This window comes from Symphodus melops (assembly GCF_947650265.1).
Source record: "Symphodus melops genome assembly, chromosome: 4".
NCBI classification, from domain to species: Eukaryota; Metazoa; Chordata; class Actinopteri; order Labriformes; family Labridae; genus Symphodus; species Symphodus melops.
This window is the reverse complement of record NC_136694.1, coordinates 14,965,531-15,026,478: the sequence shown is the minus strand read 5'-3', so window position 1 is coordinate 15,026,478 and position 60,948 is coordinate 14,965,531. Positions and strand designations below refer to the sequence as shown.

The window sequence follows — 60,948 nt, the reverse complement described above, 5'->3', positions numbered from 1 at the left end:
ACCCTGACTTTAATGAATAAATTGAATATATTCTGGTGAATGTTGCCATTAAGGTTTTTTTTTTTTTTTACTCTTATAGTCAACAATAACATTATCCAACTAACAAGTCAAGATTTTAAGACTTATGATCCAAATATGTTGGTTAAGACAAGTTCAGTGTATTCAGTGTTTAGCACCGAGGAAAACCTGATGACCTGTTGGTGTCCTTACTATTATCCTCAGCGCAGTCTAAGAGGAGTGGGACTAGTTTAGCTGAAATGCACAGAGAAGTTAAAGCATCCATTGAAGCATTCAAAGAGAAACCCATAAACGTGTGATCAACCCCCTGGACTCTGAGTGGCCAGAAGTTTGAGAAGGGAAGATAGTGTTATAGTTCATGTGTTGAAGTTACCTCACTTGGTTAGGCGCTGGAAAACACTCTCAAAGACAATTGTGAGTGCATAAGTTTTACATGTATTATTTTTTTTGCCCTTGCAAATACTCAAAAGTATTGTCTGATCCGCCAAAGTAAAATACTTTTATTGTTGTTCAAGACAAAAAAGGAGCCACATAACTGCGTTGGGTGAGATGTTATTTGTCACAGAAAACTCTGGCTCTTTTGTGGGTTTTTTTTAGTTACCATTAGATTTCAACAACTAGAGTCCTAAAATTATTTATTTGTAGCCAAAATAGACTTACTTTTTAGACAACCATTTCCAGCTCACCGAGAAAAATACTCAGATACTCAGGGAAAATAAAAAGAAACGAACACATTGTGAGCACTGTAAAAAAAAAAAAAAAAAAACAGGAAACGGTTACTTTTCATAGAATTTGTTGACAACATAAAAAAACAATAACTTTTTGTCATGCAGAAAGAAATTGCTTAATTGTTTAACCTATAAACCAGTCTTCATGTGACTTCTTCTGGCTGCAGCATGTCCCTCTGCCATTTAGCTGTGGCCTATCATCAAGTCAGTTGTTTAAATGTGAAAACAAGCCGAGAAAATAAGCACTGATTAATTATCCATTATTAGAATACATTATAGTGTAAGTTGCAGGACTTTTAGTGTTTTTACAAGGCCTCAGATGAGTCATCAAACCAAAAATACAGATGTGAAAGCAGCCAAACAGGAGAAATACTCCTCGCTAGCAGAGAGCCAATATTTAGGCAGTGCTTTGCAGTAGTAGTGCCAACTCCGGGTATCTGGCAGCTCCCACCCACACAGATGAAAGCCAGCTCCTAAGTGGCAGTGTCTGCTTTGCATGCACCTCCCCTGTCTGACAGGAACCCTGCATTGGGAGAGAAAGAGAGAAGCGCACCAATAGTGTGATGGACTTGATGGTGTGTTTGCTATCTCATTATGTATTCATTTAGGAGTTATATCTCCCCGTTTTTCTATTTTTCCCTTTTTATTGTTTGCCCTTCTCTCTTCTTATGTTGAATTCACAAGCAGCTGGGATGGATAAAGCATTTTAATGAGGCCTAGCTTATTTCTGCATTCACTTTAAACTTGCTTCAAGTTGAGGAAAGGATTAAGTGGTTAAAATCTGCAGGAGTGGTTGTGGCCAACTTAGTAGGAATGTGTTTTATACCAAACCCTCCAGTTCAGCTATAATGTCATTGCCCTGCACTCTCGTCTTGTGCATCCAAAATATCAGAGTCTGGTTTTTCAAAAGTCACTGTTTACAAATCCATAGATACCGTTTGTTTTTTCTACTGTGGACAGTCTCTGCTCTACTCTCTTTTCATGCAGTTTAGGCACTGATACAAAAGAGCAATTCTACAAGCATATTGTATGCATACTTTCTTACAGGGAACTATCAAACCCTAACTAATGTTACTTGGGGTCAGCATTAGGGACAGTTATTAACGTTAACTTGTTATGCAAACTAGTAGGATGTGGAATATTTAGTCATTTATTTATTTGCATCATCATTACCCACTACCAAGTTCTACCCATGGTCTACACTTAAAACAAAGGCTAAATACATTTGAAAATAAAAATATTAGAACAACAGCACCAATAAAAAAAATAATTTGCACAGGTGCCTGTGCTGTTTATTTTTGACAACACAAATTGTGGCAATTTGAAATCAGAGCGAAATGAGTCCACTGTGGCTTGTTGTTGAACCCAATAAATGCCAACATCACATTGCAGACATGAAGTATCTGACTAATATCCAGAAATGAGAGAAGAGAGCTCCAGAAATAGGAAATAATTTTTTCGGCCGCCATGTTTGTTTTGCTGATACGTCACTTTTCTGCACCTGCGCAGGAAGTCGGCAGCCGTAGAAACTGGGGTAAACATACATGCCAATGAATTCAGCTTTCTCCAGGTAGGAAAATTGTGTTTTTCAAGATTTGGATGAAAGTTTCTGTAATTAGGCGACATTTACACACACAAACAAAAATAACATATTAAAAAACTATGTTCAATACTGTGATATTCAAGCCCATGTAAACTGTCATTTGAGCTCTTTAACATTGTTTTCCCAATGCTAATCTTGTGTGATATGCACTACTGTACTTTTAAATTGTAAGTATATTAGCCACAGTAGCTGCTGTCCAGCTCGAACCCTTTACGAAGAGACCGAGTACCAACACGAAAACTAGGCTATACAGCTGTACAAAATAGACCATTTGCACCCCATAATTTTTCTAATTTCAAGAAAAATTAAACTACAAATCAACTTTATTTACAGCTTTCAGTCACTTGACTGCTGTGGAGACCAGCTTAGAAAAGTGTCAGCCACAAATGAACACTCTGTGGAGCTGCAGTACAGTCATCACCTGACAAAAAACATGAAAAAAACACAGGGATGACACTCTATACGTACGTATATGTATGTCACATCAGGGATATTTACTTTACACAGTATTACTGTATTTTTAATATGCTTCGTCAATAATATTGCTGTTTGGTAAGTCAAGGGCAAGAAATGCTTTAATTTCAAGAGTGCTTATTGAGCTAACATTTGTTTATTCACATTACCTTCTGATAGTCTAAGGATCACTGTCAGCTGACTTTTTAATTTGTTTATTCTCTTCTAAATAATGTGTTTCTGTAAAAATGAACACATTTGTGGTTGTATTAGTTGTCTCTTCCGAGGCACGCGGACCAAGACAGCAGATCAGTGCGCTGCAGGTGGAGGAATAAATATTTGGTGTACTAGTGGCTTGCTGAAGGAAAAGTAAAGCACTGAGATTTTTTTATACAGTGTATTTGACTCCAACATTGCTTTTATAGCTCTTATTGTCTTAAAATAAGAAACGTTAAATGTTGCCCAGCTGCATAGCCGTTAAACCTGTGCAACTGTGTTGGATTTCCAATTGGTATTTCTAAGCAACATCTGCTTTGGTAAATACACTCACTAAAAAATACCTTTTATCACCACATCAGAAATACAGAACTATCCCTTTACCAAGACTGCCCTGAAAATAAAAGAAGTTGAAAGTGTGAAGAGGGTATTAAAACTAATCAGGGACATATTACACAAATAAAATACAAATACCTTGTACTTTACCTACATACAGTAAAAATAATGTCTTAACTTTTTAACGTCTGCATGAAAATGATCAAAGTGACCCCAGATCAGAACCCATGATTATGCAGACAATGCTTGCTACACTACAGGTTTGCACAGCCATTAAACCAAACCATTTTAGTCTGTCTCGCAGTGAGATCTTCTGGTGATTTATCAGGGATTCATTATCTAAAGGATGCATGGAAAAGGGATCTAGCTCACTAGATTAATCTATCTGTCATCGTTTTCTAAGGAAGATATATTAGATTGATCAACAGAAGTGAGAGAGGGCGTTTGATTCAGCTCTGGACACAGATATGTGTAATGAGAACACAATGCAAGATCAAATTGGGAGTCAGGGGCTAAAAGAAGGCATTTAGCACAAATCCTCCTTTGTAAAGTAGTTTTAATAGAGCTGAGAGTCAGTCAATGTAGTAAGCTTTTCCTTGCTTTGTCTCTCTCTCACTGACGTCTAAACAATCAGATGATCTGGGATACTTTTCAAGGATCACACATGCAAATGGTCATCCATCCTCTGTCTGGGCCATGTTCCACCCACTCACGCTGCTCCTTTCTCTGCTTCCGTGAGACCAAAGCAGAAACAAACGTCTCTCTCCGGCCAACTCTGTGTGCATTCGTCTTTGTGCTAGTGTGCATGTGTGTCGGTGTGTGTTCCATGGAAGCCCACAGGGCTGTGGTTCCTTCAGTAGTCCTGCAGCGGCAGTAACTCGATACAGTACACACACATTTTTGTTGCTGATCCAAGCTTGTCTGTATGCCATGATTTTGGTTCAGTTCAACTTGTCGTAAAACACTGCTGTGCACTGTTAAAGTGGAGAACATTTAATCAACAGCTAAAGAACACAGATGCGATGTTTTGAAAGATGGTTGTACGCCCATTAATGAGATGGATTTGTTGCTGTTGGTTTTGTGTCAGCATTTGGTTGGCTTTAAATCAGATTTAGAGAAGTTTTCTCTTGAAGATAATATAGATGAAACTACAACCCTTTAACAACTCTTTCCCAAAAATTAAGGTATGCTGTATTTGGCCATGAAGTTATACTTATATCTTTCTCTGTCTATTTCTCTCCCCCCCCCCCCCCCTGCCCTGTTCATCGCCTCTGACTCCTGAGTAGGAAGAAAAATGTCTCTTTGTAGGGACACACTGACTCACTCAGCTGTCTCGATAGAGTTATCCTCTGATTTACAGCCAGCTGTGGGATTACAGATTTCTACTTCTTTGTCTGCTATTTACTGTGCTTTTAATCTTGTTCCTACAACTTTTGCAAAACCGTTTTCTATTGTCCCAACATTAGAGGGATGATGAAAGAACATAAAAAGTAAAGAACCTATTAAAGAGTTTAGAATATTACTTTGCAATATTTTATTATAACTTGTATTAAATATGGTTTTCTCTAAGAGAAGATATTCAACACAGTAGACATTCTGTGCCACTGCTCCAACCAGTTTTATAATGTTTTTAATGGCCATTCAAGTAAAAGATCAATTTAGAGCCAAGGTCTCATTTCAATGACTGTGATTAAGTCTCTGCACTTAAGTTTGTGTGACCTAATGTTGAATGTAGAGGTGCTGAGGTTTTGCATGAACACTTGCTATTCCTGAGTGAAGGCTGGAATGTGATGTATCTTTCAACCAGTGTTAAGTTACTCCAAAGATTATTTGTATAGTGCTAAAATCTTTAATGTACTATTCAGACAAAATGTAGTTTCCAGGAATAAGAATGTTCAACCTTTGATATTCACTAAATGTAATTGTCAAAGTGTGTGCAGGTACACAGAGGTGATTAAGAAAAAAGATTTATCTCCTGAGCTTGACAACAAAGCCCATTTTATGCTTCATTGCCTCTTTTAAAGATCTAAGCGCTGTGCACTTTAGAAAAGTGTCCTCCCTCTCTGCAGATTTCTTCTGCTTCAATGGTAAGACTTGAGCTTTATTTTGGAGGAATGATGGCTTTTGAGATGGGTAGAGCTTGAGAGGAGACATTGTATTATGTTCCCAGTGCAGGGTTTGGAGTAAAAATGAATAATTTATTGTGACAAGTGTTTCACCTTTGCAGTTCAATGTTGTTTGAGTCTATACGAGTATAGTCAGAACTCGTGACATAACACATTTGAATCTGTCTTTGATTAAGATTTATTGGACACATGTTTTTTTTGTCTGAGTTTGTTAGGTACTTGAGAGAAAAAAACGAATTAAGCTAAAGGTTTATAGATAAAAGAAAGACAAGGTACACTCATATTCATATTGAAAAAGAATTTATCATTTTATCCGAGTTGTGCAATGCCACCCCTACACTCTCACCCCTACGGTACCAAGTGCAACCATACATGAGCATTTGTACCACAATTTCCATTCAGAATCGTCACACATATGTTGTGAAAGTGCTGATGAAAGGCTCCGATTTGAAGAGATTACAAAGGATGCAGTAGAGTTGACATTGTAATCGAGGTCCCACAAGAACACTTATGGGTTATTTAACAATAATCTCTATAAATGTATCCACACATGAAGGTTAGCTGGTTGTCCACTCATACAATAGTCACATCAGAAACATATCAGGCATATTATATGAGTTCTGTGTCTGTTGTGGCATTCCTTTGACCCCAAATTAATAATGAATCAAGTATTTCCTTCTCTAGGTGTCTGTCTGACTCGGGTGGGGGAGGGGCAGAGCTGTGTTTGGTGGGAGCCAAGGGCGAGTGGCTTGTCATGTCAGGGGTATTAATTTATGATTTCCATCCCAGCTTCTGACCCCATCACCTCCATTAGAATGCAGCCTTTGTAATTTCATGGTTAATATTCAATCGCCACTTGTCCCCTGTGTCTGCTTTGTGCATGTGAAATTTCTAGAGGGGGTGTGGATCATTTTAGATTTTTTATTTTTTTTATTGAGTGCATGCGTGTTTGTACGCGTGTGTGTGAAGTGCATGAAGAAGGAAGTTGGGGTCGACAACAGCATGTCTTCTTGTGTAACAGTTGCAGATGTCCAGAGATGTCCTTGTCTCTACTCCCAATGAGCAACCTGAATCGCCTCTCTGTCTGACGCGAGTCTTCTGAATGGCATCCCTTATACACACGCTTTTATCTCCTCTCACTCACTCACTCACTCACTCACTCACTCACTCACTCACTCACTCACGCACACGCGCGCGCACACACACACACACACACACACACACACACACACACACATGCAACTCTGCAGAGACAATACTAACTTACAGTAGCGGGTCCCAACATGCCCTTAGGGCCAAATTTTGTCCCTCCTATCAGTTAACTCCAAACTGCACGAAAAAACAGGCTGGCCAAGACTTAATACTCCCAGTAATTGATTTCATGAAACATTTTTACTTTTCACATGCAATACAGACTCAAAATACAAATTTAAGAAATATCAAAGCAGAAGAAGAAGACAATCTAAATCAGTAAAAGTCCCCTGTATTTCTACACGCAGTGATATATTGGCCTGAACACACATTCCAACTGAACGATTTTGGCAAGCCTTAAAAAAAAACACATTAATGGGCTCTGTACTGCATGAGCCCAGTTGTTGCTCTGTTTTCTCCCTTTTTTTCCTCCCTGTTTTTCTCCTCGTTCATCTCAATTTAGAGAAAACTAATCTGGTGGGGTTATGGGAAATCTGCAGATACTAAAAGACAGTGTAGTAATAAAGAAATAATAAAACACAGCAGGGAAAAGAAGACAGAACAATGAACAATTGGATTACCATTATCAAGCAGATCTACCACACACGCAGATCTCACTTTATTGAGCAATGCCCAAACTGTCTCTAGCTGCTTCAAAAAACATTTTTTTTCTATTGATCTGTTGAATTCATAGTTGCCTTTTTGTGTTTCATAGAAGTGGCTTACAACTTGTTTGCTTGTCATACTCCCATTCATAGCTTTCACCTGGGGTCACACTGCCCACTTGGCAGGTAAGAAAGGTTTCCTCCTGTGATTGAAATAGTGTTAAGATGTGCTGTAAAAAGGTCGCAATTGTTCCTGAAGTGCAGTTTTATCCCCTTGACGCCTATTGTCGCGAATTTGCATCAAAGTGCTTCGGCTCTAAATGCAGCCAAAATAGCGTCCTTATTCCTCCACTGCCGGTTGATGCACTTTCAATACATACCTAAGAAACTTTTGCAAGCATTAGTTTGTCATGGGACCAGTCGGAGACAGAGAAACATCTGTATGATGTGCTATGTATATGCTATTTTTATGTAATATCTATTTACTGTATGTGCTACTTTCAAATAGACGTTCTCAACTTAATTTAGCATCAACTTGAAAGCAGAAAGCTTTCTGTAAAAATGTAAAAATAAAATGTAATACTTGGAAACAAATTCAGGGGTCAAGGGGTTAATTTCAGTGTTTCTGTGCTATCAGGTGACGTAAACATCCAGAGTTTTGAACAGATGAACAGGTCCGTGGATTTCCAGACTTTTTTGACTGGGGTGGCCCATCTGGGGTACTGACTTTTGCAGTGTTGAAGGGCATACAAGCAAATTGTTATTGTTTCTTTTACCCTTTCCATCCCTAGTAATGTTATAAAACACTGGTGTGCAACGTTAAAGTGGAGAACATGTAATCAACATCTAATGAACACAGTAATGTAATGTATATGTAAGTAAAACACATTTTCAACATATGATTAAAACAAACTTGAAAGCTCTCTAAAAAATAGAAAAGTAGGTCCATTGCATTTTAGACAGCTTTTGCTTGGAAAGAACAAGTGAAAGTATCATTAGACAGCCAGAATAGTTGATAGTCATTTTGATATTTTGATAGTCATAGTCATTTTAAATCCTGACTCTGATTAGCCAAATAGGAAATCAGGATTATTGGATGTGCATCTAGGGTGGCCAATCAGATTTCAAGGGAGGCCCATGCCACACCTGGCCATCCATCCTACTTGGGCCCGTGGTCGAGCTGCAGCTTCACAGAGGTGAGTGTTCAATGGTGGCTGCCCTCCAAGCCTACGTGCTGGTCACGTGACTAAAAGTTTTGAACATAACAGAATGGGTTCAAATATGACTTTAAAACACGAATAGCCAAGTTCATGTTTTATGATAAAATAAAATAATTTAAATATATGTTTACAATGTTTGTGATGCACATGAGGCATCAATGTTCAGTTTCTCTTTTTCATAATGCCTCATTTTCACTGCATGGCACAGCTGACATGATGTTCTATGTTTGGCCCGTGTAAAGTGTGTTTAATAACACTTGACGACATAAACATGGTCCACATAATGCCTTTACAACAGGTGTTGAAATGTATCTGAGTTAAAACCTGCCTCAACACTGATAAATATGAGGGGTATGTTAGCTGTTTAAACAAAAATGTACAGTTACCAACATTTTCATGACTGGTACTATACTAATCAACAAGTAATCAACATATTTTATAAAGATTACTTTCAGCTATAACTATTACACACATTTAATCGATTTAGTAAACTATTCCAACTTGTTTTCCATAACTTTAAGCTTAAAATGTTATTCATATGCATACCTTACCTTTATTGAAATATTCAAACCATTCTCCTTGCTTTTAGTCAACTGTTTACCTGTTGCTTTTTGGCCACTATTAACTGTTTATTTGTTAAGTTCCTTTCTTCCTCAGCCTTAACTTGTCTTTTCTTTTGACTAAAACAAATATAGATTTGTTTTAAATTAAATTTTAATTCCAACTCATGGTTGTTATTGTCTTTAAATATTTTATTAATTCTGCATGAAGCTGGCCTCTTCGTAATTACAACTTGTTCTCTTCAAGTACACCTTTTTTTTAAATACAGATGAACTCTGTTTCACACACGTTTGTGTTAGTGTTATGTACACCTGCTTCACCAGTAAGGCCAGAAGATAAAGAGAAGAGAAAACACTCTGACAGTTATTAAATAGATTAATTTTCCAAAAAGGTTGTGATATTTTAAGATATGGTTTTTGAATCCCTTTTTTAATGATACATTTGGAAGAGGAATGTGACCGCTGACAAAAATGTTTAGTTCTGAGTTTAAACTCTTTAATCTTAATTTTTTGTACTTGAGAACTGTGAGTTTCTCATTTTCTCAGTTGATTGGGTGCAAATCAACTCATGTGGGAATTTCAACACTTATGTTGGAAAAAGTTTTAAACTGCTTTCTGTAACTGAAAGTTTTAAGAAATATATCTTTGTTGTTACTATATTCATTCCACTGCATTGCTACCTCCATGCAAAGACCTTTATAGTGGGCTAGACCAGAGAACAGCATCAGCATTTCAGTAACCATAATGTAATGAGACCACAATGCAAATAGTGTGGAGCAGAAGAAAATAAAGACAGAATAATACATGTAGCCTGGACTTCACATTGTTTATTCAGTATTAAACAAAGATATTTTAATGTGACATCCACGGCAGCAAGTCAAAATGACATTTTGGGGGGTTGGGGAGTTGTGTAAACAAAATGACATTATAGTGGACTACAGTCTACAATTCAGCTGAGCTACAATAACTTTCAGAGTACAAAGAGGTGGCCAGCCATTTAAACCAATATCCAAATTAGATCTCATAAGAATAAAATAAATCCAGGAAATTCAATTGTTAGAATTTTCTTTTGTCAATGGTATTTTTTACAAAAATACTGATAATGGTGTGTCGAGAAAACACTGACTGTAAACGTGTGTTTTTATTCCAGTATTAATTCAAAAGCTTGGATGAATACGAGGCAAATATTCTAAAATGAGATGACCTGACAGAAAACATCAAATTCCAAACTTGTTTAAATCAAGAAGCTTCTGATGCAAGACCAGTGTTCCTCATGAGACACTGGACGGTGTTCTCCGTCTCCAGCCAAAAGCGAGTGTTTTATATCCCTTTAGCCTTGTGAAGCACTTGTTGGAATAGACCCAGGGTAGATCTTAATGACTACGTCATAAAGAATGATCCCTTATGTCTTAATCTTAAACATAAACGATGTGTTCACTGTTATTTCAACTAATCCCTTATTAAAAAAATGTCATTGATGTCGCACAGAAACTCTGTTGTAAATACTCTGCTGCTCATCCGCACTGAACTTTACATGGAATGTTTTTGACCACTTCCAAAACCCAGGTGAAGCTACTTTTATAACCTCAGAGATTATATTTATATATTCTCCAGCTGAAAGGAGTGCTGTGAAGCCTTGCTGTCTGTCACACAATTAGATTTTTGTTTACTTTATTTCTCCAGTTACGTCAGTGCTGGAGACAGGAATTTGATCAAAATAAGACAAATTCAACAGAGAAAGGCTTGAGTTCACAAGTAAGCCTTTCTGCCTGTGAGCTTCACATTTAATAAACTGGGTTTATCCTTGTTTTGAAGGACTCTCGGGTGCTGCGCTCGGAGTGAGCAGTAGAGCAGTAAGAATCCTGAAACCTGACCTGGAGTGAGCGAGGTTGTGGTTGTGCAAGTCATAAATGATAGGAAACAACATGTCAATCGGGTTTTGTTGAAAAACAGTGAACCTTTTGTTTTAGCAGTAAAATGGGCCAGTAGGAAACATATGATAATATATACTCAGATTCCGGCTTGTGTTAGCATTTTATAAAAGGAAATGTTTATTTAAAGTGGAGAGCGGATTACATGTGTCACTGTCAATAGAGGAGTTTTTTTTAATAAACACGAGATACTTGTGTCCTAATTAAAGAATAAGTAATCCCTTAAGTAACCCTTCACCCTAACCTACTGTGATACCCAAACAGCATTGTAACCTTCAACAGAGCCAGGATCAGGATATGTGAGCTAGTCAGGTAGATACTTACCTTAGCTACCCTACCACATACAAACGAGCCGGGACACCACCAGGGTTAATGTTGGCACTGATAGGCTCATTGTGTCAATCTGTATTTAGTGAACTATAATTTTATGAAAGAGTGTTGTAAGGGAAGTTTTACTTCTAGTTTGGGACAGTTATTGGCATGCCTTGCATTGGGATATTTCTAAAATTGCACACTTTTGATTTTTGACTGGTGACAGAGAACATCTTCTTAAATGAAGCTTCTACATCTGCATAAAACATTTTAAAACAAATGACTGACATTGTTATGACATTTATTCATTTCATGATACAATGCAGTTCTCCCTCTATAAATCTCTCTGCACTGTCACAAATTGCATTGTTTTCCAGGGCTCTCCAGGATGTGTCCCACAGTTTAAATATGTCTGTAACATGTCCAACCTGAAGTAAACAGACATCAAGACAAATTATATCTTCTCAAGTTGCATAATTTTGTTTTCTACCAAAAACTTGTATCAGGTTGAGTTACAGCTTTAGTGAGTATTTTTCATCAACAGTGTTATATTACAGCCCTTAAAATAGGGATTGATTTACCACAGCCACACTAGCATAGCAAAAATCCTTAAATGTACGATTAAAACCTAGAGACCATAGTCCAGTAAGAAAAAACTCTTTGGTATTACATAGAAAAAAGTATTGCAGATCTACAGACATCTGAAGAGGTACTGGTTTGAAGAGGGGAATGAATCTGAGCAAATAAGCACGAGGGGCTGTTATCAAAAGCGTACCATTCATACTTCGTGCACATCGATCTATCTTCGCATACTGTCATGAGATTTTTTTTCACTCATGGAATTAAATCAGATGTAGAGCAGTGTCTGCTTTACAGAGAGCCAAGCGAAACCTGATAACACAAACATTTGATTTCACATTGGAGGAGAAATGCAACTATCTTAACTAAAATCTATGAAACAAGGATTAATAGAGTCTTGGTAAAGGCAAGGAATGTACTAGAAAATTCAGGCCTTAAGCAAAGCCAAGACCAATTGTTCACATAGCAAGAGGGACAAAAGGAAAGTGAAATGTATTGAAAAGAGATGATGCCTTCCAACCCTCTGCCAACCCTTGAACAGTTCTGACCATTCAGCAAAGAAGAAACCACTTCAAACAGTCAAAGCCTCTCAGAATAAACAAAAAGCACATTAGATATGAAACGTTTCATGAGGAGAGACTTTGGATTAAGAACTCTCTCCCTTCACATGTTAAAGTTTAGAAAGTGTCGATGGTGGATGTTATCAACCATTCGCTCTGTGATGTCCATCACTTGTGGTACTCATGTAATTGGACCCATCTTCTTCTGGTTCTTCTCTGAAAAAGTCCATTAAGTGAGACGTATATTAACAAAAGAAACTTTTCTGTAATATTGCCACAAGCCACCATTAATGGTTCTCTATCTTGTGCATTGCATGAAGAACAAAGAGAGCAGTGGATTCCACATCTTCCACTTTGAGTGTGTGTGTGTGTGTGTGTGTCACTAAGGCCACTGTACGCAATCAAACTGGAAGACTTTAACCTTGCCAAGGACAGGAGGACAGACTACATTTCTACAGAGATCTGAGCGTCCATTTTCCCATTATGCTGCTGCTCTTATCTACAGAAACACTAAAATCCGGTTAAATGGAGCCATTTTCTCATTTGCCTTTGGAGGTCATTTTTCATGCTTGGAGAGCTCCAGCCATTCAGACGGCACAGGGGCTCCATTGTGATAATGGCTCGTTCTATGCAGGTCCAAAGACCCAGATCTGCACAGCCTTGCAAACACTTGTGGACCACAGCTGGAACTCACTCTGCACGGTAAACCAAGCTGTGTAGCGATGAACCGACAGCAAATACAAGGCAGGGGAGCGCTACTGTCCTATGGTTTGATCGATAAAGGAGCAAGAATTCAGCAGTGACTGCTCTCAGCGTTAGCACATCTCCTGCTTGGCAAACCCTGTAAGAAACATTAGACATAATGTGGAGCCAACTAGGCCAGCCAATATAGTATAAACCACAGAATCCAGGCAACAAAGACGTAGACGAAGGGCCTCAGGAAGAGAAGCAAAGGCTGCAGCACTCCATGCAGATCTCCAGGCAGTCTGCAGACTCACAGCAGGCGTCAATGATGCCACAGTCCATGTCACAGGGCAGGTCACAGTCGCCACACTCCTCCGATGCACAGCAGCAGCAGAAACACGAGTCGTCCCCCGCGCAGGAGCCGCAGGTGGCACAGTCCAGCACAATGTTGCACAGGGTCAGGAACTCACAGAAGAGGCAGGCCAGAATACAGTGAACACAGCAGTCTGCATAGAAAGACAGACAGAGCGATCGAATCATTCACCACTCATAATTATTCTCTCATCTATCCACTTTGTCTTATTATAGTCTTTGCTTCATTTCTTTTCTCCATTATTCCAGACATTTTTCTATGTGACCTTTTACATGTAATAAAAGTATGTTTGACATAAGAACAATGAAGCAGACCTTTACAAAAAGATGGAGTAACTGATGAACCAGAAATGGTGGTTAAAAAAAAAATGTCCTGGTGGCACACTGATGTAACTTCATTTGCCATTTATAGACATAAATAAAGGCCATTTCTAGTTTGACCTAATCCCCCTTTGTACAAAAGCTTGTTGTCATGATCTCTGGCCAATCACGCTTCTCTTTTTGAGTTGGTAAAATAATACGATGTGATTCACGATACGGGGTTCGTGATACGATTTATTTTGAGGTGGTATGGGCTTCTCATCGTAGTGTCGATGAAATGCTGCATCATGTTGTGTGGTGCTTTTTGTGTAGTTTGTGTAGTCTTGTTGCAATACATGCAAACAGTTTTTTGTCTCGTCTGTTATCTCCTCACCTCTTTCATTTTCTGTCCTGGGAAGTAAAAATGCTTCCACTGCCATGGTAACGCCTGCTTATAACAACCAACCTCCTCTGCAGCTGCTGATGTTCACGATATAAACACGATGCATTTTTCCGATTCGAACGTTGACACTTTTGAATCAATTTTTAACTCCCTCACGACTCATCTTTACATCCCTATATTATCGTGTTGAAAACAAAGCAGTCTATAATTAATAAGTGAAAATGTGCAACCTTGGGTGGGTCATTACAAATACAAGTCTTTTTGCAAAGAGACTCTCGATTTCACGAGTGTTCGATGTGGCCTTCTGTATTTGAAAGACACAAAAGTTGGCAAACACTCAAGCCATAAAAAGAGGCGCTATTAAAAGAATACCAAAGTTTTCACATGGAATGGATTCATATAGTTAGGTGTGTTCATACAATTTACATTACAAAGTTACAGTATGAATGTATTTTTTGTATTATTTTTGTTGATTTTTGTTGCCCCTTCCCTCCATTTCTATCATAGCGTCTCACCATCTTGTGCCTCCGTGGGAATCTGCGAGCTGTTGCTCTTGGAGCTGCTCTTGCTCCTCTTGCTGCTCTGGGAGGTGATAGACGGATTGGACTGCAATTTTTTGCTGTGTTTAGGTCCTGCTGATGAGGATGAGGAGGTTGATGATCCGCCTCTGGGGAGGGAGCCCAGCTTGGGATGTGGGCCACCGTTCCTGACCCCGTTGGACTGGAGGGCGTGTTTGTGAGGCGTGTGCGTGTGATGCGGACAGTGCGTGTGAGAGCAGTGTGTGTTTGCGTGGTGCTTGGCTCCGTTGCGTAATTGGCTGCCGGGCTGTGTCCGACATGGCTGGGTGAGGTGGATGGGTGTGGATCTGGCTGCTGGTTGTGCTGGTAGGGACAGAAAAAATAATCATTTACAACAGGACACAGTAGAGGAAAAAACTGACAGACAAGAAGAAGACAAATAAACTGATCAGTAACAGTATTTGTTAGTTTAAAATGTACTGTACGGTAAAGCTTAGCAAAACGTCAACATTTACTTTTCCTTCTCATTTGATCTATTGCTGATTTTCTATATTTTTTTATCTATATTCTTAAACAATTCAATCATCAATTCTAACCTACAACATTTAACGGAGATGAAAAACAAATTTAACTGGAGTTAAAAGAACCCGAGTTCTGTTTGAGGACCTTCTATATGACGAGATTTCTTTTTAAGAGCAACTTCGTTGTTAATCATTTTCCCATTCTTTTGATTTTTAATGCAAAGTTCAGCTGAAGCAAAATGAGACTTCTGCAGCAGTGATTGTATATTTGTATTGTATGATGTTCATCTAGGTGTCCTAGCATACACATTTGTATAAGTGAACAATGCTGCTGATCCCTGAGCAGCTCTGAGGCCTCTCACAGTGAGTGGACTTGATGCAGCCTTGTAGAGAAGGAAGCTCTGGGATACGGAGTCCAATTACAAAGCCCACCCTAAAGGCAACAGCTCATGGGAAAAGCTATGCATTGACTTCACTGACCCCTGATCCTACTCGTCTAGACTCTTACACAACTACAAAGAGATAGCAAGAAAAGGAGACAGGATAAAGAGAGTGTGAGACAGGAAAGTGTTTGTCTCCGGTAAAACCCATCCTGTAACCTGAGACTTAGGAAGAATGCAGTTTTGATAAAAAAAACAATATATAGAATATCTTCCAAAAAAACAAACAACATTTGAGCAAATGTTCCTCTGTTCATTTTGGCCCAGTTTATCACATGGTATACTTTACCTCCACGTACTAACTGGAGGGGAGGAGGCAGAAAAGCTCACCTACGCTGCCAAAGCAAACACACACCCTGAAAAGAAGAATAAAATGGAAGCCTGGTTTTTATATATTATGGTAGTATTTAATACCATCCTATTGAGGCCCTAAATATTTTCTTGACCTAAAAACATATGGAGTGGAGAGGTGTGGTGAGACTTAACAGGGTAGAGCAGACCAAGAGAAAATCAAAGCAGAAACTCTCGACCTCACACACACACAAACACACAGAAACACACACAGACACACAAACACACACAGACACACAAACACACACAGACACACAAACACACAGAAACACACACAGACACACAAACACACACAAACACACACAGACACACAAACACACAGAAACACACACAGACACACACAGACACACAAACACACACAGACACACAAACACACAGACACACAGACACACAAACACACACAGACACACACAGACACACAAACACACACAGACACACAAACACACAGACACACAGACACACACAGACACACAGACACACAAACACACAGACACACAGACACACAAACACACACAGACACACACAGACACACAAACACACACAGACACACACAGACACACAAACACACAGACACACAAACACACACAGACACACACACAAACACACAAACACACACAGACACACACACAGACACACACACACACAGACACATAAACACACAGAAACACACACAGATATACAAACACAGACGCACAAACACACAGACAAACAAACACACAGACACACAAACACACAGACACATAAACACACACAGACACACACACACACACACACACACATACAGAGGCAAACAGAGTGCGGTCCACAGCTCTCGCTATGAAACATAACTGGCTATAAAAGCGTTCGTCCGATAACCGCTCGGAGACAGATAACCCATCCAGGACCTGTTTGGATTGGCTGATCGCCGTGGTCACACAACCAATCCAGTGTTATTAAAGATTCTTTCATTCAGCGTTTTCTAACTTTGCTCCAGATGTTTGGCAAGCTGCGGGGCCAGTGTGAGTGTAGAGACGTGCATGAATGTGCAGGACAGCTGAGAAAGAGCCAGAGTTTCTCCTGTAAAGTATGTCAAAAGTCAACACGTACAGTACTTCTACACATATCGCTCTCGGACCCCCCCCCCCCCCCCCCCCCCCTGAATGCCCTTCTGTGTCTTCCTTTTCTCTTCATTTTACTGAACCGGCTTTTTTCAAGACCAAAATTGTTCGGAGGTAGGTCAGTAAGAGAAGAAGGGGAATGGACAGAGACGGGGGGAAGCTGTGAACAGTTTGTCTGTACTCTCTAGATCTGCATTGTGACTTGTTGAGGAATTTATACGTCTTGTGAGTTTGTGGTGTGTGTGTGTGAGAGAGAGAGTACAGCGTGAGCACAGCACATAGGCGGATCTGGCAGACAGAAAGAGAGACTGGGAGTCAGGACTGTCTCCAAACAGAGCTTGAGGTTTGGCCTACTCACACACTCGCACAACGACACACACAAATATATGCATTCAAGAGCACGTGCAGACACAAACTCATATACATGCAAACAGAAAAAAACACAAGGTCTCTTTGTCTGAGATGGGGAGTATTTGAGAGACTAAGTGAACAAAGTTGAAGAAACGGGTTGCTGCTTGTGGATATTTTAGACTGGAAGGATGCATGGGTGTGACCCATAAACACAATGATTCAGCAGTGGGAGCTGGTTAAAAATAACAGCAAACGCAGAGCTAAATGACTGTGGGATTTACATGATGAGATTGGGCAACCGCACAGTGTGAGTGTCTGGCACAGCACAGCAGTGTAGGCCCCTGGGGGTCCAACCACCTCTGCTAACATGTGTATTTAGATCCATATCAGTGCAGCTGTGTACAGCGAAGGAGAAAGCGTACGTGAGCGTACGCGGTTGAATGCAGCCCCCCCCCCCATCCCATCCACACACCCTCACTCCCCCCTTCCTCCTCTCTTGGCGTCTCTCAGCTACCCTGTACTTACACACCTCCCTCTCAGACCAGAGCGCGGCTGTTCATATCTCCCTCTCTACTTGTGCTCTGCTCCAATGAGTCACCAGAATGATGATGAAGTCTGTCTGTCTCTGTTCCAGCTGCTTTATCCTGCCGTCTCCTCCGCTACAGTTTGTCTGTCTATGTAGGTCAAAGTGTTGAAACTGGGGAACACGAGATTTAAGCCATTAAAAGGCATAAAAATACATAGTAAAATGCATGTCAAAATGCAGCTTTATTAGTCAAGAGATATGGAGGCAATAAAAAGATGTTTGAGGAATTAAATATCTTACTTTTGCATTTTCAAGCACAAAATTGTCTGAACAGTAGGTGTCCAATCAAAAAGCCTTCTCCTCCAAACAACAAAAGGCAAAACCTAACTGCAAGTTCTGACTGCTTCTGTCACTGTTTTGAGAAGGATGGATGTCACAGAGGAGGACGATAAAAAATAAAGTTGCTACGCTTCATTCTCCCCAAAAAGATTTTTTTGTTCCAACAATTCAAAAACCACTCCCACTGAATTCCTCCTGTTTTTCTCTGTGCAAAGTTGTGTTGTTTCTTTATTGTTGGCTGAAGCCAAAAATGTCTTCTACTTAGGCTATAAAAATGGGGAAATTGCTAATGAAGCTTGTTAAATTGCATCCAGTCACTGCATGTTATTGCACATGTTGAGTTCAGTCAGATGCTGCTTCAAATTGAGGCCAAGAAAGAAAAAACAGAGTGACTCATCTTTGAGTTAAATTATAGGTTAATGTTTGTTACTTTCAACAGAGTGCCACAACATTTAGGTAAAAAAAGAGAGTCAGTTGGATCCTGCAGTATGGTGTCATTCAGTACAATTTTCGTCCTCATTCATGTCAATGAGTTCATGGCAGGACTTCTGTAGATCAGATAAGTTCTCTTCTTTTTTTCCTGTTATATCAAATGTGTTGATTGTATTAGATTGGATAAGACCAACAACTTTCATGGATCATTGACATCAGTCAGCTAGTTGAAATGTTAACATGATTCACTTGGTTTTCAGGTGCTGCTGTGTGAGCTTGTTGTCGCTCCTACAGGCACACTGCTGCACTTGTCAAAGTGGTGATTTTAGATGTCAGCTCAGCATTTGAAGACATTTTAAACCTCATCAATAGTCATTATTTCAAACAGACAATAACCTTAGTGCACCTCTTAAAAAATGGTGATTTTATTTTTAAAGGGAAACATACCCATCAGCAGGAAAAGTGAGCAGGAAATGACTTCTATAATTAAAGTTCACATCATCATAAATTGATAGACTTGATTTGTTTAAATAATACATGTTGGACTGGGCCTGGTTTGTCTTTCTGTTAACTCGCTCGTGAGGATACAAAGAACATGAGTTGGATTAGCAGCTAAAATCTTTGCAACATAAATTCTAATTAACCTTTTTTTTTTTTTAATCGACACCACTAGACCCAGACAACTATGATGTTCTAATTTAGCTTTAAAATAAGTGAATTCAACAAATATGATCCATCTACCTCGGCACTCAAGTACTTCACTGATTGCAGGTGAACTGATGTGTTTTTAGCAGCATGTTTCTAGAAGAGCTCTGCCACACAGTCGCTAGTCGTTTGTATTTAACTGTGTAAATAGTCAAGTACAGTACAGTATGTATATTTTTGTTTTGTGTTCATCTGACAAGAACAATAACTTGCCTGTAGCCAAAACTTTCGGTCCTCAGTTTTTTTTTATTTTTTACATCCAGTATCTCTGTTTGTTTCCCTTCGACCTCACTGTGAGAAAAAGCATTCACATACTTTTTTCTTTCACTGCACCTGACAAATGATTGGACATAGTGAATACATTCCTCACAGCTAAAAACTTAACCTCCAAGAAAAAGAGGAAACTACAGCAGGCTTGCTAGAACAACAGGACAGATACCGACACTTATCTCTGATCTGAGGCTAATCCTTTCCTTCAGACATGACCCCTGACATGAACCCTGTGACATCATTAGCCAACACTCAGCTCTGTGTCACTGCAATCCGTCTGACAGTAAATATGTGAAGGAGTGACCCACAAAGAGATAGAAAGAAAGAGAACTAAAGGATCAACGAACGGATGAAAACAGTTTTATAACAGCATCTTGTCTTCCATTAAAGTCAATCTCACATCCCTTTTAGATATCCCACCAACAACAAACCCCTCCCCAAGTTGACAACACTACAACAAACAGCTCCTCTCAGCATTCCCATCACACAATATTACACAATCTTGATTTTGCAAGCATAAAAAGTTCTAACTTCAGTTTTTTATGTTGAGAAATATTCCAGCTCATACACAAAAACAGAGCACAGTTATGTTGATAAATGCTGCTGTAAAGCTGTCAGTTGTAAATAACATATCATGGTTTGCTCTTAAGTCCTGTTTATGAAGGCAAGGCAAGTTTATTTATATAGCACATTTCAACAACAAGGCGATTCAAAGTGCTTTACACAAGACATCGAAAGCCTCATGACAGAGGAAAGAAAAGATACATCATTAAAATCCAGGACTGCTTATTCAGAACGAAGCTTAGGTTCTTAAAATCGTGTTGGGTCTGTCCATAAGTAATCAGCTCAGTGTGCACACACATCTTATTGCTTTAAAGTCCCTGTGCCTGTTAAAGTCTTATGTCCCGCCGGACACAGTTTCATGAAAGCAGTAAGATAACGCGTATCCTGCTGTGACTGTGACGTCAAAGACCACAGTGTGTCCATGACATCACTGACGGCGAGGGAGCTTTTGTGTGTGTGCTTGATCAGGTCGTGCTAACAGCTCTTTCTGCACATTGTTCTCAGACAGCTTGTCATCGGCCCAGGGCCAGACGCATACTCCCGCTCTGATGTCATCAGGGAGACTGAACATACGGCGCTGAGGAATGATTTGTTTTTGCTTCTGTTTTCTCACCCTCTCTCACAAACACACTATCACAGATGTCACGCAGCCATGACCTCACCACAGGCCCGAGTCAGAGCTCTTTTTTTTTTTTACTCTTCACACTCATTATGAAGCCAGAGACACACATGATGTTTGATTGACTGTATTTAAACTGCAGGCAGGATGATAGCAGTTTACAAGACTCACAGAAGATACACAAAAACCATGGCAGAGCCAAGCATATCATTATGTGGACAGGCAGGCAAAGCTGTCTGGTTCACCTAGAAAGGGAGTTTAGTTTGTGGTTTAAGTCCCATCAACACGTGTGACTGTGTAAGTTAAAACAGAGGAAGCTATGGATGAAGAGAGGAGGAATATAAAGCCAGTGAGCATGGCGGTACATTTTGTCCAAGCCTACTGGAGTTGCATAACCTTCCCCTGCACAGCATATGGAGCCAGTGGGTTTTTATAGGTTTTATTGGGATGTAAAATAAAGCTGAGAGCGAGTGAAGAAAATCTAAAATAGCACACGGGACAGGTAGAGGCACAAACGCAACAAGAGACAGCAGACATTCTCACACACATACTCAAATCAAAACACCCAGAATTCACCTACTTATCCACTTCCTCTCCGAGCGGCTGGTTATTCAGTTACCGCAAACTAGCTGTTACCATTAGGCAGGTTTGTGTGTTTGTGCACGTCACCCACGGCTGGCTCTGGATTCCAGGAAAAATGCTCCCACTTTTCTAACACATGCTCAGATGTCAGCTCACTCAATCCTCCTCCCGCTCCTCAATGAATCCCTTTATCCCTCGTTTCTTGACACCAGTCCTCCTTCTCTTTGAATGACGGAAGGACAATCTGAGACTAATAGTGGGCAGTCACGGTCCTCTTAGCATGTAGAAAACTTTGTCAGAGAAGAAGAAGCTTAGCTAAAAAAAAAACTTTTAGTTAGCTACTACTTGTTTTTCAAACTTGATTAAAAGCATTGGTAATACTGTATATGTGGTTAGATAATGACTTGGCACACTTGTGAAACATGTGGCCGTGGTACATACAGTAAGGTCAGAGGGATGTTCTGGCTGAGACATAAACCTGGACTCATACTATGGGTGAGGAAAATGGGTGGTGATATGACTTTGGAAGGAGAACTCCCAGGTGTTGTCACACGCCAGCAAACTGAGGTGGAGTAAAATGATTGGACAGCTGGAGGACTTTGAAAGAAGCTCAGACTTGGAGAACAGTGTAAATAAGAAACGCATTCATCTCTGCCCAGCAATGTTCTTAATCCAATTCAGCTGCCAAATACAGCAGCTCTTTCATGACATGAATCGGTGTTAAAGAACTGATAGATAGGTAGATAGATACATAGATGTGTAGATTTACTGATTTACTTTCACTACTGGGAAATGATTTGTTTTTTTGTTATGTCATGAATTGAACCAAACGTTGTCTGCTGCAGTGTGTATTTCGAGCTCGATGATAGGGGGCTTCCTCTAACAAGAGATTTCACTGGTTAGCAAGTGAGATAAAGAACAAACCATCAATTGAACCACGGTTGCCTGTAATTTAAATTAATCTAAAGTGTGATATGAACGAGGAGTTTATATATTTTTTCTGATTACTGATTTTCTGATTAATTGTATATGCAGCCATGAGCATATATAGATTATACCTGCATAATGAATGCAGAGACACACTGACACAAGTAATCATTATAAAAGCCAGGTCCGAATATAAACACATCAATTGCAAGAGACTTATCCAATCCAGCTTGTTTGTAAAGGAGAGCGTTTTTTTTTAAAGTTTTGTTTCGATCAATATCAATGTAGAGCTTAATCAGATTGTGTCTTCCTAAAACTATTCTTAATGGACATGCCCCTGCCCCTCTCTTCAACAAGACATGTCTGAGGGTCCTTCAGACTTTTCCTCTGCCCCTGTTTATCGGTTGCAGCACAGTTATGTACTGATGAGCTTTCAGCTTAATTAGTAAGAGCAGAAGAAAAGTAAGAAATGGTCTATTAAATACAGACAACCAAAGGCAAAGACGCGAGACAGCGCACGGCGAGGGCGAAAGGAGAGGGGCGAAATGTAGAAAATCAAATGCAGAGAAAGTGGTGTTTGTTTACAACACAGGCAGAGTCAACCTGTGCTGCTTGAAAAACTATTGGCACACACATATTGATGGAAACACGTAGCTGACATACCAAGTTACAGAGATGCAATTCTCTCAAGTTAGAGCACATTTTTATTTGTGGAAGGAACGGCTTCGTTTGCTCCTTTTTTTGGGCAGATTAGACCGACAACATTTTTTTTTAGCGTAAATTTAAACTGTGACGTTGAAATCCCAAATCAGAATGATTTTATTGGACTGAAGGACGTTTGAACATGAAAAAATAGCTAGACAGATAAAACAAAGTATTCATTCACCTTCCAGAGGAAACATTTTAACACCCGTTTCTGCAAAAACAGTCTTTGGAAATATATTCCAGAGACCAATCTATCTTTCTTTGTGTATCTCCATGGCGTCCACACGCACTACTTAAAAGCTGCCACTCATTAGCTCTTCACAATACATGTATTTTAGACCATGTTGATCAATTTTCTATCCATCCGTGGATCGACTGTGCCCCCAGCGTGGTGGCTGAGTCCAGTGGATCCCAGATCGACTGTGATCTGTTTCATGAAACATTAATTCATTTATACTGTAACCGTCCAGCTCCACTGCTCGCTTTTTCATTCATTTCCCATGGAGAGCCAGAGAGGCAGGTGCGCAGTGCATTTTGGGATTTTCTCACCGGACAAGAGTGGACCAGAGCTCTTTTCTATGCAGATCTGTGGCTTCCTCGCCTGAAGCATGGGAGCTGTTAGGTAAGATGTAACAAACACAAAAAAAGACATCCCATTCATTCATTCATCTTACACAAACCACATCCTTCATAACCCCCCTACTAATATTAACACATACACACACACACACACACACACACACACACACAGAAACACACTAAGGCGGCGTGTGTGGGTGCGTCGTGTGCATGCATGACACTGGATGTGCGCCATACAGAGACACACACACTGAGCCGCGCCGAGCATACAGTATGTCCCTGTCCTGTATCTTCCACTGAATTTCCCCCAAACAAACAATTTGATGATTGTATATTTCTGAAACAAACCTCTTCATTTGTAGGGTTTGAAAGCAAGTTGTGTTGAATAAAGGTAAAGATGGTTCTGTGGGTCCATCCCCAGAAATGTTTGAGCATCAAACACTTGATGATTGTAGTGAGTTTTTAATTATTACTTTTCCTTCAAAAACAGACTTGTACTGTATTATGATTCTCAATGGCCAAGATAACCCTGGAAATCACATGTTTTGCTTTCACAATGTTTGGGCAGAATGCAACACCCCTGGGTTTAGGGCCTGTATCAGAAGGCTTCAGCCTGGGCCGCCAGAAGCCTAGTGGTTAGTGCGTGCGCCTCATGTGCGGAGAGTTCAGCCCTTCACATGAGCGTGCAGCCTGGGTTCCAATTTGACTTGTGGCTTCTTTCCCACATGTCATTCCCCACTCTGTCATTCACTGACTTCTCTACTCTACTCATTGTCATACCTCTCAAATGACAGCCCAAAAAAGCCCCAAACTAAACCGTAGAAAGGCTTAAGTCTGACTTGTAGCTTTTAACCAGATAATTTCATCAGGATTTCTCGGGTAAAATTGCATCAATCAGTCCCTTAAACACAATACTTGACTTGTTTCTTTTCGAAAGTTGTTGACCAAAAACAGTAACTGACAGAAAAAGAAGTCTTACATTTTAACTTAAGCAGCCTATTTCCATACATGTTTTAGTACTGCACTGAATATTACATGTACACTAACACTTTTCACACTAATGTACGCCACCAAAATAAAAGCGCCCTTCATTCAGAGAGTGAGATGTCTGAACCTGACATCAAGTAGCAGTAAGATAAAAATTAGGATCGGCACATTGACATGTACAATCCTTGTGTTACTAATTCACGTAAGTGACCAGGATAGAACTATGTATGTAAAATCCAAGAAACACATTTGACAGACATTCTAAATTAAATGATTTACGGGATTACGGGCCCTTCTTTTCAAACCAGAGACTTTGGGTTTACTTTGTTTGGACTGTTTACAGGTTGTCAAATGAACCTTAAATAATTAATTTTGACCGGGAAATTGAAGTAAATTTTCCAGCGTCACTCACAATTACCTAGAGTGGTCATGGTAACACACTAACAATCCAAGTCGCAACAACAGTCAGACACAGAATACATTGTGGAGAGGCACAGAAGGTCCAAATGTGTTTCATTTAGGTGCAAACTTGCTTGTGTTCAGAAATCAGAAACTTAACCAACTAAGTTTACAAAGTAGATATTCTGTCTGTGTGTACGATCACCTGACCTATTTCTTCAGGGTGTGCGAATATATTTGTTAAAGGTCAGGACAATGTGACTCATCCAGGGATCTGTAATGGAAATAAAAGTCTCTCTCTCTCTCTCTCTCCTTTCTGAGTGTGTGTCTGTTTGTGGGAATGTGTGTGTGTGTGTGTGTGTGTGTGTGTGTGTGTGTGTGTGTGTGTGTGTGTGTGTGTGTGTGTGTGTGTGTGTGTGTGTGTGTGTGTGTGTGTGTGTGTGTGTGCGCGTGGGATTTACTCACATGTGATACTCTTGCTGGGTGTAGTGAGCTCTGAGTGGGAGAGGATGCCATTACACTTGTCCCCATGATCGCCCTGCAACTTTTCTTGGGTGCCATTTAACCTCAATATGAGGGGCTCAGTATAAATGTGGGCCACATCTGAAAGACAAAAACACAGATTCACATGCAACATTACTGATTAATTGATTTTTCTATTTGACCACAAAGTTAAAAGTTTTCCTTTCCTGGACAAGCTGCAGCTGCTTTCCATGAGGATAATATAAACTATCAGCAACAAGCTGTTTTCCCAATTGGGGTAAACTTGTCTACTCCCATGTCATTTCCCATCCAGCAGCACTTAATTAATTTATACAGAGTAGTTCTGCTGACTCCAACAAAGCAGAAGATTTTGTCTGTATGTGTTGCTGTGTGCTCTGTCCTGAACGTGCATCTGGAAGCAGTTAAATCCGACCCCTTGGGGCTGTTTAGGGTTCTACGTGCGTGCTTGTGAAACCTGAAATGTGTGTGGGTCTGTGTGTGACGGGATGTGTTTGTGTTTGATGGTAAATGTGTGTGTGTGTGTGTTTGTTGGAAATGAACACATAAGAGGATGTACACATAATATACATTGAGCAAATATGTGTCTGGGTGTTTTATGTGTTCATCGGTACCATGCAGGGCTCTAATGAAGCTGTTATTATGCACACACACACACACACACACACACACACACACACACACACACACACACACACACACACACACAGGCACACATACGAACACACTATATAGAGCCTTCAAAGCAGAGCAGGCTTGGGCCTCCGAGAGGTGCAGACTCATTCCTGGGCAAATGGGAGCCAGCTGGGTTTGATAAACACACACACACACACACACACACACACACACACACACACACACACACACACACACACACACACACACACTCACACACAGGCACACACACACACACACACACGCATATACACACCAAACCACGTCCTGTGAGTGGACTCAACACTTCCCGGCTATGTTTATTTACTCTATCTACTATGGCTCACTTCTCTATCTGTCCTCTCTTTCCTGTCCCCTGCCCCTCTCACATTCCCTCTCAACTCTTATAAATAAATATTTTCACATATTTGTCATAACTTTAGAGATGAACCCCCACATTTTGCTCAACATATATTATATATCCTTGAAACGGTAACTAAGCTGCGGAGAGTTGAATGAAAAAGTTAGCAGGTTTGTGAAAATAAGGTGTGAAATATCAGAGACACTTTAGAGGATTACACTTATGAAGTTGGTTAATATTTAACAACAGCAGAAGAGCATTTTTTTGGTCTTTTTGTTTAGAAACTAATTGTTACTTACATTAAATTAGAATAAAATGCAAATCATCTTATACTTACTTTAAGTTCTAAATATTTCCCAAAACAACCTTAAGGTGACAATGACTGTAAACTACTCTCTCTTATTGTAGAAATGAAGAAAGCTCTTAAAACCTGGCTTTTATTGATTTATGGCTTGATGATAGATATATTAAAATGTGCTAACTTTTCTTGGACCTGTAGTCACTGTCTTTAGTTTGATAGAGGTTCGTTTGAACGCTTCGTCTCCACAGGATGTCGCCCTCAAAGCTGGTGGCTGGGTTTTCGAGTCCGACTTCTGGCTCCGTTCTCGGTGTCATTCACCTGTTTCTGACCCTATCAAGTGAACTCTTTAAAAGAAGATAAAGATCAAATAACTAAGGGCTGAAAAAGTGGCTTGGAATGGAATGTGTTTCGAGATTGCAATGATCTTTGCATCAATCAAAACAAAATTACACCTTAGGAAGAGGTATCTACAGCATGACCTCAATTGTGATACTGATTCCTAAAGTTGAAAGAGTGGCACATTAGTAGAACATAATATGCGACAAAATAGTATTTTCTATTTATTTAAACATTTATTCTTCTCCAAACCATCGAGCTCTGGAACTTAAGCCAATCTTCATTTTTCTACTAATCACATAAATGTATTCCTGTATTCTATGTGTGCGTCTATTCATAAACTCTGACTTGCTGCTTTGTATTACATACATACATTTATCAAATACTTTCCACTTGTTTAGGCAACCTGTAACATGAGCTATGTGCATCTTGGTACCTATGAGGTGAGACAAAGACTGCTGAAGATTTGCTGTAAGGTCATCAGAACACCTACAGGTAAGTCTACACTTATGTTGCTCTATCAGTACTTCAGCAATGCATCTTGACTCTCTATCTAATGACTCAGCTAAAACAAACTTGTATAAAATGCTGTAAAGCTATTTTATTTTTTGGATAGCTAAACAGAATGACCCAATGACAATATTTTCCTTTAGAAATGTTATTTGTATCTATTTAAACAAGTTAAATATCAAAGTTACTGATCTGAAAGGCTTGGTTATGTAAGGCGGTCTAACCTTGAAGGAGTGTTTGGGGGATAGGTGTTTGCTTATACTTTCAATAGCGTGTGATGTGTGTGTGCTGTGTTAATATGTATGATCTTTTTTCTGCGGGGGAATTTCTGTTCATGTTAAGTTTGAGTCGACGTGGGACCTGCAGGCATGGGAAGTACTTCCTGTATTTCCAATCAGACACTGGTTTGTAAACACCACACATACCTGTACACATGCACCACACACTGAATACACGTGTGCAGTATACACCAATGTTAAGATCCTACCATTTCTACACACACTCTCTTTTTGTCTCCTTCATGTGCAAATCATTTCTATGGCCCATTCTGCATCCGTTGGTCTCAATCAGCTGGGGCTATGCTGCTGGTCAACCAGTCATAAAGTCCTATGTTTAATAATCCGTCTACACATTTTCTTTAAAGAACCATCTACATGAATAGAGTAATTACAACTATGTTGCTATAATTGTTTGTTTGTCCATAGTCCTCCTTACAATTTAAACAATACTGTAAAAAACAAATCTTTAAAAAGGCTTTTATTGTTTAAACTAGTTCTCTGTCAAATGAGCTTTTGGTCTCTTTCTCTGGAAGCTTCTTTTGGGAACAATCATCCTTACCAAAGCCAGATTTTGAAGTTGAAGATCCACAGAGGTTTTTGCTTCCTACCTTAGTGTTTAGTGTCTTTAATCTCATGAGACTTTCTCTGACTGAGTTTTACCCTCATCCTTAAACAAACCACACTTAACATCACCTTGGAAAGATTATTGTGCAAACTTTAAACCAATCCCCTTGACTCCAACTAAATGACCAAATATGGTTTCATCCTTCGCCCCTCACCTCCATGTCTTTACTCATTGGTCTTTTTTTTTAAACTTTTTCTAAATTTCGTACCTACCCATGTAAATGTTGTGTGCAATATGTTCCTTGATCACATTGATGAAGACCACACCCCGAAACGTGTTGGTCTAATTTGTTAATGAAGTAGATCTTCAAGTGTTTCTGGAGCTTCCTGGCCTCTTCAAGCCGTGGACTCGTCACCTTGATAGTTGGTTAAGTTGTGGCAGAAAATCCAACTCTGCTTTCTCAGGTCAATGAAAAGACTTGGGATTCAATTACCAATTTGTATTGCATCTTATTGGATTGTGCCAAATTGGATTGCACCCAATCAAAATATTTGAATGAATCAAATCATCTTGTTACGGAGAGATGCACGTTTATAACAACAACGAGAAAAATGTAGTGTTCCTATAAACTTGAAAAAATGAGTACAACGGAAAAACGATTGCTATCGTTAACATAAATACATTTTAAATATATGCAATGCATAAGTTTGTAAATATCTACACAACACCTGAACCTTCTTACTAAGTTTATGTTCAATCACCTACTGTATCCAGCTGACGCTTTGTTTGCTTTCTATTCTCTGACAAAGCTAAAATGGAGCACCATGGGTTAAAGACTGTAGGCCTGGTGACTCTGTCAAGCTCTCTCCGTTAACATTCAAAACCACAATTGTGTGAGCTAAACACATCCCTCCCGAACCCCCCAGTGCCATCCAAACAGGCCTTCAACCAATTGTATGTTGGCATCAGCATCAAACCACCAAACCGCGCAACCTCAAAGCCATTTCTGAGATCTAAGGAAGATGAGCCTCTAATTCAAATCAGACCCGAGCAATCAAGAGCCACTGAGGAGATCAGGCTGTGTGTTTACACATGTGGATGACTATGTGTATTTGTTTGTGTGTGCTTGATTGTGCAAGTGTGTTCATTTATGTGCACATTCGAGTGAGTTTGTAATACGGTGTGTATGCACACGTGTCAGTGGCCCTGAAGGGGGACCATGAAGAGGAATTTCAGTTTCCATGTAAATAAATACTTAACTAATAAAGTAAAAACATATGGATCGCACAAGGTAATGTTTGGGATAAACACAACACAAATACATATACACGCAAACACAAATGTAGGTTATTTGAGCTGGCAAATGAAGTGACATATCCTGGATCACCTGAAGGGGAGCACAGCATGCTGTTCCTCTGGGTATGATCTCTGAGGGGGAGTATGGCTTCACAGAGAACAGAGCGCTGAGCTGAGTTTACCTGCTGCCTTTTAAAATACCTCAATCCAGTTTCATAGCTTTACTAACACTTCTTACGAGGCGCAGTCTTCTAATGTGTATACAAAAGGAGGTCTCTCAGGTGTGTGCATCCCTTTGGCAAAGACACACAGTACATATGCACCCCAGCAGTCCCAGGCAGCAGCAAACAGGCATCCAAAATGCACTGGATGAGTTAATCAGGTGAAACTTATTAGACTTACTTCATAACTGAGGGAAAGTCACATATTTAAAAAGTTGTCATTCACAGATGAAGAACTATTCGAACAGACTAAAGAAGAAAGATGACATCAAGAACACTCGACACAGCTCAAAAAAACTTCCTGTGTAAATGAATTTAGTAAATATTTGGACAAAATACGTTTTGTAGAGCAACTCCGATGGCCATGATGTAGCATCTGCATTATGAATTGTGCAAGTTATATTCCTCACAGAGTAATCGAGTATATCATATAAACTGTAAATGTTCAAGTATTTTTGGACTCAAGTCCAACTCAAGCCCTGATCTTCACGACTCGTGACTCGACTCTGACTCTTTATTTAAATCAGGTCTCCAACAAGGGCTCGCAGGCCCTCGATAAGTCGCTCGCCAAGCAAACCCACAATATAAGAAAATAAAAAGAATCTACCCTAAGCCAAAATGAAACCTCACTTATAGCAAACTCTATCTATTTACTACTACTCTAGATCTTTTTCAGCAGATTATAATGCCCTGGTCGACAGCAGGCAGTGTCAGAAATCTTATTTAAAGGTAAGCATATAATCATATTAAAATGTGCTAATATACACTGCACAAACATAACAAAAGCAAGGGGGGTAGAAGCAGCTCTCGACTTGTTTTATTTTTGAAAGTAACTCTTATCCTAAAAAAGGTTGGAGACCCCTTATTTAAAGCATTTGGATTCAGAAGATGAGAAAGAAGGACTCTGACTTATTTACTGATAAATATTGTTATATTTTTTCTTTAAATAAGACCCTTGTGATTTCTTGAGTTTGGACAAAAGGCAGACGTGTTCACCTGTGCGTTCACGTGCAGTCTTGTGTATATTGCAGTCATATGGATTAGGCGCCCCAAGAGGGCTGTGATGCGTATTCATGCACGATGCAGAGCACTGATCGTTCAGAATTTTATATGAACAAATAAAAAAGTGTTTTCTACCAACCAAAAGGTCCCACACTGTCAGCAGGGTTCATGCTATGATACAGTTTGCAGTGTAGCGCTGGCCCTCCTCATAATACTGAGCTCCCTCAGAGCTGTGTCCTAAATCTAATTCATGATGTTGAAAGTTTATCATTTCTCTCCGGGGAGTTTCTTTGTCCTGTCAAATGATACAGGAACAGTTTCAAACTGTTGTTTTTGTTTTGCTTTGTTTGCATTGAAACATTTCAAGGTTCTGTTAAAATCTTCTCTATTCATTCAAATACGTAATGAAAGATGACATAGAAATATCAATACACCATAATACTGAAGCACATAAAAAGTTTGCACTGCTCAACAAAATGTATGTGAATTTATCTATTTAACAGGCGAATGCAATTTAAGATATTTTTAATACAGAGCATGAAACTGATGTGCTGCATAAAGTGGATACAGCTATTGCTTATTAACTCTTGACCCTAATTGGATAATGACAATAATTTAATGATAATTTCTCTCTGTGTTGTAACAGGATCACACCCTCTCAGACTGACACTCATAGATCGCAGAGAGTTAAAGATCATATTAGAAACATTTAACTTCATCAGATAAACCTTAATGTGAACAATAATCTATCCAAGGTCCTTTTTAATCTGGTCAAAGGTAAAACTCAGTCAAACAAAAACATATACAAATCCCACCATGCAAAGAATTTAGGGAAAATTACCCCCCAATTTAAAAATGCATTTCCTGCCCCTATAGAAGTAATGCAATCAATGACACTGTATGGTTTTTTTTACTAACAATTTGCAGATTAACTGGACATTTTAATCATGGGTACAGTATCAGGGCTACTTAAAAGTGCACTATCAGGGCTCATAAAGACACAATTGGTTGCACAAATTCCCACTCTGCTGACTCATCTCTAAACCTGTAGATAAAGATATAGAGGCGTCGGAATTAGAAAAGAAGACACAATGAGGTGAGATGAACAGCAACCAAGCAGAATAATGTTCAGCAGAGCGGACTTAGTGGAGTTGACGCAGTAGAAACTCTATGGCCAGCAGTAATGACTGGAACTGATTGAAACCACACACAACTGCTGACCAGGAAGGAGGATAAAACAGGGAAAAGAGCATGTGACTAAAGCTACATGGTTTGTATCTGTATCCCTCAATAAGAACACAATCCAAAATGTACGCACACACAAAGAAAAGAAAAGAAAAAGGCAGTTGTTTAGCTGCAGTTCTGCCAAAAGTGAGAGGAACACACAGAAACATGAAACACACAAACACAGAGGGGCTGTGAGAGTGCAGCACTGGAATATGGCCAAAATCAGAGATTATAGTTGCTGAGAGAATAGAGCAGTGTAAGCTCATTAAAGACAAAAACTGTCTGCTGTTGAACAGGCTTGAAGGGAATTTAATTGTGTTACATTGTCTCATAGATTCCTCTCGTTCCTGGGAAGAAAAAAATGCACAGCTCCTTTGCTAACAGAGGGTTGTAGCCTGCTGCATTAACACAGGGAGAGTGATGCAGGGACACCACCATCTGATTCATCAACAAACTGTACTCTGACCTTTCTTTAGAAGGTAAGGAGGACAAACAGTCATATGGTCGTGAATTAAAACAGGACTAGAATTCAGAATCTAGATTCATCTCAGTGTAGAGGAAAATAAAGTGTTTGGACTAACTAACATCCTGTGACATATTTACAGATATACACAGTTTTGAAAGGTGTAATTTCTGGTATATGATAGCTACTGTATATAGCTATCCACAAATCAAATTCGAGGTATTTTTCAGCTGGGAACCACTGCACTGTCAACAGTTTATAACATGGCTTATGAGGATTTAGAGACATTACTTAAGTCAAGAGTTGGTGAGAGACAAAGAACGCAGGGCCACCAGAGCAGCAATTGTAAGTTTCGCAAATGTTTGCGAGGTGGTAAAGGACGAAAAAAAGAGTGTGCTCATTTTCTTATTCAAATATGCTGTAAAAAGGCCTCAAATTGCTCCTATTTTAATCTCTGTGAGAAACCAAATTAGACTCTAACCTCAACAAACCTCAGAGAGCAAAAAGGGACAAGAAGGCAAACTGTTTCTCTTGCACACTGAAGCAAAGACAGAGAGAGAGCGAGAGAGAAAGAGAGAGAAGGTGTGTGTGATATAGACAGAGTTTCTGCGGAAAGAGCAGGATGAACAAAAGATACTAAAGATAGCTGAATAGTCATTCAAACATTTCAAAACAGACTGATGACCCTAAACCGAGTTCTGACCTGCAGGCTCTGTGTCCAGCGCCTTTTGCACAGGCAGAGCCCATTTTCAATAAGAACCAATGTAGTTGAGTGTTGTCAGTGTCCAGAGTGCAAACGATGCTCAGTGTCAGCTATCTGTCGCTGCACTCCAAGACAGTTCAACTTTAAGGTCAGCGATCAACAATGTTGCTTCTCCCTAACCGACCAATCAAAGTTTGGAGCAGGTATCAGTTCACTTCTGATATCAGTTTTGTCAACAACAATGGCGGAGAAGACGCCAGTTGCTTGTTATAAAGCTGCTGCTAAAGCTAGGAAAAGTAAAACATTAAGTACACAGAGCTCTTAAAAATGATATAAGATTAACGACAGAGGAAAGCAGAAGTTAACCGAGAGAAGGGCTGTCTGTGGACACAGGACCTTCGCCACTTGAACTATATTAGGTAAACAGATTAAGAGGAAGAAGCTCTTCATAACCCCAAATATCAGAGTCCCACATTCCGAGCTTTTCAAACTAAAAGTTTAAAAATGATATGATGTATTTAGATAATGTACTTCATAAAACTCTGGGGGTGTGTGGGGGGAAAATTGAGATTTGAATGACTAATTACATAATGTTGGCTAAATTAGCTGTCTTCCGTTGTCTTTCAGCTGTGAACCTCAAGAAGTTGAAACTACAACTCTGTGAAGGTCAAAAAATCGATAAAAATATCATTCAAATTTTGAATAGATCTCGAGAGATCTTACATTTGCTTCCGTCCATTATTCCAAAAATAAAAATCAATTCTTGTTCTATCCTAGAGAGAGAGAGAGAGAGAGAGAGAGAGAGAGAGAGAGAGAGAGAGAGAGAGAGAGAGAGAGAGAGAGAGAAACTTGGACAACAGTAGGGAAGTGGATAATTAGAGGAAGAGAGGAAATAGAGTGAGAGAGATGCCAGTGGTGAACGAGAATGAGGGAATCTAGCATGTGGTGGTTAGAGGTTCCTTTATGAACAGACAGGCTCATTGCATCTTCATGCCGGAGTGAAAGCAACAATCACAACAGCGAGAGACGTACATCTGTCGACACACACATCGAAATTCAATGGCCTTGTTAATGACAAAGCTGAGCCTTCTTCACTGTAGGCAGAAAAGACATACAGGCCAAATATCTGGGGAAGAAAAGAAGGCTGAAAGGGGCAAACTATAACAGTACACTGAGTCACTGTCTCCCATGCTGAAGCCAACAAGTCCCTGATATAGTTTGAACATGGCCAACAATTCACAGGTATTAATCAAAAATGGGGAAACACATGAGAAATCGCCTTACTAAGCATTTTCTCTAACATGGATTATTAATAGTTTTGATTAGACATCTTGAACGACATTAAATGTAATTTGTTATTTGATTCTTTTCCAAGGACATTTTCTACTATCTGTTGATGAGCTTTATTCTCAACCACCAGGTTGAAGGACCTAATGTCCTAATGTCCTAATGAAGGTTGGCCAATCACAACCCCTTTTATTCAGCCTGGTCAAGACTGAACTGTTACACAGCTTTTATGTCTCCCAGACTGTGTTAATGCTGCAGGGGGACGTCAGGGGGAAGTTGTTTGTGTTTGTTTACACGTTGTTGTTTTTTTTTGTTTATCGCAATGCAGCTGTGTCAAATCACACGCTGAGGCATTACTGTAACAGCACTGTTTGGTTCAGTGCAAAAGAACAAAATGGCATCACGTCAGAACTCTTGAGGAGTCTTGGACTGGGCTGAATCTGAGAAGTGGTCATACTATCTTTTAGCTTGCAAGCAACAAGCATGAAAACTAGAAACAGAAAAATGGCGAAAGGTGTGGATGACATTTGCATGGAATGTTAAAATGTATGTAAGCCAAATTAGTGACAAAAAATGTAATATTGTAAAATATTTATACAATTAATCCAAAAAACAATTATTACAAAAGGCGTATTTAAAGTATCAACTAGTTATGCACTGAATTGCAACTTTGTCTGAAATGGTAAGATCTATATTTGTGTCTGTTGAGTTCTCCCAAAGCTCTGCATTCTGCAGGCAGAGAGATGGGTGGTTGAGCAGTGTGCTGAAAGCAGGGCCTTGTTAACTTCACTAATCTTCTCCTCCCCACCCTGGCTCACATATGTACCATCAGTAAGCACACACACACACACACACACACACACACACACACACACACACACACACACACACACTATAAAGTTAGCCTGAGAAGCAGTCTAACTTTCGTGAAAGAAGCTGCAGTTGCACTTTGTGTTGTCTTACTAAAGAGTGAGCACAGGTAAATTCAGAACATGTTCAGACACAAGCCTACGGCTTAAAAACTCCTCAGAAAGATATAATCATTAAACTGATACTGTATTTACACTGAATAGTAGACCACAATCTAGCAAATAACAGAGAAATTAATGGATTCTGGGATATAGCACACTTAATACAGTAATCATGATGGGTTGGGTTTAGACTTGCTGTGAAAACACAAACCAAAAAGACAAAAGAACAAAACCCTCCATGGAAGATTTTAGTGGCATGTTTCCATAGTGCAAGCCACTTAAATCTCTGCACACTTCCCTAAGTTTTTACCACACCTTCCCCTTATTACCCCATAGGACCTGCACACTGATTTACAGTCATCATTGTTATTGTCACCCTGAAACTTGAGAAAGTCTCTTTTTGTCTGACCCCGGGTGAGTCATTTAGGCACAGAGCTATCCTGTGTTGGTCAGTGCCCTCTCTTACCCCACAGTCAGTCAACCCTTACCATGACCAATCACATAAAAGGGGAGGGGTCACGGGGTCCATTCTGAAATTCCCAGAATGCCCATTGTGGTCTTTAAATATTCCACGGTGCTGAGTAAGTCCTGACCCCTTGGATCATCCAAGGCAGCATGTCACCGATACAGACAGTTCTCCTATAACCTCAGCACACAACTGTTTTGTCAGACAGTGGAAGTGCTTCTCACCTAATGTATCAAAGTGAAATCTCCCCCAAAAAATAAACAACACCACACTTTGTAGAGCTGTTTTTGTAGATGTTAATGTTTTCCTGAACCAACTTATTTCTTACCTGAACTACAAAAGGGGTTTAGATTGGGGAAGCTGTTTGGACTCTCTGTCGTGGAGGTTGCATGTGAATTTAGTTCAGATTCTGGTAGGCTGGACTCCCCATCATCAGGTGGCTCAGGTGAGATGGCAGGGGCACTCCTCTCCTCATCCATGGGCGTAGGCCTGGCTCTTCTTGGAGTAGGTGGAGGGGTCATAAAGCAAGGCGAATGCATGAAACAAAGGGAGATAATCCATAAATATCATTACAGAGATTATCGCAAGGACACATCGAAGACTTGGTATTGTCTTTCAAGATGGCCAACAAGGCAACAGCCCCTTCTTAGTCAACTTGAACAAACATGATCCCTTTTAAGCTGTTCTGAAATCACTACAGGGCAGAGCAGACTGTTTTAATTAAACAGTGGGAACACAACAGGAAAGGCATAATCATAGCCCACTTAAAAGTAATAATTCCTTAACTTTTTAAACCTATGTTATGCCAGTGACAATAATAGTAGTCTTTATCTATATATTTATACACGTCATTTTGAAAGTTTCCACGGTGTGTTCAAGAGAATATCAAGAGGGATACATGTCAGCACTTGAAAAACAATAGAAAGATAGTTTCAGAAGACTATGGAGGAAATAGCCAAGCAGTTCATTCAATCAATAAAATACCACCTACCAACACTTTACAGTGACAGCAAATGTCATGTTACAAAATATTGTGTGATTGAAACAAATTGTAACAAATACGCTTGTATAATAAATTTGATATATTTAGTAAAAGAAAGTAGCTTAGTGGCCATACGAGTCATTGTTTACAGTTTTACAGGGGCTTGTTGGCCCTAATACTTAAACATGTTGCTCAATAACTTATAAAACAAAGCCCTTCTGCTAGTTTATCCTTGTTACTGGCTTAATAGCTTTTTTCGGCTCACAGGTGTGTTTTATGTGATATTTAGAACAAAAAAAATCACCAGGGGATCGAAACCGAGCACCATGCACTTTCTGTGGCTCATTAATGAAATGGGCAAGTTCAGTGTGCGTCACGTGCCAACGTGTGTTGAGCGCGCACCTACCTTGCCAAAGCAGCTTCGCTGGACAGCTGTTTGCGCGTTCACGCGCCTTTGCTCCTCACTCGCTGCCCTCTAAAATAGTAGGCTACTAGTAGGATAACCTACTACTAACTTTCATGAACGTGCTTGATAAATTGTATTGACGCTCGGGTACACACATTTTCTGACATTTAAATAACTTTTACCCTTACTAAACAGTTTAAAGAAACTTCTGGAAAAGACGAGCCTATGTGCCCCCCCCCCCCCCCCCCCGCCCCCCCCCCCCCCCCACACACACACTTGTAAAAACAGTGTCAAACTCCTAGCTTGAATTTGAACTTTTATTCGGGGTTTAAGTTCTTCTCTAACACTTACTATAACTATACCCAGAACTGTCTGAGGAGGGTTAATACACTTTATGTTGCTGCTAACATAACGGGCGTATTCTGTTTACCTTTATTGCGTGTCAGTGCCCTGCTTTCTCAAAACGAGTCCCTGCATGCCGAGCTCAGCTACAATGTGAATATTTTCTGGCTCAATTTAAACCTTTATCTAATTAACCTTGAACAGCTCACGAAAACAACATCTTACCTTCTTTCTGGCTGGGACACGGTGCAGCCAAACCTTTGGCTAATTCATTCTCTGTCCGCTCCAGGTGGACTACTCGCCCTTCGACACCTTTCCCGTCCTCTTTCCCTCCTCTCTTTTACATACGATAAAACAAAAAAATGTCTCTTCCACTCATGTAGTTGCACTAATATTCCAATTCAAAGCATTATTCTCCAGCGAAGTTAGTTTTCACTCCGCCTCCAAAGTTTCTCACTCCGACTCGCCCCGTTCTACAGCACACCAGATGTTGGGAAGTTTGTGTGTCTGCAGGCACACACAATTCGCTGAATACTCTTTGTCTGCACAAGTTTTCCCACCTTCTATTGCGTTTCTGCTTGCAAAGTTAGCACTCTTCCGTCAAAACTTTCTTACAATGAGCTGAGCAGGACAAGTCCCCTGTACTATCTCTGTTCTCCTTTTACCCTCACAACTGTATAGGTCCTGTCCTCCTCCTCAATTTTATGCTGCAAGGTATCAGGCAGGAAACTACAGTCAGTAGTGATTGTGCTTCCTCCAGGCTACAAACTAGTTGGGCTGAACCACACTGTCATATAATTACCCCTTAACCTGAAACAGACACAGCACTAACACAGGGTAGCTTTCATCAGGATTTATGAGCTCAGGAACCATGTTTTGTAAATAATAGAGAGATTGTGAGTTTGTGGATATACATTTTTATGTTCAAGAACATAATTAGCCTCCAGGTAACAACTCCAGTTAACTTTGAATCTCATTTGCAAACAAAAAATATATGAAGTTCAGATATGGTCATTGTTTTTGGAAGTGATTCTCTTTGAACAATGTGTCCTATGATATTCTGCAGAGTTTCTATTATTTCTGTTTATAAAAACAATTATTTTTGTATGTATTGTTATGTTCTAGTAAAATACATTGTGTGTTCACAGCAGTGGTCCTTGGTTTGATAAAATGCCAAGTAGGTTACATGTCATTTCACTCTAAAATGATTCAACCAGACCTTTGTTATTCAGGTGAACGGTCAGTGTTTTTGGTTTACATGCTGCTGTGACTCACTGTGGGAATTTTTCTTCATTCATTTTGGTGTGCACGCAGCCTTTTAAGAAGTCCCAGTACGCGACGAACTAGGTCACTCAGCGATGACTCACAATTCATCTCTGTGAAAGTAAATGAGCTTTCAAAAGCAATTAGAGGAAAACCTGCAAAACACATCCTTACTTTATACCTTGTACATGCCATTCACATCTACTATGGTTATTTTCAAAAGTTTCAAAAACAGTTACTTTCAGACTTTAAGAGCATGGACTGGAAACAAAGTCAGGCTCAAAATGAATCAACTGTTCATCATAATAAAAAAATGACATCTAAAGAAACAGATGATAGAAACAATTAGGAAAAGAATAAACCACACAGGACAGATACAACATACAATATATCATACATTTAAAATCTAGACTTGTTTTTACAGTCCTATTCCATTAATGTATTTCTGATGACCTTTTTCAAATGATATTCTTGGAGGTTTTTTTATTTAATGAAACTATATTTTCCTGCAATATGTACCTATTCTAAAAATAATCCAAGATAATAAGTATGTCAAAGGACCTAATTAGCTAATGTTCAGGCAAAGATAAAAACCTACTCTACTCTAATTATTCATCAAATGCATAAAAAATAAATAGTTCATTTTAAGTTTAACTTTCTTTGGATTAAAATAGACAAGTCTCGTATAGGAAGTTTGAAAATCAGAATGAACATGAACATGTTTTGCAATTCCCCCAAAATATTTTCTTGTCTATTCAAGACACATTTAATGGATATTAAATCTTACTTGTACTTAAAATATATATATTTGTTATGTGTTGTTGTATTAATATTACAAACAACAAGGAATGTAGACATAAACAAAAAAATATAAGAATAATTTGTTTCTTGGGTCAAACATACAGTAAATGTAGTGCAGAAAATCAGCCGATGACAGACAGACCTGTGTTTACACCTGAAGGTTGCAGATGACATGAGTGTTTCCTGTGATTGATGTTTGTAGGCGTGGTAAGGCCATGAGGTAATTTACAGCAACAAATCTTCCAAGGCTTTTCAGACATGTGTCATCTTTACTAACAGCGTGATAACCTCCTATTCAATTTGTGTGTACAACCACTCATCTGAAGCAGCTGGGCTTTGACACTGAAGTAATTTGAAGGATTGTGCTCTGTCTGTCTGGCTCGGAGTCTGTCTGAGCATGAGGGTCAGAGTTTGTTTGGGTAACAGTAGCGGAAGAGAGGCTGAGAGAAAATACCATATTATGAGTTTCAAAGTCTCTTTGAGCAAAGCCACATCAATACATTTAATTTACTGCCACTTCCTGCTGCTTTACATACATAATTTACCATTTTGCTTGCAGAATATTTCAACAGGGTGGAAGAAAGCACTTTTACATTTCATTAAATGTAAATCACACACAAAACAGGATCACAGTGTTAATGATACAATGATCATCATTAACTATTACAAGATTGTTTTTAAAAAAATAAACAAACAATCTTCTATAGACTGCCAATTTAAACTTGACTTCAAGAATTGTGTTTGTACAATATTCAGTCTCCTCATCTTTTTCAGCAATGAAAAATGATCTGAGAAATGTTCTTATCATCAGCTTCCTGAAAAGCTTGTGCTCTTGATCCTCTTACTTCCATTCATGAGTCATCAGTTCACCACACCCACAACACATCCTACGGTATTGTCTAGTACATCAGCTTTCTAACATACGTATTCAAACACAAAAGTTTTAAGTACTCAACATTAAATTATTTGATTATTTGAAAGTAACTGGGAGATTTATAAACACATTCATTACTTGATGGGGATGCTGCACATCTTAAAGCTGTTGCCTTTTGTTACGGCTCTAAATTACATTTTTCTGTTGAGTTATAAAAAGGTACTCTGTCCAGAATCTGGTGGACCAAGCAGACCTCAGTGTCCACAGAAACCCCTTGACTCTGAATGAGACTTCTAACAGGTCAGTCTGCTCTCTTTCATTTCTCTGTCCATGTGTTGTTTCGATTGTCTCACTTTGTTACATTAAGTCACACGAGAATTGGGATTATTATCTTTATAAGTATTGCTTTTGAGTACATATTGTCCATTTCTGATTGATTATGAAAATGTGTTTTTTGTTGTTTGACAGAGAGACACCAGAGGAGCAGTGACAAGCCATACGACAGTCATCTCTCCTTTTCTTTACACCCCAGGGACGTGATGTGGGTTCAAAGGAGGTCGCGCAAAAAAACCTCTTGCCTCATCCCTCCCTGCTCTCCGACAGTGGGAGGAGGCAGACGAGACTCGCGTGAAAAACGTATATATGTATACATATAAATATTTGTTTTCTTTTTTTAAAAATCCAACACAAAACCTAGCTCGCCGTGACAACGAACGTACTACACATTTTCTTACCTAAATGTTTTAATGCAGATTTTTAAAGACAATTTATTTGTTTTGTTTGCTCAGTCATAAAATCAATCAATTTATGAAGAAGAAGATCCTCTTCCCCATACTACATAGTGCACTTCTAGGACATAAAATGTAATATTACAATGAAAAATATCTGCCTTTATTGCATCTGTGCTTTTAATAACTAAATTCGCAGTATTATTGCAAAAACTGTTGATATTCTCCCATGTGTTACGATATTGACAGCGACAAAGTCTCTATTGTCTCAGATGTTTTAATGTTTGGTAAGGGTCAGTTACTCAAAAGAAATTTAAGAAATTACATTTATTGCATACTTAACATAGTTTAAAGCAGACTCTAAGCTATGTCTGTTTACTACTCAAAACCTTTTGAGCTGGAATCTTTTGTTTATTTGTTGTTGTTGTTTCAATTTGATAGTAGCAGCCTTCATATTGACATTGCCCTTACAAATAACACTAACTTTATATCAATCGTTTATAAGTTTGTATTGCCTATTTTGTATATCACATTAAAGTATATTTTAAGCAGTTGTGTGTAGCCTACAGAATAATAAATCTCAACGGGCTGTCTGGAGCAGAAGGAGGCGGGGAGGACGGAGGAGGGGAGGATGCAGAGCAGGAGGAAGATGAGACAGACGTACCCGTGGATGAGAACCTGTTCTGATATTATACATCTTTAAAATGCTGAATTTAGTTATTTTATTATCTATAGTGCATATCTATTGTAAACTGTGATAAGTTCTTTACAGTCGCCGCAACCTCCCAGCTGGCCCTCTATCGTGGGTGTGGGAGGCAGGCGGGTTCAGCGGTTCACTAAAAGCACAAGATTAAACAAAGGGGGTCACCCTCCCCCCAAAAAAATAAAAAATAAATAAATAACAGAGGGGTATTACATTATTGCCACTATCACCCCATGTATGCTACATCATGTTAAAAGGAATTTTACCTTCTTTACAGCAAGTATAAACTGGAATAGTTATTACATATTTTTGTAGGCTAACCCGGATGTAACTACACCTGTGGTTCCTACGAGAATTCTCTTATGGGATTTTTGCATTTTGCAGAAAATAAGCTCAGTGTGTCAAACACCTTTCTGATGCGTTGCTGTTTTGTTCAGCAGGATAATCTTTACAGATGAACACCGTTATGAAGTTTGAAGAGTTAATGCAGCCAAGAAAAGGAAAAAGCTAACATTATGCTACAAGCGAACTACACCACAGTTTATTTTGATGTCATGACCGTTATGCTTCATCTACCTAATCAGCGGTTTTGACAAGCTAGCGAAATTGTGCATCGGAGCATTAAAAAATGACTAGAGGCTGTAAGGCAGATTAGAGTGAGAGTTCCTGGCGAGATGACGTTTATTTTCCCCCACAACCACTGTAGTCTCATTTGGCCACTCGTTAGCAACCGCCATTTTCACTTAAAAAATTTAACATTCACAAGTGGGGATCTTAGCTAACGTAGTTTATCTTGTCTAACAAAACATCAACATCTCTTAAGCTTGTGTTAACCACAGACTTTATTTCAGGCATCTAACCACAAACCCATTCAAATCCACATTGACTAGAGTTAGGAACCCATGGCGCTAAAATGCTAACTGACTTCTGGGTTTTAAGAATTATTTCTGTGCCAGTCTATACCTATCAGCATCATAAAAACGGTTTATTTATCCGCATTCTTCGTTCTCTTCCTGTTTCATCTTTTTGGAATGACGATTACCGTCACCTGCTGGCATAGAGAGTTATTGCCTCTTACGCACGCGCAGTACGTAAATGGTGGTTGTCTTTGCGATGTGTTCTAGTGAGACTTTTTAGCCAAGAAAAGGGCAATGTGATACGATGCCACAGAAGACCTTCCTCGCCACTAGTTCTTTACTGTCTGCTTAGTGTGTCAGGGACTTTAGAGGCCAAGCAAAGATTGAGTCTCCTTGACTCGTGCTGATGGAGTTGGGGAGAGTTGCTCCAAGGCTTTTGATCAGAGGGCATGAGTAGCCACATTCAGTCCCCACCAGGCATCAGACCAGTACACAAGCAGGATGGGAGTGGCAGACTGAGACAGTAAGAGACTGAGAGTGGGAGAAATCCAGACAGAGGCACAGAGAGAGAGAGAGAGAGAGTGAGAGAGAGAGAGAGAGAGAGAGAGAGAGAGAGAGAGAGAGAGAGAGAGAGAGAGAGAGAGATAGTTCACATGAGCAGAGTGTTCACAGAATAGTGAAATTGGAGCCACTAGCCCACAGAGTGTATCTGCTGGGACGCTATCCGAGTATTATTCTAAACTTCTGACTTTGATTGTTTCATTGGTTTTGAATAGTTTGACTGGAAGAGAGAGGGACAGACGGAGAGAAAAAGGGAGAGAGAGCAGGGTGAAAATGTGGTTCCAATCACTTACAAAGATGCTTTTGTTCTCTAGCTGGGGCCCTCTCTCTCTCTCTCTCTCTCTCTCTCTCTCTCTCTCTCTCTGCCACACATGAAGTGTCGTCCACTTTCTAATCATGATTTCTATGGGAGGTAGGGAGTGCAGTGGCGATTCTAGAGTATGTTAGGGCCCAAGGCAAAAATCCTTTGGGGGCCCTCCAACGCTTACTCCTCTTCCTCTTTTTTCCTTTCTTTTTTCTCTCCTGTAGATGACTAATTCTTCATAATTTGTTAAAATGGGGAAAGCAATTTGCAATGCCATAATTTTCATAATCTTCCTGCGACTTCAGGCAGCGGTGAAAACGCTGACAACAAAAGGCCACAGGAATCTTTTCGTTTCCTGACCATTGATCAAATAGGCACAGTTGTGAGAGACAATTCTGTTCAGAGACAAGTGGACATGAGAGGCAGCACTGTAACAAACAGTGCATTCAAAAATGTGTTTCACTGATTGAGCACAGGTAGTAAAAATGTCATGTCTGCAGCAATATTTGGATTATTTTGGACATTGCACTCTACTAGTGAACCTTACAGTATGTCCTTATGTACGGGTTCATAAGGACATATGTGTCATGTGGACTTTACAACAAAACTTAAGACAAAAGTTAAATTTTGCGGGCGCCGATAGCTCAGCGGCAGCGACAGCGCGCGTACCATGTTGCGAGGCCTCGCTCCTCGTGCGGGCGGCCCGGGTTCGCGTCCGGCCTGTGGCCACTTTCCCGCATGTCTCTCCCCACTCTCTCCCCCTTTCCGACTCTATCCACTGTCCTCTATCAATAAAGGCAAAAGGCCAAAAACAAATCTTTAAAAAAATAAATAAATAAATAAAAAAAAAAAGTTAGATTTTGCTGGTGCAACATGGCACAGATGTTGAACTGATGACTTATTTCCCCTACATTAATCACCTTGGTCAAATCAACCCTAATGTTTGTGATGTCACCTCAAAAAAAAGTCTTGTACGAAAATAAGATATTTTTGTCCATGCAAAGCCCATGTGATCTAAAAAATGAAAACAATGTTTTCCATATTTGTGTATCAATCAGTAAACTGCACATGCCTTGAATGTAATCTAGATGATGAATTAAAGGATGTATAGCATTTTGACACTACTAAGAGAAAATGTCACCACTTGTTACAATGAATAAGCAGATCATGTGGTCACATGCAGTTGCAGGTTTTGTTGTAGTGCTTTGAATAAACCTATTTGCTGCTTGTAGGATGGCAAGTCTTTAAACCACAGACATCAAGAAAGGAAGTGTGAGAGAGGATGGGAGAGAGTGAACCGGGAAGAGAGGGGTCTTAGTAAATTTATTTTGTGACTTACAGGGTCTGCCTGGACCTCAGTGCTCTCTGTGCTTCTGGGACTAAAAGACATTTCACACACGCGCACACATGCGGACATGTAAACTCACATTATGCATATTGATGCTGCACTCCAAGTTCATGCACATGCACTGGCAGGCAGATGTATAAATGTCTTTCTCCAAACACGCAAACAGGTTTGTAAAGGTACAACACACACTCATGAGCACACAAACTGCTCACTCTGTCAAGATGAGCATTAAAAAATATATTCAGGGCTTTAGACATTGGTTTATGCCAAACACTACTGTGCCATGTCCAGAATAACCTCTTTGTGTGTTGCTTTGCACCCTGGCTCACCTTGTGCAAGTACATTACGAAGTTTTTGCTTAGTATTCATGACATGTGCATGCCAGTGAGTGTGTTTCTGTATGTGTGTGTGAGTGCATGTATGTCTGTCTGTAATAGGCTTAGGATGGTGTCTCTCCCATAACCAAATGTCACAGGGATTTAGGCTTCAAGAGTGAGTTTCCTCCCAGCTGACTAACTGAGAAGTTCACTAAAAGCACAAGATTAAACAAAGTTTCAACTTTCCAAAATCACCCAGCCAGTTTCCATTTTTTTCTCCCTGTGGCAACACAACCATGATGCAGCACAGGAGTTTAGAGCGAAGCTGTAGGGCATGATGTACCAAAACTGCCAGGAAAAGAGACGCAGGTGAAGATGTAGCAGGAAAATATGGAGAAGAGAAATGAACACAGTATCACTAAGTTAAAAAAAACACACACATTCCTACTTAATAATAGAATCAGTTTCATAATCTCAACAGATTCCAGTGATCTAAATTAATGTAATGAACTCGGTCACACTCTCTTCAGGTACAGTAGTAGACAGCAGTATTCTGGTCTGTTCTGCACTCTCTGGCCCACCCTGTTGGTTGCACATTGCCAGTGGACCTCTGTGATGTTTGTGTTTATAAGATGCAGCTTGTTTTGTCCGGTTTGTTTACTCCTCCTGGTGGCCACTCTGTGTATCACAACACCTGCTGACCTCTCCGAGGGCCTACAGGCAAAAATACGCCTCTACTTTAAAATAAAGGCAAATCTCCTATGGGGCAACAGTTTGTCTTTTAATCTCATCTGACTTTTCTGATGAAATGCATTAGCCTGGTTTCCCAATTGCCTAGTGTACACTGATAGAAGTAAACCTTTACGGGTCAGGTAGGATTTACTAATTACTGCACTGATTTGGCATTTATGGACTTATCTGAGGATCATAACCATTTGGGAATTTAGGTAATTTGAGTATGTAATAAATCATCAGTAAATTGATTTTAAATTCTCAGTTCTCTCAAATCAAAACTCGAACAGTTACTCTTGGACATGAATTTAACAATGCAGCAGAACCAAATGTTCAATGTAAATCAAGTCAGTTTATAATAGTACGGGTTCAGGTTAGGGTGTAGATTGTTTTAACATCATGCTAAGAGGATATTTTGACAGTTTTACAAACACTTTCAACCTTCCTTCATTGTTAACAGCAATGGCCCTGATTATTATTTCCTTAATTATAGTAGTCAGAGACTGTGGGAGAAAAGCTATTTCAAGAAGTCTGACACAGGTCACAGTATAAATTAGCGTCAGTCTTGGATAATATACATTTCCTTTAAGTATAGCGATGCCTATTCACAAATCTGTATTTGTGTGTTTTTTTTAATTTACAGTCACACCTAGTGTGTATGGTGCATCACATTATAGTAATATAAATAGTGGAATTAAAAAAAAGATCACTAATGTCAACTGAGTCACCTTACACAGTCTCAACCCAAGGTTTAACATGGTAATATTCAAAGCTTTTCTGTAATGATTTTCTTTACGGTGTTCTGGTGTTTCTTTCAGCCCCACTTACGAGTCAGTTCAACAATTCTGCAGGCCTGCAGTTCTACATCTTTTCTTTAAGGCACTGTCAAAATAACTATTTCGAAAGTTTATTTTTCTTCACATAGGTAGCATTCAACATTTTTAGCCGTATGACCCCTTTAGGTTTAAGCTATCTGAGTATGCAGACCCGTGTAGGAGGTATGCATGATTCAAGTACTTTTTGGATAATTTTTCCTTTGTAAACAGAGAAGACAATGGTATTGAAGAGATTTATTTTTGTATGCCCTAATATTCAATTATTCATCTTTTATGGGTCCCACTAGCTGAGAAATACTGCTTCTCTGACAGCAAACAACGAAGACGCAGCGTGGGACAGTGTAATAAGTATTTTATTGCATTTTATAATGCCATTGTCAATAATTAGTACAGATTACATGCAACTAGACCTACTGTACAGTTTTTTATTGTCTGCATGGACAGACACAAGAAGATTCAGGTTACAAATACACAGATATATGTGTGTGTTTTTATACAGCATGAAGGAAAGGGCAGTGACTGGCATTACATGGCTACCCGGGGTGGAGGGTCAGAGAGCTGGGCTCCACTGTCCATCTAAAAGCCACCGCCCAGTCCCTGTCCCCGCCTCTTCCTCGGGTCACACTTTCAAAAAACAAAATAACAGAACAAAAACCAAAGGATAAAGAGAGGTAAACAGGTAAACTGAAACTAAGAAACAATTCAGAGAGTCACTGCTGAAAATGTACACACCTTCCTAAGGTTTAACCAAAGGAGAGCCGAAGTGGTAGTTCCATCTTATTCTGGCTGTCTACGCAATAATACCGTCAGGCAATGCTCCACTTTTAGTGAGTCCCTTCCCCTTCAAGCGACACCTCAGAACTGTCCAATCACACGACAGGATTTGGGCTTCCTGTGAGTCAGTCAGCAGCCAATAGAATGCAAGCTGGTCCTACAACACCAGAGCGTGGAAATTTGAGAGACAACAGCTATCGGCAAAGGTGATCAGTGATGCCATTGGAGAGTTTTGGAAGTAGCTTGGTTTTTGTTTGGTTAAGGTTGTGGCATTAGTTTGGTTACAGTTCAGAAGTTTGGACTAAGCAAATGTTTGCTTGCAATGCCTTTGGTTGTCAGAGGATGAGCTACATCTCTCAGAGCCATTCCACATTTTGGCATTGAGACAACAGCAGGGGATGAGTATCAAAAATCAAAGCACAAATCAAAGTGTGTGGCACAGCGACAGCCCCATAGCGCCTGCGAATGAATGACAGCTCTGCAGGTTGGAGTTCAGCACAGGAATGACAGGGTTTGGGGTCAGAGAGAGCTGGGACATATATTGGCACCTGAGAGGACCAACAGCAACACTTTTCAAAAGCTCTGCGTTTTTTTTTAAAGCAAGAGAGGGGCTACATATTCTGACATTTTTTCCTTGTTCTCTTTTTCTTTTCTTTTTTTTTTTTTAGAGGTTTTGGTCCTGTCTTTGAGAAAAAAAGTCCTTCTGAGGTATCAATACATAATGAAGTACTTTTTTAGTTTGTTTTCCATTTGTGTTTTTTTTTCTTTCCTTAAAAATGCATAAATGCAGTACAGAGACAAAAAAGTATCAAAATAGACCTAGCTAAGATAAATATACAAACAGGTGTTACCTAAACCACGGATCTAACTTTTATTCTTTTCATTTTTTAGAGAGATAATACACTTAAAAAATCAGCGTCCCAGACGTTTTATGAAGAACTGAAAAAAAGTGGAAACAAACAAAACAAAAAGTGAACTAATAAACCAAGATACCTGCAGCACTTAATATGATAAATACATATACTTCAGCATTAGCAGTACGGTATAGGAATCAGAGCTTTACAATAGCTAAAACAGGTGCAGAAAAAAATGAAGAGAAAATCAAAGGACACAATGAGAAAGAATGCCCTGGAGAGATAAGTCAAGCATTAATATACAAGATTACATCATGTTAAGCCAAGCTGAGAAAGAACAGAAGAGTTACATGGCGACCTGTGAACAATCTACATCTTTATAAAACAGCTTTGTTTACAGGTGTACCTTAAAGCATGAGTCAGAGATCATCTATGTTCGGTTTGCAGCAGTTCCTCTTAGTTTGGATAGAACTAGTAGTAGTGATGAGTTTTATTATGTGTGTTAATCCTCTCAGCGTCTCTGTGAGTGTTTTGGTGGTGCCGGTGCTGCTGTGTTGTAGGTCTTTGGATATCTGGATGGTCAGAGCCTCTGTTGCACCAACCCATAGCCCTGCTTCTATGCTTCTGTTACACTGCTTTGTGTTTGTTATTTCACTTATATATTCTGCCGGTCATAAACCCTGACAAAACAGCAAGACAGTTTCTCATGAATATGCACACGGACTGTTGAGAGGCTGTTCACATAGCTCAGTGGTGCAGAATTATGGTCAGTTTTACACAGCTGATAGAAAACTTCTCATATATAGCGAACACTTCACAGCACACGTTGAGACATAGAGAGTGCTAAAAATGTAGTTAAAGGAGAGGTAGTCATTTTTAAATCCATGGAAAGTGAAACGTCTCTGTGTTTTTGGGCTCGAGCAGATGTATCAGGGAGTCCGGGTCTTTTTTTTTCTTTTCTTCTTTTGCGTCAGTCATACAGTAAGTTAAACAACAATTTTGGCATTTATTATTATTATCCAGGAAGAAAGGAGGAGAAAAAAAAATATCAAAGAGCGTTCAGTCTCCCATTGGCTATGTGTTAAACCGTTTTTTGAAAAGGAGGTAGTGTTATATTTGGTTTTTATCTTGTTTCAAGATGCCAGTCTGCTGCCACTTTGTACTTAGCTAGAAATCAGTCTCTAATGTGACAGGAAACAGTCCTGTGTGAACACAAAGTCTTCAGAAAGCTTCTTTCGTTAAATAAGAAAAATTGTCTGAAGTGCAAGAGAGCGTTTGAGAGAAAGTATGAAAATATGAACCAAACTTTTTGACTACATGATGTCCCTTGGTCGTCCCCCTTACATTTGTGTTGTTGTATTTCCCTCTTTACTCTAATATGTGGATTTTAGGGGGGGAATAAGTCCTTGTCTTAAGGTGTTAGTCGAAAGAACGTTCTCTTCCTGCATTTAGATAAAGCGGTTATGTTCTGTCGAGATAGACAAAAACTGTAATTGTGATCGTTTCAGGAAAAAGTCCAATTTAAAGCCAATGTAATTTGACAGAGACAAATAGTTTTAAATATGTATTTAATGTGTTGTTATTAATATCTCAGATTTTAAAGGTACCTAGATTTTGTGTTCAAATGCCTCAAGAGTGCCTTTTGTTTTTCAGTCCTTGGTTTGTGTTTGGAACACATTGTGTGGGAGTCAGGGTTTCACCTCTAAGTGCTTTTTTTTTCTCTTTTGATGTGTTTCAGAGGAACTGTGCGAGGTTTTTTAATACTCGTTTTTGGCCTCTCATCTAATGTGAGTCACATGTAACGGCTTATCTTGTAAAAGCTTTGATGTCTCCAAATTCTAGTTTGCTTTACACACTTTGGTTTTTGGAATGGTCAGCACTGTAAGTCATGTAAAAGTTCAACACAATAGTTATATGAATACAATAATAAGAATTCAAACTCCTGGTTTGTTGTCTTTTGGCCAATTCTTCAAGAAGACAAAAAAAAAAAGGAAACTCAAAAAGGGCAAAATAATCTACAGGGTTTTTGGTTTTCTACGTATTTCTTTGGTTACCTGTAACAAAAATAAAAAGGAAATAGGCAGATAATAGATTAAAATAAATGTTAAATTTGGTATGGCACTGTAGAGAAAAAGTAATGCTTTTATGCTCACAGAAAGCGAAACTAAATAAAAATAAATCTCACGTGCTATTCCTTGAACACAAACTCACACAGTGAATTGCCGAAAGCTTCTAAACAGTAACTATTACAACCATAGAGCTTTGAATCAAAGCTGAGCAGAGATGCCGCTTTTGGTGTCCCACAGAAAGAATTCCTCCTCTTTTGTTTTTTAATTTGGACTCAGTTCCAGGCAGAACCTTTGTGGGCCGAGGTATTCTCTGACTGCAGCATTAATATATATATATTTTAAAGCATTACTGATATTTCTCAACTAAATACACAACCGAAAACGAGTGAAGGAGAGAGAATAAAAAAAAAAAAAAAGAAGGAACAGCTGTTGAATAATTCGTCTGGATGATGGCAATTTTAAGTGCTATTTTTCAGATTTCTTGCCTGCTACACTTTGGACAGAAATGGAAAAGGGCAGAATTAGGGGTCAGGTATCACAAGTTGGGACAATACTGCGCTTTTTCTTCTTCTTTGCCAATACTCATTTGGAATGGTGTGAACAGCCAGAGTAAATCAAACAAATTACAATACAAAACAAAACAACAGCATCCTTAAAAAAAGGTATGTCAAAACAGAACACCACCGTGGAAATATTGATCCTCAAAAAGAAAACAAAGATAATAACGTCAAATAAAAAAAAAAGGAAATGACAAAAGCTACCACACATTTTTTTCTTGTTATATTCCATAATAATGAACAGTTTTCTATTTTTTTTCAAAGTCACAATATTTCTGTAGACACGTCCTCCCTCAATGCGCTCTGCTTCCTCTCGTCTTTCGTCTCAAAGTGTTTCAAGCTCGTCCCTCCACCTGCAGATGGTGGAGAGGAGAAGGACAGCAAAAACCGGTCCTATCCTGTCTCTTTTTTGGGATGGAGGTGGGGAAGGACAGTGTCTTCTTTTTTTCTCGCTTAGAAGCAAAGAGTTTAAAAGATGTCTGTCAGTACGGCTCTTGCTGAGGGGGCACAAGTTTGGACAGGGAACGGAGCCATGCTGCCTCTGTTGGGTCACCATCATCTTGGACTTGGAGACAGAAGGCTGCTTTGCAGAGGTGTTGGAGCACTGTGTTGGAGGTAATCTTTGATAGCACTCTTCTTTCTTGTCTTGAAGATCAAAAAGTTTAATTTCAACCAAATCAAAGAAAATTAAAAAGCAAGTGATCGACTCAAAGAGGGGCGGGAGACGGAGAGGTATACTGCACAGTCTCTGTCGACTGCTCCAAATCTATATACACATGATCCTGTGTGTGTCTTTCTCGCTCACACACTCTTGTCTGACGTAGAGATAAAAATGTTAGCCGGGCAGTCCGAGGCGACAGTGCGGAGGATGGTGTATGCAGAGTGGAGGGGCGAGGAGGAGAGTGTGTGTTCAAACAAAGATGACACATGGTTTGACAAGTGTATGAGTGTGTGTTTGTGTGTGTTTGTGTGTGTGTATGCATCAAGTGGTGTTACACCTCTGAGCCACGTGTTTTTAAAAGAAACACACGGAGGTAAAGCAGTGCTCCACAGCTTTGTTTTTGTGTCTGTAACAAAGGTCATCTAACCCTGTGTGGAGTTTCTCAAAGTTGTTCTTGTTTGCTTGCATTTTCTCAAAAAACAACAACAAAAAAAACATTCTCTTTTTCTCTCTTTTAAGTGTACTGTAGCTTTGTTTCCTCTTCACACTGACGAGAGGGCTCAGGGGTTTGGTCTGGCGATGTCTCATCCCTCTGGTCCTTCGCGGTTTGGTCTTACTCGAGCTCCTCAGTAGGGACATCCTCCTCCAGGTCGCGCTCGTCGCTAGGCAATGCCATGCTATGTGTGACGCCGGCCAGGAGAGACACAGGCCGACTGTCCTCCTCCAAATCAGTGGGCTCCTCCTTCACATGCACCGGGTGGCTGGAGGGGAGAGCGAACAGCTGTTAGAGCCATGGACAGAAGTAAAGAGGTAGAAGCTGATAGTAGACACTGATTCACTTTGTTCTTTGTCACAGAGTCAGTTACCAAAACACAACATTTACTTTTCCTTACATCGAGTGTGCTATCAAAACGATTTTTTTGTTTCTGGTGGTAACATCTTAAAAGTAAAATGTAATGCAGTATCATATAGAAATATGTGGACATTTTAACCTTCTGTCTTAGTCACTTTTTAAAAGAAGCATATACACATTCAAAAAAGAGGCAAACACTGGAATTATGACTTTTAGATGTCTTTATGTTTTTAAAATTATTCTTTCAACAACTTTTTTTGGGGTGAAATTTCATTATAAACATGTTTTTTGTTTGTTTGTTTGTTTTGAGTGACAGGTTTCACATGAAAATGTGATTTACCACAGAACTTTAAATCTGCAGCTGCAGAGGTGCGATCACATAGGTTGGCTAGGTGTGTGAAATTCTTCTCCCACTGAACACAAATATGTTCTACTGATAACTTTATTTATTATGTTCATGATAATAACTATATTTTTTCGATATATTAACGGAGAAGGTGAAAAGAAAAGAAAGTCATTATGAGGTGATGTTGTGAAGTCTGTCAGTTTGTCATATAAACAAAACATTTCTTATATATTATCATTGTCTTCAAACTTACATTCATTTGAATGTAGAACACAGTGACTTGCAGATAAATATGTGATTATAAGTAAAATACATTCCTCATTTGCTCTGCCAATGAGATACACATTTAAAGCAGTTTTGTGTCGTCTGCTCACAACTCTATGTGTGTGTACTCTTGCATGTGACCTCACACACCTGTACTGTTGAGGGCTGAGTGTGGGGCTGCAGCTTCCGTTGCTGTTCACCTGCTCCACAGTGGAGCTGACATCATCGTGGCCCACGTGCAGCATGTTGAGGCTGGCAGCAGAAGGAGGGGTCAGCAGGGAAGGGCTGTTCAGCAGGGACAGACTGCTCTCTGCCAGAGCCGCCTGCACCAACAAAGAAAAAAACACAGACACAATCACAGTTACTTCAAAAAGAAAACTGTTACTTCACATGTTTGTTCTAAAAACTACTGTTAAAAGAAGCTGCTGTTTATAATCGGGGCACACGGGGTATTATAAGTCGTAAAAATGATCCTTTAAACACAATGATTGTTCATGAATCATATAATGATCAACATTAGTTTGCAAGTTGTATTGACACTAGATAACCATAATGTTTAATGGAGGGATTTCTTTAGGCCATCATGAGTTCTGTATGAAGCACATTTCAAACCTCTAACTTGCAAGTGAACTTAAGAAACCACTAGGGGGCACTTATATACAGTGCTTTCCTCACGGAGGCTTGTGCTTGAACATTAAACATACAGTCCGCATCCTAAGAGTGTGTGTGTGTGTGTGTGTGTGTTCACATGAAAGTTTCAACAGCAAGGCCAAGCCACACGCTCAAGTTAAACACTGTGACACATCAATGTCTGCCGAGGAGAAAACAACTGAACCCACAGGGAGCAGCTTCTGTCGCTGCTCTGAACGCTCACATCCAGCTGTGTGTACATGAGACAGGTTCGACACAGGAGAGTTAGACGCTCACCTGACCTCCCCTCTCACACAGGAGGGGAAAAAAAAGAAAAAAAAAACACACAAAAGGAGAAGAATTCTCACCGGCTCAGAGATTAAATTTCTGGGACAGGCGATAATTGTATGCAGTAACCTTAATTGACAACTACTTGACGCTATAAATCATCTCAGTTGCAAAATTGCACGTGAGTGTGTATGTGTGTGTGTGTGTGACGGTGTCGGAGTGGAGGGATGTCAAATGTGTGTTTGTGTGTGCAGAAGTGGGGGTAGTGCATGTGTGAGAAAGTGAGGTGGGAGGTGAGAGCGTGTTGGTGTGGAAAGGAAGAGGGGGCGAAGGAGGGTGGGGTTGCGGACGTCGTTAGGGAATCTGCTAATTATAAGAGGGAATTGATATTATTGCCCTTGATTGTGATTGGCTGCTGGACGTGTATGAGTGTCTGTGTGTGTGTGTGTGTGTGTGTGTGTGTGTGTGTGTGTGTGTGGTAGAGAAAGAAAGAGAAAGCGAGAGAGAGAGAGAGAGAGAGAGAAGTGTGGAATATGGAGGGCATGCCTTACCTGGTAGCTGGCGTTTAGGGATCCAAAGCCCAGGCCTGAAATCATGTTTTTCACCAGAGTAGGACTTCTACAAACACAGAGAGAGAGAGAGAGAGAGAGAGAGAGAGAGAGAGAGAGAGAGAGAGAGAGAGAGAGAGAGAGAGAGAGAGAGAGAGCAGAGAGAAGAGTGGGGTGAGAATCACAGCTTGAGCACATATGTGAAACGATGTCACCTCAGCCAGAGTACAAATCTCACTAATATGTTTGTTACAAGTAGAAACACACACAGACTGTAAACAGATGCTTGTATGAAAGTGTCTCATATCTGGTGTGCAGGTGTGTGTTTGTGTGTAATTATCCCCGCTTTTCTGGCGGTTGGAAGAGAACATCTGTTTACACACGCTAACAAGGTTTTTTTTTCTCTCCCGAATCTCACACAGCTGCTTACTAATGGCGTTAACAAACAGGGAAAAACACACAACAATATACACACACTCACACAAACTGCACATACATAAACAGTAAGCCAGCAGCTGTTTTTTTTCTTTTGATTGCTGAGTTGGCCTCTTAGTAATAATAGAAAGTCCATTTAGGCAATCATAGTGCCAGGACCCATAAGCTCACACTCACATCAGCCTCAACTATGCACCAAGAAAAAAGGAAGCGTCACGTAGTGTGTGTGTGTGTGTGTGTGTGTGTGTGTGTGTGTGTTTTCACCTACCCGGTCATCTTTGGTGGTCTCCTCTTTTGGTACTCCACTTCATCCACAGTCCACACAGCTCCCTTCACGTTTTCAACACGGACAAAACATTTGTGCAGACTCAGGTTATGGCGCACAGCATTCTGGGAAAAGAAATAGAGAAGAGGAAGATGCTTAACATAGTCTACTGCATGTTTTTTTTTTTAAACTGTTTGATTCACTATGTATATTAATAAACAGTGGAGGCTTGTTTATGTTGTTTCTAATTAGAAAAACAACGCCTCTTTTATGTCCATATAAGGGCATGAGACTGCAGGGCCATGTGCACACAGCACACACATGCAGAAGTCGCACTGGAGCGAGAAGAGAAGTCGAAAGATGTCAGGAATGCCTAAATTAAAGTCTTCAAAGAATTGTGCACTAGATGCAAAGTAAGAAATACTGAGTGTAGTTCTGAAGTAGCGCTCTTTAAAATCAAACCCAAACAGGCTGATTGAATTACATGATGTTTAGGAGCGTTAGTCGTGGAAACAAACTGGATGATAACACTAGTTCACAGTCATCAGACACGATGTACATCACGCTGTAATCAGAAAAGAATTCCCAACAGATGTATAAAACATATGTAAAAGTGTGTTTTTTTTTTATAATTTCCTATATGCTAAGCCAAATGCTATGATATGGGAATTCTTCATAATTTAGCATTATACAGTTAAGATCCAATTTTGAATGATTGAAAAAAAAAGGAGACTATATTATAGGACCACATTAATGAACTCAAACTTGTTATCTAATAACATACATACATACATACAACATTGCACAGTGACATCTCATTTTTCCCTGATGTAGACACTAAATGAGTGCTCAGGAGTGTTCTTGGCAAAGAATTAAAAAAATGTCAGAATCTTCATGAAAAGTGTGTAAGTAATGGAAGGTATTTCCGAACAACTCTCAGAACGATTAGTGAACGAGGCCCATTGCTTTCCAGAAGGAGTAAAGTTACTGTTGAAGTCATGTGTCGGGAAGAATAAAGTTCTTATTGTATTTATCATTTTGAATAAATATATGCCTACTGAAGCTCCGTATACAAGGAAGCAGCTTTTCAGTACCGTTATTTTACCTCTGAATTTTTCTTATCAGTCATCATCAGCACACACACACAGAGACACACACACAACCACAGGCGCTCAGACAGGCAGGCACACCGCTATCTCCGTCTCAGCCCCCCAGGGACCGGCCTCCCTTTTCATCTGCTATTTGTAGTTTGTTCATGCCCAATTTCATTACCAATTTTAATTCGTCTATAATTAAATCCTGCATATTCTCTCTGACACGCTGTTCTAAGCCGAGAGGGAGGGACAGGCCAGGCATGCATCACTCCTCACCGTAATTACACACGCAGATACACACACACACACACACACATACACAGACACATACAAACCACACGTAATTACAAAAGCCATAATCAGCGGAGGAACCCTTTCTCCCTCGCATCCCCTCAACCCCCCGAGCCGTGATGCTAAGTTTTGTAAATGAGTCTGACCCCAATCTGCGCCCGCCACCCTGACAGTGCAAACACACACACATACACGCACACAAGTACATACGCAAACACACACAGACACACACATAGCCAGACACCAGTGCTATTGCAGTGCTATTTTGCATTCGTCTCCGTGATGAAAGCCTAATTCTCCCAGTTAAAACATTAGCAGTCATTTACAGTGGGTCACAGCACATGTGCCACTCATCTCCCTTCCCTTTGGCTGAGGGTGGGGGTGGAGTGACTCAAGGCAACATTTTCGGAAGAGGGCTTGAATTAGGTATCCAAAAAAAAAAATCAAGAAAATGAAGTTCACAGTTGTCACTGAAAGCATAAAAAACCCCCCACCAATTTCAATATTGTAATCACTCTATCCTTGTGTGTTGCCTGATGCATGCTGGGATAAGCTACTCCAATGTGACCTGACATATTAATATTTGTGAGAAATTAAGATGACAAATAAAATAATAAGCATGTACGTATAAATAAAGAGGGGCAGATGTTAACCCTTCTTTTTTTAGATCAGATAATGTGTTTTACAAATTGCTAGAAAAGTCCTGCAAAAACAAATATGCCAATGTATGTGCTGAGAGTATGGAGGCTTAAACTACAGAACAGCCTATGTGAGTGTTTAATATATAATTGATTATCTGATATTGCGATGCATCAATATGTTATCTCACCGCTTGAGTAGTAGTGGCCTTGATTTTAAGCTTTTACAAACCATTTTAGCTGTTTAACTTCTAACAAAGTATCATATTTGATGAACTTATAAAGTGCTTCACATGTAAAATCTTCATCTGCAAAGAAGCTGATAAATTCAGCTAGAGATGCGTTGTAATGGAGTAAGAAGAATCCCTTTTCTTTGGTGAAAAATGCAGTGAAATAGAAACACATTCTATAAAAGCACTTAGAGAGTTTTGATTGCATTTTTATTTTCAATTCATTTTATAGTAATTTTTATACACATGGGATTATTAAACTTAAAAGTGGCTGATCTTCATCTGCTTTTTGAGCAAATTAGTCACAAAAAATGATCTTTTAGGCCTCTAAGGCATCGCCCAGCACCTTTAACAACCACTCAGCTCTCACTTCTCCTCCACTCTCTGTCATCTCTTTCTTTTTTCTGTCTCTCTTCTCTCCCTCATTCCTCTATGATCAATGACTTCCCCTCCCTGCCACTGCTGCTGTCCTCATGAAATATTATGGCTTATTAAAGGACGTACATCTCTACGGCCCTATTTGACTCTAGAAGCTGCTATATAAATACATAAGGCCAAGTCGAGCTATATTTAAAGGTCTGTGAGGCCAACGACACAGGAAGCAGACACCAGACATTAATAGTTAAAATTCATAAAAGTAAGATGAGGGGGTAAAGATATTCCTGGCAGCCCTGTCTTTTAACCTTCTGCACACCCCTCCCTTCCTCCCTATATCATCATCATCATCATCGCCCCCTCCCCTCCTTGGTTTAGGGTTATTAGAGGAAGGCTGGATCCCCCCCCCCCCCCATCTCTCATTCTCTTTCTCTCTCTCTCTCCTTTGCTCTTTCTCTCACTTCCCCTCTCTCTGGAGGAACTGAGACTCAAATTAGTGCGAGGTTTCTGCAGGAAATGGGTCAGCACCTACAATGGTGGATCAGGCCAGGTGTGTGTGAGAGAGAGAGAATTTAGAGTGTGTGATCATGGGTAGTGTGTATAAGCGGCTCTGTAATGAGGCTCTATAACGGTTAGATGTGGCTCTTCCAGGCTAAGTGGGGCCGACTCTTCATGTATTCAGAATAGTTTTAGGACTGAGAGAGGTGGGTAGAAAGAGAGCAGTAGTAAAGTGTCTCATTAAGGACTGAAATAGTAAATAACTTTTAAATCAGTCACAACCTATGAAGCTGAGAAAGACAGCGTTTAAGCTGTGTGTGTATTTTTAACTTAAAGCTTTGATTCTAAATGTAGGCATCTAGAGTGAATCTTTTTTTTTTCTAACATGAGGTCATTTTACCCGATGCAACTGTTTCAAGTAAGCCCACTAAATCTGCCTTCAAATTGTGTTTACCTCATTGTGGTCTATGCTGGCATCTGCTTGGGGTTAGGGGCTTTATCAGTGGGCACAGACCATAATTACTTTGCAGTCACTTAGCTCAACTTTTATCCAGTCACAGCAGTATAACACATCTCAGTTTTTAGTCAAAATTGTGCTCAGACCTAATCAAAAGCCACAGTCAAAACTTTCACTGCTTTAAACATGCTGCTTCGCATTTTGCCACCGTCTAAACAACTCCCATCTGGTCTTCTAAATGGCCGGGTCGCCTTCTTCCATCATTTGATTTTTAGGTTTGTTTAGGCAAATAGTGAGCGTGGCAAGTTTACATTAAACAGGCTTTGAATGTTAAATATTGATTAAATACAGCTGATCCCAGTAATGTGAAAAGAGTTGATGTTTAGTTTTAACATTTGAACTGCATTAGCTTGATCTATTCAATAAAATGACTCAAAAAGAATGAAACATTACACAAGAGTGTAAATATTATAAGCTTTTACCTTCCACGTGGCTGTGTTTCTCCTGAAATAGGCAAACTTTCGTGTAAACCAGTTGTAGATCTCATTTAGGGTCAGCTGTCTGTCTGGGGACTCCAGAATGGCCTGAGGACGAGAAGAGACAAAAGTTTGTTTAGAGAAGAACATTGATGGAGAATGGAAGTAGTGAAACGGATCACAAGAGGCTTACATGACGTATAAGAGAGGCGTAGGTAAAGGGAGGCCTGACATCAGCGTTCTTGTAGAACTCACAGTTCTGAGCCAGCTCTGAAAAAGGAAGGACAAGTTTTTTTTTTTTTATAAAGTTGTTAACTCATGTAAGATAAATAACAAAAGAAAAATACGAGTAAACCCCGGCCTCAATGATACTTAAACACATCCATTAGATTTATATGTGAACAGATGGAACGAGTTAGAAATGTGTGGAATGATACTGTGTGTGTGCAGGGTTTATCTTGTTACTGAAAACAAAGCGTAAGCTCATTTTTTTCATGAAGAATCGGTGAGCACTGATTTTCTTTGTCACTCCTGAAGAGGTCATATTTTCTTTAAAGATAGTGATTTATTTTACATGCACTCAAAGCAGTAAGATACTTTTTCTATATAGAGGCGTGAATAACTGGATGAATATGACTATTCTTAACCACACTTTAAAATTCATACTGCTTTGATATGTGATATTAAATTTGAGGTCAAAGTGAACTTCTTTTGTAAGATAACCAAAAGAGTGGAGCCACTTCACCGTCTTTAAACCAGGAGTAAGTTAATACTGTATGTGTGTTGGAAACGTTCTTTATCAAAAGACAGAAGAGAGGAGTCTTTAAAAACATAACAAGCAAAACAAATTGGCCCAATCAAAGTCCATTACCGTTACAAGGCAGGGACTGTGTGAGTGTGTATTACCTGAGGCGATGGGGGTGCAGTACTTGTCGGAGTTGCGCCTCCGTATGGGCCCAACGCCGTGCGTGTGGGAGTGGGAGTGTGTGTGCAGGCTGGAGGAGCTGATGACTGAGGGTCCCTGGCGCAGAGGCGTGATG

The 60,948-nt window shown here is 39.7% G+C and overlaps 2 protein-coding genes across 6 annotated transcripts in view; both read right to left on the bottom strand.

Annotated features, from left to right (window-relative positions):
- Positions 1-9,868: 9,868 nt before the first annotated feature.
- Positions 9,869-38,676, bottom strand: mdfi (MyoD family inhibitor). Its single transcript, XM_079340912.1, has 5 exons — positions 38,207-38,676; positions 36,580-36,746; positions 25,575-25,712; positions 14,713-15,078; positions 9,869-13,628 (listed from the first exon to the last, which is right to left on the bottom strand). The coding sequence occupies exons 2-5, from the start codon at positions 36,728-36,730 to the stop codon at positions 13,375-13,377; spliced, it is 909 nt and encodes a 302-aa protein (XP_079197038.1). The 5' UTR covers positions 36,731-36,746; positions 38,207-38,676; the 3' UTR covers positions 9,869-13,374.
- Positions 38,677-47,640: 8,964 nt separating this feature from the next.
- foxp4 (forkhead box P4) overlaps positions 47,641-60,948 on the bottom strand; it is a 138,006-nt gene continuing 124,698 nt past the window's right edge. For 4 of the 5 annotated variants that reach the window (XM_079342554.1, XM_079342553.1, XM_079342555.1 and 1 more), the window contains 7 exons: positions 60,815-60,948; positions 60,102-60,178; positions 59,915-60,016; positions 55,853-55,974; positions 55,153-55,219; positions 53,834-54,006; positions 47,641-52,981 (listed from right to left, as the gene is read on the bottom strand). The exon at positions 60,815-60,948 is cut by the window's right edge and continues 92 nt beyond it. In XM_079342554.1, coding sequence (XP_079198680.1) covers positions 52,834-52,981; positions 53,834-54,006; positions 55,153-55,219; positions 55,853-55,974; positions 59,915-60,016; positions 60,102-60,178; positions 60,815-60,948 — 823 coding nt within the window. In that variant the 3' untranslated portion in view covers positions 47,641-52,833. Of the gene's footprint in view, positions 53,002-53,833; positions 54,007-55,152; positions 55,220-55,852; positions 55,975-59,914; positions 60,017-60,101; positions 60,179-60,814 lie in introns of all 5 variants that reach the window. The other variant, XM_079342557.1, reaches the window with a different exon arrangement.

Excerpts from the sequence above, each read along its gene's own strand:
- mdfi (XM_079340912.1), bottom strand. The coding sequence starts at position 36,730 with ATGGATGAGGAGAGGAGTGCCCCTGCCATCTCACCTGAGCCACCTGAT. Across the intron at positions 15,079-25,574 it reads ACCCAGCAAGAGTATCACAT|CACAACCAGCAGCCAGATCC; the intron begins GTGAGTAAATCC and ends TGTCCCTACCAG. Across the intron at positions 13,629-14,712 it reads TCCCACGGAGGCACAAGATG|ACTGCTGTGTTCACTGTATT; the intron begins GTGAGACGCTAT and ends CTTTCTATGCAG.